Source organism: Motacilla alba, chromosome 26, assembly GCF_015832195.1.
Source record: "Motacilla alba alba isolate MOTALB_02 chromosome 26, Motacilla_alba_V1.0_pri, whole genome shotgun sequence".
Classification (NCBI taxonomy): Eukaryota; Metazoa; Chordata; class Aves; order Passeriformes; family Motacillidae; genus Motacilla; species Motacilla alba.
The window spans coordinates 421,442-491,563 of NC_052041.1; the positions used below are offsets into that span (position 1 = coordinate 421,442).

The window sequence follows — 70,122 nt, forward strand, 5'->3', positions numbered from 1 at the left end:
TTCCCTCACGATTTTTTTATTAGCGTTGCTTGCTGCCGTAGGTTTTATTTCTCATATCATATTTCACCTTCCCCTTCTCCATGTCCCACTGCAGCCACTGACCAGGACAGTCCCTGGCAAGGCTGGGCAGGGCAGGACAGGATAATGTTGCTGACAGAAGACTTCAAGAGGCAATTAACAGCTTCTCCAGCATGCAGGCCCTGAATGGATGGAAGTTATTCCCAACTTGTCAAAGAACCATCTCCTTGGAAGGGAAGACAAAGGAGGGCCCGGACACAGAACCTACTCTACATTTCTGCTGTGCTGGCTTTCTCTTTGGGCAGGATTATTTCAAGTGTTGGTTCCAAGTGGTCTTTTTTGTCAGGAATGACCTGTTAGGATGGGACACATCACCAGTGAGTGCTTCCACATCACTGATGCTGTGCTGGATGGTTCTGGCCCTGTGGAACAGATGGTCTCAGGAGCAGTAGGAGTGAACCAAAAGTCCCATTTCCTTCCACTGCTGTTCTGGGCTCAGTGACAGAGGGCTGTGTAATGCTGGGAGGGGGGTGTAATGCAGAGCAAGATTTAGCCCATGGCTGTAGGAGTGAAGAACATCTGTGGAGGGCTGTGCTTGCCCTTCCTGTGGAAACGTGGGGGACCTACAGTGCAGGGAATCACAAACCTCTTGAGAGCAGCCTTTGTGCTGGGAAAGGGGGTGGGAACTGCTGTGCCAGCGGGTATCTGGTGCTGCATTGGAAGATACTGGTGGGTTATGGGAAGGTGCTGGCAGGAGGTGGTCACATCCTGCTTCAGAATGCACTGGCAGGGATGGAAAGACTGACACCAATGTCAGCAAGCACTGCATTGTATGTTCTGAGTGTTATGGATAAGGGTCAAAATTCATATTTGATTTAGGTGAATAGCAAATGTAATATAGTATAAAACATATTAGAAGTAGTTATAGGGATTAAAGGAGTGGGTTTTATGTGGGGACCATGTCTGGACATGTTTCAGAGAAACCAGGGAAAACGGCCGGCAGGATTGAGAAACCGGCACACACACACACATACCTCACCAATAGGCTACATTTACATGTGAAGCACAGCAGTAACTCAGAGTTTCCAGGTTTTAGTTAAGCAAAGAATTACGCCATGGACAGCACACCTGACTACTCACGACCGGAGGGAAGGAGCACACACTATTCAGATTTGTAATCTGCTTCTGGGAAATCTCTTAGTTTGTCAAAGAGACTTCCAGTAAGGACTGAATATCGAGTATTCAGAATGTTAACAAGGATATCTCTCTCGGTATGGGACAGTGTGGATTGTCAGCATGATTGTTTGAGTCCTGTCTAGCACAAGACCAGAAGTCGATGAATTATTCCTGAAGACATCGAGGACTGGACCATCTTCCATCAGATAGCATTCTACTGGACTGGAGAAACCTTTGGGACTTGCTTGATTAAGAAAAGGACAATGGACTTCCTAGCCCACAGCAAGAAAAAGATTATAAAACCTAGGTCCGAGAATGCAGTGGTGTGCCGCTGCACTCTGGAGCTGCCAGGGCTCAGAGCTGCGTATCGTGTCACCCAGGGTCTAGTCCTGGGCTAGACTCTGTCCGATCCCTGGCTGACCGAAATTCTGTCATTTGAACGCAAAATAAATTTTGTACTTTATTATTCTATCATAATTCGACTATGGCAAATTATTTATAAAATTAGATTGGCAATTTCATTCATAACGCTGAGCATGTCCTGAGCCAGTCTGCTGCAGGGATGTGGATTCTCCACTGGAGCCTTGCTGTAGGTGTTGGAGCAGTGCAGAGGTGCTGTGAGAGCAGGGAAATGCTCAGAGCCAGCCTGCTCCAGAGGGAGCTCTGGATTGCTCAGTGATCCACCAAAGCTGCTCCAGCCTTGGGGGCCAGGCCTCTCCTGCCTGGTGCTGTGCTCTTTGCACCCTGAGCTCCCTCCAAGCGTGGCCTGGCCTTACAGGTATCTCGTGGGTGGCAGTGCACATCCCAGCTCCCCTCCCAGCTGGCCCTATTTGTGGAGTTCCAATGTTGGCAGGTAGGGAAGTGAGACATTTGAAGCATGAGGGCCTGTCCTGGTGAAGCAGGGAAATTTATTTGAGCTGATGAAACTTCTTGTCATTGCCCAAGGTTAGGAACTCTGCACATATGTTCTGAACCATCATTTCCAGGGCATGAGTGGGCTCAATATTCAGGACAAAGCAAACAAAACATTGTTAGAGTGGGAAGAGGGATTTCTACCCATATAAATCATGCCCTGTTATCACCCCATGGAGGGCAGTCACACATCAGAACATTTCTCCTGCGGGCTAAGATGACTTTACTCCCTTTTTATTTCAACAGTCTGATCTCCCAGGGCTGTGTAATTTGTCTTTTCCATGCAAGGGAAAGCTGGGGGGGAAGAAGCCACTCAGCCATAGGTCAGATGGGCAGAAATGTCTCCTGTGGAAAGACAGGAGACATTCAAGGACAGTGGAGAGAGTCTCTTTAACTGCCCTCATTCCTGCAGATAATAGGGGAAATTCTCCTGAAAATTGATCTTGCTGCGATAGGCAGATTTCACAGCTCCTTCCCAGGCTTTCCTTGTTGGGGAATGCTCATGATGGGTAATACAGGAATGACCAGATAGTCCCTAGGAGTGGTCCCAGCTCTGCAGGGTGTTCCAGGAGCAGGAATCACCACTGTGTGCACAATATCCAGCTCTTACTGGTGCAGAGAGCTGTGATCCTACAAACCACTGCTGTTTGTAATGTTCACTCCCACAAGAGCCAAAAATGCCTGAGCAGGCTGAGCTCTTGAAGAGTTTGGGCTTGGATTAGAGACTTCAAAAGTTCCTTCCCTTCTGTGTTTCTGTTTTGTGACACAGTCATGATTCAAGGCATTGCACAGGGATTAGTGACCAGCAGAACCCCCCTCTGTAGATGTCTGGGATTTATTTTAAACCCAGAAGGGATTTATTTCAAACCCAGAGCAGATAATACTAAAGTGTCTCTGCTGACTCACCTCCTGTTTGCCCCAAAGCAATCTCAGCCCATGCAGCCCTTGTCATACAGAGACAAGGGAAATGTGCATGCCTTGAGCACTCCTCACCCAGGTAACCCACAGCCCAAACAGTGCTGCCACCATCACCATCCATCACAGCTACTGAAAACACCTCAGATATTTCCACCTCAGATATTTCTGCTGGCTGACAGCTCTCTTGCTCCCTGAGACCCAGGAGGCCTCTGACACAGTTCAAAGAGCCAGGACTGGAGCACCAGAGCTTCTGGGAAGGAGAGGGACTTCATTTTGATTGCTTTTTCTTCTCCTTTCACAAATATTTTCTGTGCAGATGCTGAAAATCTTTCAATTCACTAAAATTCTGCCCATGTGTGCTATTTCTTCCAAAGTCAGTCCCTTTTCTGGGGGTCTCTCCACAGGGATGATGAGCCACATTCTCTGTGTGTCCAGTCCTGTTCTGGGGTAGAAGAATCAATGTAGTCACCCTTCTCAAAGGGCTGACAAAATCCCTTGGTGCTGGTCACTCCTGTGAGCGTGCCGAGGAGCTGGAAGGGCTGGCTGGCAGGACATTGATAGCAGCTTGTTTGTACTCTGAGCAGGCTGCCCTGGCCCTCAAGCTCTTCTTTTCTTTGGGCAAGTCCTGCAGGGCAGTAGTGCCCACCTACCCCCCATTAGTGTCAGCCCCTTGGAGATCCTGCTCAAGTTACCCAAACAGCCAAGCCACAGCTGTGAAGTCTATGGGCAGTGCCAATGAGCATTCCCCCAGGGAAGGTGTGTTTATGCTTCCACTGAGACTGAATCACAGAATCATTTAGGTTGAAAAAGACCTTTGAGATCATTGAGCCCAAGTTATGCCCAGCCCCACCCTGTCACCCAGCCCAGAGCACTGAGCGCCCCATCCAGTTGTTCCTAGGCTTGGGGACGTCAGAGCTCCCTCGGCAGCTCCTTGCAATGTTTAATAACCCCTTCTGTGAAGAAATTCCTCCTAATGTCCAACCTTCCCTGGCACACCTTGAGCCTTTTTCCTGAGCATGCTGCTGCTGCAGAGGGCTCTGAGCCCTGACTGGACGGGGGTGGCCTCAGCAGGACGTGTCCCCATCACAGCTGGTTGAGCCTGTGCGATCTGCCCGATGGAAGGGACAGTAGACACCCAGTGCTGTGTCCTGACTGCCTCTCTGGCAGGGCAATGTCTGACTAACCCAAGCAGCCCCTCTCTGTGTAGTCGTTCAGGCCCTGGCAGTAGAGGCAGGGCAGTGCTGCAGCCAGGCTCAGCTTTCCTGCTCCAAACCAGGGGCTGTGCCAGTGGTGATGGACAGACAGAGAAGGGACGTGAGGGAGCAGAGGGGAGGGTGTGTGTACCCCTTCCCCACAGCTTCTCCCACTCAAAAGGTGTTTATCCGAGTGACAAGTGCTATGGGCCTTTCATAACTGCTGCATTAGCAGAGGATCAAGTGGCACTTAATGGGAGCAGTCTGCCTCATAAAGTGTGATGGGAAAGGTCGCCAAGGTCGAAGGGGAAACATTTTCAGCAGGCTGACACAAGCCTTGGCTTCTGCATGACAACAGGTGCCAGTTTGCTGGGCTGCTCTCCCCTCCTGCGCTGCTGCTGCCCTGTCCCCTCCCGTGTGCTGGCTCCAGACTCTGCAGTGGCGCCAGGAGTGTCTGTGAGCCCTGTGTGTGGCACACAGGGAACAAACCTCCTGCAGAATGCAGGGAAAAGGGGATCTGAGGCCACCAGCTGGCTTCTGAACTAGAGAAAAAAGGGAGTCGAGGGTGTGATGCTTGTGAAGCTGCTCCAAACCAGGTGGATAGGCTGAGCACTTGACTTTGAAAGGAATGAGAGGGATTTGTCTTTATAAACAAACTGTGGGTAAAGCTAGATACTGAGAGATGAAATAAGCGATGGGAGGAACCATAAATCCCATAGGAAAAGAAAATGGGGGGGTGTACTTTAGAAGGGGGTCTGTATGAGGCGATTTGGGAAGTCTGTACCTCTCAAGTACCTCAGCCAATGGGGAAAGAGAGAGGGAAATGTGGCTGGGAAATTAGGAGGCTGTGTCCTCTAAAAACTTGAGAGACCCCAGGGGAAATGCACCATGGCCTCTCCCTTTATTCGAATAAGGTTACAGGACTCTTCTGTCTCCAGTTTGGACATAAACCTCTGGTGTTTGTGGATTAATTTTCCTGACAACTTCAATGCCGCAATAAAGAGCTCCAGTCCTTAAGGCCACTGGTTTTGCTGGGGTTTGTCTCTCCCTTGCTGGACTTCTGTTGAGTTTGCTGAAATGAGGTTGCTGGGTCTCAGCCAATCTACAGTTTGAACATCCCCAGTTTGCCCAGGCCAGATGAAATCTTACTGCTGCTCCTGGCAAGCCTGTCCCTGCAGTCAGACACGTATTGATGGCTTTGCAAGTCTTCTTGCCCCCCTCTCTTGCTGCTTTGGTGTCCCATCTGTCTTACACAGTTTCATTTGGGACAATGCAGGGTATTCAGTCCAGGCCAAGTTGCTGATGACAAGCTAATTAAAGATCAAGCAAGGGAGGAGCAGCCTAATGAGGGAGAAGTGGGAGGAAGGGCAGTTTGCCAGGACTGTGCTGGGAGACTCTGGCTCAGTGGAACTAACTGTGTGCTGTAATTGATGGTTCAGGGGAGGCCCTCCTCACACAGCCTGCAGGGCAGAGGAACAGAGACCTGCTACAATGGCCTGTTCTGGGAGACTGGGATGGGCTCCTTGGAACCTTCCCAGCTCCAGGGTTTCCTCTACAGGGTCAATCCTTTGCTTTAACATGGAGTTAACTGTCCTACACCATTGAAAATAGGAGACTTGGAGAGCACGGTATGGCCATGTCAGTGCAAACAAAAAGCCAGGAGCAGGAGTGGCATCTTCTCAGGACCAGCAGTACTCAGGCTGGGGGGAATCCTGTGATCATGAGCCACAGGATCACAGAATCATTTATGCCAAAAAGACCTCCAAGTTCATCCAGTGCAACCATTAACCCAGCTCTGCACAAGCCACCACTAACCCACATCCCTAAGCTCCACATCCACTTGTTCTCTGGATACTTCCAGGGATGGTGACTCCACCACTGTTTCAAGCAGCTGTGCCAGGGCTTGATCACCCTCTCAGTGAAGAAATTTTTCCCAATATTCAATTTAAGCAGGCCCTGGCCAGCTCCCTTCCTGCAGTCCTGTGAAGGGAATGGGGCATGAAAGGGAGGGGGATTCTGGCACTGGCGGGAATAGAGGCTCTGCTGGAAGATTTCATTTGGATTGGGCTTGCTGGGAAGTCAGGGGTTACCCCAAGTACTCACAGGAAGTCAGCACAAACAGCCAAGTGCTGCAGGTGGTGATGGGGCTGTGCCAGAGCTGCGTTAGCACAGTGCTGGTCTTAGCACCTCACCCTGAGTCCCCTTCACCTACTTCATCCAGAGTAATCGAAGCAAGGCAATTCCTCACCTCTGGGGAATGATGGAGTGTGAGAAAACATCATTTGTGAGTATGAAGAGACTTTTATTTGGCTTGTTTTCTGCTATTTCCATGCTGAATTTCTTTTCTGAATGGTGGCACTGAGACTTCTTTGATTCACAACCAAATTATTCAGTGCATCTCACCAAACATGGGAAAGGATTGAGAGCTTCTGTATGCCCTCTGTGGCTCCAGCAGGGACTGTGGACTGTAGAATGGTTGTGTCTTGTGTGTTTTGTTCTGAAATCTGAAGAAAGATTTTTCTAGCCTTTGCTTCAGGAATGCTCATTTCTCAAGTGAAACGATGCAAGAGCTCTGCATTTCCCACCTCCTCAGGAAAGCCTAGGGATTTTTGCTGCAGCGGACTGCTCCTAACCATAAGGCATGGCCCAAAGGCTGTTGTAGCAGCTGTGTTTGGCACAGGCTCTGCCAGGGATCTGTTTGCAGGGAGAGCTCTGTCCTTGAGGCCAAGTGCCCAGGGCAGTCAGTGGGTGCAGCCACCTGCACTGCCCTCCCTGCGCCTGCGACCTCTCCTCACAGCTTCTAAAATTCCTCTCGCCACGGGGGGGCATTTCCTTATTATCAACACCTGCTTGGACATGCAGAGGCACTGACCCCTTCCAGAGCCGCTGGGACCGAAAGCTTTGGGGCATAACTCTGTGGAGGTGTTAAAGCTGGCTGTGAGTAATTTATGGACACGGCCCCTGGGTGCAGGGTGCTGGGGCAGGAGCTCTGCTGTCAGCTGGGTGTACAGGGGGGAGGAGGGGACACTCCTTGGTCACAGCTTCACACACTCTCCATCACAAGTCAGCAGAGTCATGAACCCCAGGAAACTGTGGTGCCCCAGAGCCCCCAACAGGTTCCACGAAATGCTGCCAGAGGCACCCGCACACAAATGATGGAAGAGCCATCGCAGCAGAGAACAGACACACACAAAACATGTGTTTGGATGAAACACCCATCTGGGATTTCTGTCTAAAGGACATGGAGGTCTTACAGTGGGTAAGAATTGGGACCTCCTGTTCCAAGGGCTTCCCTGGCAGGGTGTTGGCAGCCTGTAAGCCTGCTGTGACACTGCCTTTTTCACCCAAATGAGTGCACTGGGGTACCCAGAGCTCTCCTCATGGCCCTGCTGCTGGGCTGGGACATGGGGGCCATCGTGCTGTGCCCACAGTTCACTGTAGGCTGGCAATTGAAAGAGAATGTCCAAGGGTCAGGACAACAAATTGTCAAAATAGCTGTATAGCAAGTCACCCCCAACTGGCATTTACTGCAGCCAAGAGTTTCTGAGCTCAGTGTCTCCTGGCCATTTGTCCTCCCAGATCTCCTGACCTTAGAAAAGGCCTCTGAATTTGAGTGGCAGAAAGCTGTGACACCAAGTTCCCATTATAAAATAAATCCATGGTAACTCTGTCAGATATTCCACCTTGTTATTCCAACCAGGAGGCTGGGCTAACCACATCTGGTATATTCCTCCTTATGGACAGTTATTTTCTTTGTCTTTCTCTTACCTTGTGTCCCCTTTTGTTATTTACCTTTATAAGACCTTTAATATTTTTTATCATCCTTCTCTCTTTTGTTGGGCTGAACAAAGTAACATTACTCACTCTATTTTAATACAACTTGCCCTCCACTACCAGAGCAGCCCGTGGTGCCACCGCCACACATCCTCCTGCTTGAGAAACTTGGTTTCCAACATGGACAAACAGCTGTGTTTCCTGGATTGATGGCACGTCTGGGGTCACCATTTGATGCCATGTCTGGGGTCACCATTTGATGCGGTGGTTTCCAGGGCAGTCAGGACTTGGTGAAGGGAAGGAGAGATCTTGACTCCATTTCAGAAGGCTGGTTTATTATATTATGATATATATTACATTAAAAAAGACCACACTATAACTATACTACAAAGAACAGAGAGAAAGATTCATCAGAAGGCCAGACAGGAATAGAAAGGAATGAATTATAAAGTTCTGTGACTCCCCGAGAGTCCGAGCTGCTGCTTTCTTGATTGGTCAGCAAGTAGAAACATCTCACTTCGACCAATCAAGAAAGCACCTGCTGCATTCCACAGCAGCAGATAACAAATTGTTTACAATTGAAGCTGAGGGCCTCTCAGCTTCTCAAGAGAAGAAAATCCTAGCAAAGGGATTTTCACAAAATATCATAACTACACTGGATTGTGGAGGAGGCCTCAGAAATTGGGATATTTCCCTAACAGCAGTACTTACCAGCTCGTGCTGGAATTGCAAATGGAGTTTTCCATCCACACTCTCATGGTGATTCCCATTCCTGTGTCCTCTGTTCTCCAGTCATCTTTGTCATCACCATTTTTGCCATCATTATGATTTAAAATGGAGGCTTCACATATTCTCACTCTCTCAGCGCTGCAGAGTCAACCCATTTCGTCTTCTTTTTTTTGGTCTAGATTTTTTCACTGCTTGTCTTAAGGAATTTGTACTGTCCTACCTAGGTTGATATTTGTCAATTCTTACTTAATCACTTAACCAGGCTTTGCAAACAGACCAGCTTGGAAAAGGCATAAAAACTGGCAAAATATCCCTTCTCAGGCTCAAACATGACAAAATCTGTAGGTGTGAGGAAGAAGTGAAGGGATTACCTTGGGGAATCAAGGTCATAGTAGAAATAAAAATCACCTATTATTTTTTCCATCTGTGTTTGTTGTGGAGGTCCCTATGCTTGGGTTTCTCATTTGTGAGCGTGTCTACTTAGGTCAGTCTCAGACTGAAGCCTCAGCAGGCTATGGAATGTAGAAATGAAGGAAACCAGCAGATTTCAACAAAGATATGAAAATGGACCAGAGAGATGAAGATCTGCCCCAGTGCAGGGATGAAACACCTGAACTGCAGTCTTATACTTAAAGTTGACTTTGTACTGTGACAAAAAACTTGAGGATCCGAGTCAGGCCCCTGACTGTAGCAATAAACTCAGTTCTCTGGCAGGAATGGCATTTTCAGAGCACCTGTACAAGGTCGAAGGAACCTGAGCACTCATGGTTTCCTCCCCACTGAATGCAGGTGAAACAACATGGATCTTCTCTGAGCACACCCCAATGTGTTCCTTTCACAAGCCAGGACTCCCCAGTTATTAATAATAGCTGATATCAGACTGCAGCATGACAGCAATTCCTCACAGGGCCTTAATGACAGACTTTCTGGTAAGCAAAATCATTAGAAGGGAAATGTTGCCAGGAATCCTAAATCCCTGACTCTGGCATGCTGAGGTTTAGAAGTGTCTATCTCCAAACTGCCTTATGGGATGTGATTTGTCAGGATGGTGTTCAACTCAGGAGTTTGCCTTTCTGCAGTGCTTGCCCTTCTTCATGTCATGCCTTTGCTGACAGGCACTGTCACTCCAACCTTCACCTTCAGCTCTCTTGTATTATTTTTTGTTGCCTCCTTTTAGCCCTCAATCCATTTCCACACATTTAACAAAACAAGTTTCTGCAGTTTTACCCTGGTACTTGTACACAGAAACTTCACTATCATCTCATGTTCACTGCTCAAAGTTAGCACAACCATTCCACCTGGACAGGAGATGTTCTTGGGTGGGTGCCAGCTTGAAGATGAACCAGTTCTCTGTGTCCATCATAAAGTTCTGCACCCTGGGCTAAATCCAGAGATGTGTGGCCAGCAGAGCAAGGGTGGTCACAGAGGGGACAGAGGGACAAACACTTCTTTGTGCTTCCTAATTGCAGCAGGCAATGGCCACAAGTTCCATCTCAGGAGGTTCAGGTTGGGCACTAGGAAAAGGCCTCTCCAGGAAGCTGCTGCAGACCTGGGACAGGTCACGAGAAAGGGAGAATCTCCATCCTTGTGAGAGTTTGGGGTGTTTGCTGAGACTCGGTGGAAAAGCCTTGGCTGCTCCAATCAGGTATTCCAGATAGTCCTGCCCTGAGTGGGAGGATGGACTGAGGACCTCCAGAGCCCCCGGTCACTGCCACCTCATGGTTCAGTGACTGTCAGTGACCCAGCTGCATCTCTCTGTCACCTGCCAGGCCAGGTGTCTTTCAGGTTCACCAGGCCTGACCAGGCAGTGGTGGGATCACCATCCCTGGAAGGGTCCAAAAAATGTGTGGGCACTTGGTGTCAGGGTCTAGTGGTGAACATGGCAGCGCTGGGGGAATGTTGGACTCAATGACCTTTGAGGTATTTTCAAACCTAAATGACTCCATGATTCTGTGACTGTGTGACTTTGCTTGACCCTGAGCCTTGTAGAAGTGCTCTGCCCTTGCATCTCTGGAAACAATGCTTAGGGCAATGGAAAGTGGCAAATAATAAACCCTTTTCAAGAATTACAGCAGATAAATAAATCCTACAGGCCTCAGGTGAGTCTCTCTCTGTGGAGACTCGGAGCTTTCCTGCCATTCTCTGACCAGCTCTGGGACCTGTGAATGGTTTGACTGATACACCAGAGAGCTGAGGGTTAAAGAACCTTTCCTAGATGAAATGTTTAAGGAGTTGCTAAAACCACTTGTTTGAAAGGGGCCCCAATTCCTTGAGACTTATAAAGTTAAACTGGGGCCCAGTTTAACTCCTTTCCCCCTCTGGCTGAGCTCAGCAATCAGCTGACATAGTTAAGCTGACAGTCATTAGATTTATATGTCCTTTGCTTCTGGCATTCTGTCCTGTCTGCTGGGGCAGTTTGGGGCTGGTGACCTTTGTGGCATGTGGCAAGGCCAGTGAGTCTTGGCTTCTACCGCAGACGGCTGTGGCTTGTTGTTTAAGGAAGTTTATTTCTCAAGGCTGTGGTCAGCAGTGAACGATGCACTTGTGCTATATTTGCAGGCATACCTAGAGAGTCAGGAAGGAGGCCAGAACCATTCCAGAGAAGACAAACTGCAGATCTCAATGTCCTTATCAATGAGGTGTATATTCATAAGCTGCAAAGGAGATACAAATTGTCCAACAGCATAAATAAAGAGGCAGAATGGGGACAAGAAAGGCACCTGGAGTATCAGATAGCCACTTAGAAGATGATGGATAAATGGGAAAATACTACACTAGAAGAGAAACCTGATTTTTAGTGTAGATGTACCGGACAGAGAGCAAAAATTGTGCTTTGAAAGACAAAAATGCACAAAGCCCAGAAATTCTGTCTTCATATACCAGCAGAAGGTGAGCAGCAGCAGTTAATGGTTTATTGGATTGCTCCCTGCTTTTTAGAGCTCCTTAGAGTTTTCCTCTGGGTTGCTGAGAATCTTGTCAGCTGGATTGACCTTCCTGCACCAGCAGCTCGCTCTCTGCTCTGCTGCCAGCTTGGGGTGGGATCCAAGTCCCTCAATATTGCCATGAAAGGGGTGGGAAGGATGGCCAGAAGAGTATCTCACCAGTGCATTCCTGCTTCCAGCAAGGATTGGGCAACTGTCAGTGTGACCCAGCTGGCCTGAGGAGCCAGGGGGAGTCCAGACTGGTAGTGGAACTGAGGAGTACAGGTCAGCTGGTGTGGGTGATAAACATGTGAGGCTTCTCTCCTTCTCCTCTCCTCTGAGGGCTGCCTGGGCAGCTCAGCCCCTCTGTGGTCACTGTGGGGAAAGAAACTTTGCTCTGGTTTGGCCTTCAAATTGGAACTCGTTGGGTGCAAAGAGAGGAGTGAGTGGTGAACATAAAATGAGAGATGTCTGGAAAATAAGCTGAATGAAGCTGAAGAGCTCATGAATGAGAGCATGACCCATTCACTGTCATGGTCACACACAGCCCTGAGCCACCTGGAACACTCAGTCTGTCAGTCCAAGAGATTGACAAGGACATACTGGATTTGGAAATGCTCAAACTATGAGCAATTTGCTTGCCCTTCAGTTTGCCGCAGAGCAGCAGCCCAGGTCTGTCTCAATGCAGGGTTAATCAGGGCCTTTGCGTGGGTCTGGTTTCCTCCTGCTCAGCTCCTGGCACTGGCATTGTCTGCCCCAGCCACCCTTCCCAGAACACAGATCTCCCTCATTCGTCACAGTTTTGACACAGGATCCCTCTCTGACACCCACCCCTCCTTTCCTCCCTTCTCCCAGTCTGACCAGGATGGATCAGCACCCCTGACATTATCCTGCTCCTTTCAATGATCCATCCCTCCGTCTATCCATTCCCCATCCATCCATCCCCTGAAAAATGACCTGCTCACTTGTCCCTCCCCAGCCTGTCTGTCTGTCTGGGAACAGCAGGACGTGCCTGGGGATGGAAAACACGGAGTGTGTGTGACTGTGGGTCACCAAAGCAATCCAGGAAAACCAACTCCTGGAAACTGCCAAAGACAGTTTGTAAACTGGGCTGCAGACACGAGATCATCAGCCTGTGCTTCTCAGAGGCTCTGCTTTTCCCAGGCAGTTGCAAACTCAGCTGTGTTGAAGGGAATAATGTTGCAACGAGGTGACAAAGGTCAGTGTGAGACATTAAAGTAGGGAAAGGTGATTTATTTTAACACAGAATGTTTTCATTTACTCAGGATCAAATATAGGTACTCCTTAGCACCAAGATGTGTGCCAGTGGTTTTCCCAGCATGTAGGCACCAAGAGGTGTACATCCAGTTGAACCCAGTGATGTTAGGGAAGACTCCAGGTACTTGATACCTCTTAGGTCTGGATGCCTCAAACTGAGGTGACTTAAAAAATGAAGTTTTGCATCTTCAGGAGCCTTGAAGTGGCTTCATTTTCTCCTGCTGCCTGGGCCAGGCCACATGGCCACCTGACCCTGATCTTCCTGGGCATCTCCAGTTCTGGGCTTGGCTTATCCCTGGGGCAGAGAAATAACTGGCAGGAGACTCCAGTGGTTGAGTTCACAGCTGGTTCAGCTTCATAGCACAGCCCTAGCAAGGAACTACTTTGGCAGAGACTTCTGAGATCTTCCTTGCTGCAACTTTGATCCTAAACAGAAGGATTGCTGCCTGTGACACTTTAGAAAGTCAGCATTAGTGTGAAAGCAGAGTAGAAGCTGCACCTGCTGGGATGAACCTGCATGAGGACTTTTGTGCTGGAGAGCATTGATCAATTCACTGCATATGCACAGGAATCAAATTAAATTCCTTGGGGAAAGTCTTGCAATGGTTTTGAAAGTCAAGACAGTGGGATCTCATGTATTCTTTCTAGAGACTGAGAGAGCACGGAAGGGAGTAACATCTCAGTTTGGATTTCTCAGAACACCAGAAACTCCCAACAAAAAAGAACTTTCCTCTTTAGTTCCAAACTAGAGAATGGCACATTCATGAAATGGTACAGTTTTTCCTGTCACATGCTGGGGAGTGAGAGAAGAGGGAGGTAAATCCCTGTTTGCTTGACTGTCTCTCCATTGCTGGGTGCCATCCCTGCCTGCTCCCTGCCTCTTCCCAGGACTCTGCTTCTGCCCTTCCCTGCAGCCATAGACAGGGAGGGCATATGGGTACACCAGTGTTCCTGAAGGCACAGACTGGCAGAGGGGATAGAGAGACCATCCAGGCTGGAAACCAGCAGGAGAGCAGAACCACCACAGGGGCAGGAGAGTTCATGGAGAGTGGGAGGGGAGGGAGCTGAGTTTGAAGTGTGATGCTGAGAGCCCCAGTTGTGCAAGACTTGGGTGAGCTGATGTGTCACAGAAATGTTCTCCTGGAATTCAGGGATAGGGCTATGAGGGCACTAATCAGGGCCTAATTGCCCTGAGCAACCCAGGGGCTCTGCTTAAACTCAGGCCTAAGCCTTCATCCCCTTCCTGTGCTTTGCTGCAGTTGCACCAGTTTTCAGGTTTTCCTGAATTGTTGTTTGGTCTTCCCAGGCTGACCTTGGACCTGACTTCGTCCCTGGCCTTTGATGATCACAGGACCGTTGATGGAGCCTGTCACCATTCCCTCTCTGCTCACCCACTTCAGATGCTGGGTTGAGTTTGCCTGGTCAGTGAGGTTCCTGTCCTGCCTCTGCTGGGGCTGCCCCTTCCACCAGAGAACAGCTCCCCAGCACCCAGCTCTTACAGTAACTTCTCTGCCTCACAGGCCTCCTAGCCCTTTGGTCCAAGGCTGTAGGACAGCTGGGAGGGGAGTTTGGCCTTCCTCCCTGGGAGAGGGTAATGGAGGGAATGGATCCCCTGCACTTTCCCTGGTAGAGTTTCTGTATTTCAGTATCTTTCACTTCGTGTTCAGGTGTGTGCTGAGCTCCTGGCTGTGGACACTCTCAGCTGCTGGGCTGGTTCTCCACTGCATCAGCCTCTCCACAGCCAAGACTTGCAGTGCTCCCTGCAGGAGTGTGGCCTCTAAAGGGACAGTGAATTGTACAAGCTAAGGGGTCTGAAGGGACTGTGGTGTGTCACGCTGGATGGCTGCCTGGGGGGTGGCAAATGTCAACAAAAATAGATCTTTGTCCCCTGAGAGAGGTGCTCTGCCACCAGCGGCATCCTGGGTTAGTGTGGAGCTTGTGCTTGGATCTCAAACAATGCTGTGGTGTCTGCATGGGACACTCCTGTCAACACAGTATGCTGGGGGTCAGAAGACTGTCTGGGATGTGATGATTGTGACAATGGGTACAACTGCCTCTGGTGTCCATGGCCACTTCTTTGGGACTCCACATTGAGCACAAAGCTTGAGAAGAGCACGGAGGGACTTTGTGTTTAGTCTGTCACAGCAAACACTCAGAGTTCTCAGTGTTCATGCACTTGTGGGTCATTTCTGTGTTTTGTCTTCATTCAATGGAGAAGTGAGGGGGTTTTGTGCCCTCAAAGACAATTTAATGGCTGCATTCAAACATAAAAGGGGAGAGGGCCAGGGCTGGCTGAGTCAACCGTGTTTGAGCATAATACCATATGGGAGAGTAACAGAATCTGTCTGTGTCATAAATAACACTGAATGGCTTATTTTGGCAAAGAATTTTCATTCCTAACAAATGCCATTTTGAGACAACCAATAACCACCTGCCAGTTTGGGATGAAACTAGAATTTGAATGCTCAGGTCAGCTCAGACGCAGTGTTGGTGGATTTCCAGTGGAGAGTCTCGCATGTCTGATAGGAAATAATCTTTATGAGGCTGTCAGAGTCAAGGGAATACTCAGGCTTACAAATCCTTGCACTGTTTTATTGGGAGTGCCCATGTCAGAGGATTGCTAAGTAAAGCACATTACATAAGGCTGCCCTTTGGGGTGCTAAGGTCTCGTAACTGGGACATATTTTCAAGTCTATCAGAATGATTTCACATCTCCTGAGCTGTCAATACTTCTCTGGTTTTTGAAGCAGATGTTTTTTCTCTTCTATTGCATTAAATGGGACCTTCTGTGTTTTGCCAACTGTAAAGGTGCATAAAGGTGTGTAAATGTGATCCTTTGGGATGTGTCACTTGCACTTTCTGGCTTAAATCTGTTCCAGTGCAAGTTCAGCAATTTGTGCCCCAGCTCTCTTCTCCACAGAAAAGATGTTTAGCTATGGAGGGGCGAGGTAGGAAACCCTGAGCAGATTTTACCTGGCTTCTGTGGTATCAAGGGACTGAGAATCTGAACTCAAAAATCTGGTTAATCTAAAGTAAAAATTAGGGAATTCTCTTCCCATTTGGAAAGTACATTAACGTACAGGAAACCTGCTGTCCTCCTGGTTCATCTTCCTGCCTTGGCTGCTCCTTTGTACAGTGAGTGCTTTTGAAGGCACCTGAGGTACAGTTACATCCAGGGCACAACAGGCCCATTGCCTGCTGTGGGGGCATTTCTTTCACTGGATAGAAGCAAAACCTTTGGAAATGATGTTTGCTTTAGGTTCTTGCCTCTCGTGTGGGCTAAGGCTGGTGTGGTTCCAGGCAGGTTTCATGGGACAGGGGCTTGCCCACCTTCCAGGCTGGAAGAGCTCCAGGTCCAGCTTCTCCCACAGGCACATTGGCTTCCTTGAAGAGGACAAAACAGAAAGCTGAACTTTATCCTAATCTGCTTTTTAGAAGCACTGATGCGCTCAATGTCTACCAGGAAGTATTGGCTTCTGAAATGTCTGTGACTGGCATTCCCCCCAGTTTGTGCCTGTCCCTGAGATAGGCAATGGGGGCAAGGAAACACCTGGAATATCTGCAACCTGCAGCCCTTTGGGTGACCCTTGGGTTCCCACTGCCCTCTGCAAGCTGAAGAAACTGTGCCTGTAAGCTCTTCATTCCCTGGCTGGGGTCTTTTACTTTGAGCCTCTGTCTTGTTTTTCTCAAGACTTATCTCCATCACTCCAGGTGACTCTGGATAAATTCTCACAGCAGAGGATTACTACTACAAGTTTGCGGAGGTGTCTGATCTCCATTTCCACCCTGACCTTTTTGTTCCTAATTCCCTGTTAAAACTGTTTTTATCCAAAGGTGTACAAAGGACTGTAGGTAACAGCAGCTGCTCTAGGCTGTGTAACAGGAGTGCAGACTCAGACTGCTCAGTGTACACTACAAATTCACATTAACACTGTGAGATAAATTCACATTAACACTGTGAACTGCTGCTCTGAAGGGGTCTGTCCATCCCTTATAAATCTGACTTTTCAAGGAGTTATTTTTTAAAAAAATAGTGTATGTGAAGAAGCCTCATCTTTAACCATGCTCGGCCACTCACTTTTATCTGAAATTTAATTTGGCTGTTCTTTTAGGGACCCTACTTATTCCTGGAATGGGATTCAAACCAGCTGAACTCCAGTTCCCTTTAAAACATCGAGAGCCCTTCAGTTGTGTCAAAGTTTGTAACAAGTTGCTGTGAGGAGGAAACACAATCCACAGACAAAGCACCGTCCCACTGACTTGTGAAATGCTGAAGAATTATGTTCATCTCAAATTTGCTCAGCACCATTACTGGAATGGACTGAAATAATAACAAATAGGAGGCAGGTGCCCGGGTGCCCATAAAAATCCCAATCCTCTGGATGTCTCGCAAGCTAACAGCCCTGTGACAGGCAGCCCCGCCCGCGGCGACACCGCGCCGGGACAGCAGCGGGAGGAGGCGGCACGGCCGGAGGGGCTGAGGAGGCTCCAGCCTGGCCCGGTCCGGAGCGAGCCGCACTGACCCCAGCCCGGCCCTGGCTGAGCTGCGGCTGCCACAGCACTCGGCTAGAGGGGACCGCACTCGGCTGGAGGGGACCGCACTCGGCAAGAGGGGACAGCACTCGGCAAGAGGGGACAGCACTCGGCAAGAGGGGACAGCACTCGGCAAGAGGGGACACCGGGCTGAGAGCCGCAGGTGAGTGCTGGGCACCTGCTGCGGACCCGGAGCCGTATCTGCTGCGAGCTCTGCTGCGTTTGAGCTCCGTGTGATCACCTTCACTGGGCGACGGAGGTGGGGGACACCCTGCACAGGGACAGACCCTGCGGGGGGACAGACGCTGCACAGGGACAGACCCTGCTCAGGGACAGACCCTGCTCAGGGACAGACCCTGCACAGGGACAGACCCCTCTCGGGGACAGACCCTGTACTGGGACAGACCCTGCGGGGGCACAGACCCCGTTCAGGAACAGACGCTGCGGAGGGACAGACCCTGTACTGGGACAGACCCCGCTCAGGGACAGACCCTGCACAGGGACAGACCCCACGGGGGCACAGACCCTGCGGAGGGACAGACCCTGCTCAGGGACAGACCCTGTACTGGGACAGACCCCGCTCAGGGACAGACCCTGCTCAGGGGCAGACCCCACGGGGGCACAGACCCCGCTCAGGGACAGACCCCGCGGGGGCACAGACCCTGCTCAGGGACAGACCCCGCTCAGGGACAGACCCTGCACAGGGACAGACCCTGTACTGGGACAGACCCTGCTCAGGGACAGACCCTGGGAGGTTCATTGCTGCAGAAAGGGCAGCTCAGTGACCCTTCTGCAAAACCACAGGATTCATGGAACAAGTGGGGATGAAAGAAGAGAGATGCCCTCTCTTTCTCTGTTTTTCTCTATTTCCATGTTTTTCTGTATTTCCAGGTTTCCCCCCCTATATTTCCATTTTCTGGAGGGGGTTCTAAGCAACCTGATGCTCTCCTCTTCGTGGGGAGTGGAACGAGCTGAGCTTTAAGGTCCCTTCCAACACAAACCATTCTATGATTTTATGATTCTGTGATTTTGATTATTTCTCCATTGGATGCTGGCATAATTTTCTGAGGACAGAAGACAAAGGACTTTGTACGATTCAATGGGAATTAAGTAAAAGTTGTTTATTGTGCTCTAAACATTGTTTATATTTACTTCTTATCTTGGTTCATACAGTCATGTATTGTTTAATTGGTAGTTCTGTTTTGTGTGTGCATCTTTTGATCAGTAGTTTTACTTTGCTTATGAGGTAAGCACGCATCTCTTTCTTAATCTAATTAGTAGATATGTTATTTTACTCGGGTTGATACCCTTATGTCTGTTAATATTTTTTTTATTTCTTCTTTCTTTTTGTTATATTAACTTTTTATCTATAAAGATGATTTCATTTTTTAGTTCTAGAAGGTTAGGCTGGTTCATTTAATACATGTCTATTTTCTTGTAAATATGATCTTAAAATTTTCTGGCTTAATTCTGATGTTTTAGTGCTGGATAAAGAGAGAGTGTGACAGTGAACAAACTTCAGAAGGAATGGGACAGCATTCCCAGAAATGTGAGTCCCCTGGCACCTCTGTATGTGCCAGACATTCACTGGTGCCAGCACAGGTCAGGCACGACCAGGACAGTGTTGAGATTAATTCTGGTGTCCCACATAGACAATGGGAAGGTGGCACATGCTGTAGCCTCTTGAGCTTCCAGGGAAAATTTCTTACCTTTTATTTCAGTGTGAAACTTCCCAGCACATCAGGGAGTAAAACATTAAAAGAGCTGGTCAGGCCAGGGTGGGGCTTGTTTCATCTGTTGCCACTTGCAGGCTGGGGCACAATAAATCATGTAACAACATAGAGAACTCAGAGCTGGAGGGTTTGCTGTGCCTCTGGTTTGAGGCAGAGAGGGGACAGAGATAAAGCCTTCAATCCCTCGTTGCATGTTATTGTTTAATATGCTGCATGCAGTGAGCTTTGTTAACCCTCTGACTGCCTGAGGGGTGGTGTCAGTGAGGTGCTCCCAACACAGAGAGTTAATTTTAGCTGGAGAGGGACATTTAGCAAAACCCGATGGCCGTGTAAGGTCAAATGGAAGTTGTGCAGGCACCCCTTGTTCTCTGCATTCATTAAAGCCCAGAGGGGCTTAAACCCTTGTTCTCTTCAGTGTCTCGAGCGGGGTGGAAAATCCTGGTGGAGGGAAATGTCTGGTAATCACATCTTTGGCGAGTCTTTATTAAATGTCTGTGGATGAAAATGGTAAGTGAATCCCAGCCCCGGGACTGGAACATGCAAGGAGGATAGTCATGGGAGCAGCTCTTACTGGGAAAAGTGGGAATGTTTGGTTTATAGGCAGCCAGGCTCCAACTAAATCCTAGACTGCTAGCAAACCACTTCAGTCAGTCATGGATGCAAACACTGAAGCAGTGAGAAGAGAACTGAGCAAGAGAACAGAAGGAATTCTCTGTAGTACGGGAACGAGGGAGCTGATCTGCACTGTGAAAGCAGGGCACTTGTGCCTCTTGCTCTCATTCCCTTGGTTCTGATCTCCTTGTGTTGTGTGAAGGTCCAGTGAACTGCAGTGGGTCTGACCCTGGCTCTGTGTGCACAGTGACAGCAGCCCTCAGCTTGCAGGTGACAGAGGGACATACTGGCACCTCAGGTGGGGAGGGAAAATCACCACATGTTCAAGCTTGAAACAAGTCTCTTCAATTTCTCCTGGACTCTACAACGTGGATGAACTGGTGTTGAGCGACTGGAATGGGAATGGGCAACTCCCACTGAAAGGAGCACAAGTACTCAATAACTGGAACATCACATTTACTTAAATTCAAATGTTGTGGCTGTGGAAGACTCACTGGGGCACTCACGTGCATGGTGTGACTGTTCCTCATCCTGGTGCAGGACATTCTCCTAGGAAAACCAAAATGCTCTTCTGTCACCCAGCTGGCCCCTGGCCTGATCTGAACACACAATGTCCCTGTACTCACTCATGACCAGCATCACCAGCACTGCCACACTCACCTGATTTGGTGTGGTGTGTTGGGTGGTTGGAGGGCTGCAGGTACCTGTAATCTTCATTGAATTTGGGCCTTAATTCTATATTCTGTGCCCATTTCCTTGTATAGTTTTTATGGGATTCTCATTGCTGTTATGTCAAGATGGACTTGGAACACGACCACTGAGCTTTGCAGATCTTCACCCATTTCACATGTGAGTATTTCTGCCCCAAAGAAGCCTCCCTGACACCAATTCCACCCTTGGAGCAGTCAGGACTGTCCACCAGGCTGCAGGGAAGTTGGGTGTCTTGGCCTGGTTTTTGATCTTGGTCATTTCTTTATGGATTGAAAATCCAGACAGGGTTTTGGACCTACCAGGTCTTGGTTTCTTGAGTTCTTGCCCTTTCAGAGCCATGTGGGTGCCAAAGTCTGTAGGAAGAGCTGTGCCAGTTGTCACTGGTCATAGCAGGAAGACTTGACACCAATATTCCAAGAAGGGAATTACAGGGAAAACAGAATGTTGGAAGAGTCTTGTTTCCAGTTAAATCAGAGTTTTAAATTCAATCTGAAATAACTGTTCTTCAGCTGTTGCCTCTGGACATTTCTTCACTGACCTTCCTTAGGTGAATGGCCTCACTTTCAGGGAAAAGCGTGTTCCCTCTCAGGGAAAGCAGTGCCACTGGGCGTCCCGGCCTCACCGTGACATTCTGCAGGCTCCCCTGAGCTCCTTCGTGGCTCAGCCCTGGCACGCAGGGGTTAACAGGGCCTAGGGTGGGCGGGTGGAAAGCAAGCTGTGAAATGGAAGAAGGTCAGACTCTTGGAGGAGGTTGCTCTGTTGCAGATGGTTTTAAATTATCAGTCCCCCTGGAGGAGAGGCCCCACAAAAACTGTAAAACCGGGGCTGGAAATGAGGCAAAGCACGATCAGGTTTGTGGGATCAGTGGAACAGGAGCAGTTGTGGATCTCCTGGGACTTGTTAGACCCATTAGACCCCACTGTCTGTCTAATTAGGAATTCCTCAGTTGAGACCCAAAAGCTAAATGTGATGGGAGACTCAGTACCATTGGCACGTTCTGTGGGGAGCAAATGCCTGGAAAGGGAGAACACATGGGAAGAGGAACAGCAGAAATCCCTGTGGTCCTGGGTAGCTCAGGCCTCTGGGATAACTCTGCTTCTGCTGCAGCTGAGGAGAGCTGAATTCAGGTTTCAGTGGAGGCAGATAAATGCTTCCTGTGGGAGCATTCCTAGGCCTTACCCAAAGTGTTGCTCTCTCTGGGACTTGTCTGGCAATGGGGTTTATTAAAGGTGCAACATCCAGTCAGCAAAGCCACAAACTGCGGTCCTGGACCAGCAGGGCTGATGTCTGAGGGAGCATCTTTGGGATGATCATTGTCCAAAGCAGGTGAAAATGCTGTGGGAGTCCCACATTGCTAGAAAACAGTGGCTGCTACTGAGAGGATTTTCCAGCAGCAATCCAGTTTTCCCTGATCCTCGTTGTCTTATTTCTTGGCTTATCAGCTTTCAAATGGTTTATATTTCACTTTGTAATTGCTTCTACTTTCTACTTTTATATCACTGCAAAGGTAACAGGAAGGATCTTAGCCCAGGCATCAGTTTGAGCAATTCCATTTTCCTCTGTTGACATGCTTTTCCCATGAACTGGGAAGCTTTAAACACTGTCACCAGCAACAATGGTTGAAAAGAAAGAAGGAGTAAAGAAAATTACTCCAGAATTTAATGTTCACATTTACATTTTAAATTGTTGGTTGAAATGGTGATTCCCAGCCCTGCAAGGGAGAAATTTTTGATACCTGGATGAGAATCTTCTTTCTCAGGCTAGTGAAAATGGTGCTCTTTGTGGCTCTTCTGTCTTGATGCAATCTAACAGGAGTCTGAGCTGTGGCACCAAGGGTTTTCTGTGTGTTCTCTTCCCATTAGCCTCAGATTTTAAAATTATCATCTTCTCATAGGAAAGACTTCTTCTGGTTCTGCCAGCACAGACAGCCTATGAGCCATGGCCATCACAGTAAAAAAACTTCTCTTGCCTCCTTCTGGAGCCAGCCATTCCTCTCCAGTTGAACATGAGATTTAGTATTAGTTTATTTACCCAATGCAAAGGAAAGCAATGGCTGTGGGCTCTCAGGCTGTGAGTGAAAGCAGCCTTCAGGCCAGTCAGGTTTTGTTGCCTGCAGGTCGAGCTTCTGGGAGAAGGGAGCTTGCAGTCCCAGACTGGCCATCTCTGTGAACATCAGGGACTAAGCAAAGGCCCCTCTGCTTTAGGGGAGCTTCCTGAGCAGAGGAAGGAAGGTTTACAAGGTCTTCAAGGGCAGACCAGAAGCAAAAGATTTAAGGTCACAATGCACTGAACTTGTACATCTGGGTACCTGTCCATGAAAATCAGAGGTCCCAGAGTGCTTTGTGTTGGAAAAGAACTTTAAAACCATCTAATTCCAACTCCCTGCCACGGGCAGGGAACCTTCCACTGATGGAATAAGTGGCCTTGTTTGCTGCTCATGGGAAAGGGTGTCTGTGTCTGTGTTGGAAGGAAAGGAGCAAACTGAGGTGTGTCTTTTGGCTGTAGCAGTGGAACTATTCTAGAGCAACTGGATTTCTTTCAGGCCTCTTGGAATAGCACAGACTGAGGGACTCTTCTGCTGAGGGCCAAGCCCAGGCATGGTTGACCCACACACAGATGCAATAATTCACTGGTTTTACTTCTCTGCTAAGGAATTGTGGTATCTCCTAAGGACTCAAGGCTTCTGAGTAGGACACACCTATCTGCTGGTGTGTCCTACACAACCTGGTGTACAGCCTGTTCTTTCCTTGGATCTGTACAAGTGTTTGTCCTTCTTTGAGGCCCAAGGTCTTGCACTGGAGATGCAGCGTGGCCTTGACTGATGGTCGCATCTGGCCAGGCTGGCCCCGGCCATGGCTGGCCTTGCCAAGGGCTCCAGGGCACCTCCCCTGGGCTGGGGGAGTGTGGGGCTATAATGAGCCCCCAGGGCTGCTCCAGCTCAGTGTGGAGACACCCAACAGCTCCTGGGCACAGCCTCACCTTCTGTGAGACTGGAGAGGTGTGAGGGAGATGACAGTTTGCTGTTTCTTTGCCATTTAGTGCCATTTACACCTGACGGATAAGGGGTTTATCTTCCTTCCCACAGGTCACTGATACCTGGGACCGGGAGACCCACTGGACAGCTATGAAGAGCTCTGTGCTCTGAGTGAACAGAGGCACTGTGGGTCTGGAGACACAGAAGTGACTTCCAGAGGATCCTCTCAGAAGCTCAGCCTGTAGAGTGGTGAGTTTGGCCATGTCACCACTGATTTGTGTGGGGGTGATGCAGAGCTGGGACTGGGAAGTGACACCTTTGTTGTCACACTGAATGTGAGTTTGTGTTGCAGTAGGTCTGGAAATGGTTGTAAACGTTCTGGGAGTAGTGGGCTCCTGTAGTGTTTGGCTCCTGTAGGATACACTGATTTCCCTGGATTTCGCTGGGAAGATGCCAGGCTGTTGAAGATGTGCTGTCATTGTACCTTGGAGCTGGCAGGGGACTTGTGGCACAGGTACACTGGGGTTCCTATGGGTTTTCATCCTGGACAGTGAGTACGGTTATGTTACCTTTCCTTCCTGGCAGTGAGACACTGTTGTGTTTGCTCTGTGATACTTGCTGTAACTCTATTGCCTGTATCAAAGTCTGTTTCTGTTATGAAAAATCTGTGGGAGTGTTGTGGCCATGGAAAGGCACAGACTGACCGGTTCTCTTGCTGCCATCCCATTCTTGCTGCTCCGAAGGGACATGGATTCACTCTCCTGCTCACTGGTGGGGCTTAATGGCTTTTGCTCCCTTAGAAAATAGGGATGGTGTGTGTCTCCTCTTGGCCTTTGATATCAGTGCCCCTTTCATACATAAATGGGTGCAGGGTATCTAGTTTGTGTTTCTGTGGATCCTGAGCAAGCACTTAGGTCATGTTCATAATCCCTGCGGCAGAGGAGAAGATCAGGTCAGGTATAGATTTACCAAAGGGATAAGTCACACAAAATCTGATCCTTGGGCATTCCTCCCCACTCTGCACAAGACCTCCATTCATCACTGGAGAGCTTGTGACATTCCTGCTCTGTGACCTGCTCAGAAGTTTTCATGAAGTTTCCCTTCTGCAGTTTGTTGGCTTTCAGTTCTGTGGTTCTAACCAAAGCATTTGAAATTTTCCTTGAAAATTCATCTGAAATGGGAAGACTCAAGCTCAAAAGATTAGTTCAAGTTAACAAAAAACCACAGAAAGCCAACCCAAAGCTAAGAGAGAACTTTTAGATGAAATATACTCACTGAGTATCTGGATCTCTGGGGTAAATCACAGCCAGAGTTTGACTGAGCTCACAACAATTTGCTATTTTGTTTAGAACCTTTTCCGTGTCAGGACTGCCCTGATTTTCATGATTTACAAAGAGAAATTCAAAGAGAATTACAAAGAGAAAAACTTTCTCAGGGCAGTGTTAGGCTGGAGCTCAGGGAAAGGTTCTTCCCCAGAGGGTGCTGGCACTGCCCAGGCTCCCCAGGGAATGGGCACGGCCCCGAGGCTGCCAGAGCTCCAGGGGTGTTTGGACAGTGCTGCCAGGGATGCCCAGGGTGGGATTGTTGGGGTGTCTGTGCAGGGTTGGATGGTCCCTGTGGGTCCCTTCCAGCTCAGCAGATTGGATGATGCATGCTCCTATGAAAGAGATGCTGCCTCTGTTGCAGATTACTTTACTATCACTGGTTGAAGTGTGTGCTAATGGCTTTGTCCCCGCTGTGTCTGTGCTTGTGCAATGCCCGTGGCACATCCCGAGCCTCTGCACCCATCCCCTCCCATGAACCACTCCCTGCGTGTCACTTCCCTACAGGTTTGGCTAATTTTGCTCACCAGTCTGCCAGCAATTATGTCACATCTTGTCTGTGTATTGCACTGTCTGAAGCCCGTAAATAACTCCCTGTGACGCCCCCAATACCTACAAATCCTCTGACTCTCAAATGTTTTGCTTATTCACTCAGCTGATTTATGGCCCCAGCACTGGTGTCCAGTCAGGCTCACAGGGAAAGGTCTCTTGCTCTGTCTCATCCAGACAGATTGATGAACACACAGGATGGAGGGCACTCTCCCACCCTGCCAGGCTTCTTGCTTTATTTTGGGACATTAAAAATGCTGTCAGTAGCCAAAGGCTTCCTCCAGCTCTGTGCTCAAAGCCGTGGAAGCTTTCCCTCTGTCTCCAGTGGGGACGTCCCTGCAGCTGCAAAGCAGGCAGACTTTTGCCTGGAATGAGGAATGGCCAACTGGATACCTGAACGAGGCTAATGCATGACAGGGATGTGTTTTACAGAGGACTGAGAATGTTGAGCTGCTTCCAGAGTCACTCTGTTGTGCTGGGGGTGTTAGCAGTATTCACCTGGTGAGGGGTGACTCCCTCTTGGAACCATTTATTCCATTGAATAAATGGACACCAATGTTTCCAGCACCTGTGAGTGAAGATATGAAGTACACTGTGACAATTTTTGGAAGGTTTTTGTTTCTCATTTTAAAAATTCTGTGATTTCTTTTTCTAGATTGAGCTGCAGTCAGAACAAAGCCATGATCATTCATGGAACAAGGGAGTAAAAATTTTAAAAGTAAGCAGGTTTAGGTTTTGGTGACTCTATGCCAACCAGGGTGTTATTTTCTGGTCCTTATTTAATACACAAGACACTGGAAAATGCAACGTGGTTGGATTCATTACACTGAAGGAATGTTCCCTTCATATCCAGCACTGTTATTTTAACCCTGCAATCAATGTGTGGCATTAACATGCTTCCTTCTCATCCTCCAGAAGACAGGAATTCACAGGAGTTTAAGGACTCACAGGAGCTTAATTTTAATCCAAGTGAATTTCTGAAATCTTTAAGACTCTGTAAACTCAGCAGTTTATACAGTGCACATAGTGCATGTTGTCTGCTGAGAGATGGGGCCTGTTACTGCCTGTGCAAATATTGCCAGTATTTGGGGGTTTTACCAAACTAGATTTGAATTTAGCCCTCCCTCAGCAGTTTCTGTTATGGTAACACATGTCCACTGTCACACCAGGCTGAGAATGAAACATTCTGACATGAAACATCTGGAGATGTCAGGAAAGGCTTTGGAGCTGAGTTTGTATCACGTTGCTGTTTCAGAGTAGCTGCTCCTCTCCGCTGCCCAGCCTGAAGGAAAGGAGTCAGGAGTAGCAAAGAATAAATGCAAGTGTAACATAAACAGAGCTTAGGGGAAAGCTGCTGCAAGCTGGTGTCAGGTCATCGTGTTTGGTGAGTGCTGTAAGCATCAGGCATTCCAGCTCCAGGAGTGGTGACATGTTTAGGAAGATACAAGAGGCAATAGGGGATTATGTTTGTTGTTAATGCGGTTCAGTGCTGTGGAGGACAAATTAAATCCATAAGAGGGTGATCAAGAGCCTCGAAAAATCTCAGCCATTCACTGTGCAGTGCCCTGCCCAGAGCACCACAGGGTGCCCTGGAATCAGCTTCTTTTCAGTTCAGTTTTGTGTCTTTTCCTTTCCACAAACTCCTCATTCCCTTCATTCCTGGGTTTTAAGACATCTCCCAAGGGTTTACAGAAGTAACTGTGTGAGGTACTAGACTAGCAGCACACAGATGAAATGCAAACCTCTCGTGGTGGGAGCAGCAGAGGACATCCAGATCAGGCCAGGAGGGGACAGGAGAGAGGGCTTGGCTGGTGTTCACACAGCCCTCTCCCATTTCCCAGTGCTGTTGTCTCAGTGCATTTCCACTGAGGCCAGGGAGGCTCACAGAGGTGCCAATTATTGCTGAGATTTGTAGTGTGTGCAGTGCCCCAAAACAAGATTTGTGGTAAGGACAAAGTAGAGCCAGTGACTTTTTGTAGGGAGGTGTCTGTGGCTCTTTGCAGCTGCTGAGCAATGGCAAAACACATTTTGGTTCAGAACCTGACCCAGAGGTACTGTGAGAGACATTGTCTTTGGCCTGGGTATGGTTTATCCAGCAAAAATTATTTTTGCTCACTAGGTTGTCTCTTACCTTTAGCTGAAACCAATTCTCACCCAGACAATGCAGCTTGGAGCTGAATGTGTGACAGGGAGATGTCACCTGGATGTTTTCATCAGGTGCCAGGTGACAGCTCAGCTGGATGAATGCCTGGTGTAGGTGTGCTCCCAAAGTCCCTGTGCCTTTCAAAACTGATGGAAGTTGCATGTTCCTGTGTCCCTCTGTTGACTGAAGGAGAGCAGAGGGTAAGCAGAGATGCAGCACTAATGCCACAGGCAATCCAATCTAATTGCTCTTTCAGAGCTGCAGTAACTCTATAGTTCCTGAGCATCTCTCACATGACAGAAAATCTGCTTTCCCAGCTTGCTGCAAGGCAGGGATGTGTTACATTACACATTGTCCAATTTAAAATACAGGGAAAGAGACTCCTTTGGCAGGAGGTCCCCTGAATGATCCATAACAATAACTCCTTAATGCCAAGCTCACACTTCACCATTCCCTTCTAAAGGCTTCTTGTCTGCTCTCAGGTCTGTTGCTAATTTAACCAAGCTAAATGAGATCAGGATGTACCTCTGCTCCATGCCCCAGTTTAGGCATCCATCTCTGTGGTTTTCTTCTCAGCAACTGCTCTTGCCATCCATCAGAACCCACCACGTGAGTGCCATGTGGTGAATGTTTGCCTGAAACACGAGAGGAGGTCTTCAGAGGAAAGCCAGGTGACACAGAGGGATGCCACTGGATGTGTACATTTTCCATTCAGCCCTGCTAATCATCCTCACACCCAGGTTGTGTTGGGCATGACAGGCTGGTTGGCAGGTCTGCCTCTACTTGGCTGCAAGGATGTGGCAAGTGAGGAAGGACAAACTGTGTCACTAAAGGGAGCAGTGTTAAGGTCTGCCCTTTCCCTTGCAAACTGTAAATAATGAAAGTATTTGTCTTTTTCAAAGGAGAACTTGTAATCTCTTTGTGCTGACCCCGGAAAGCTGAGCAAGGCATCATGAGCAGCCACCAGACAGGTGAGAGAACAGACAAGGTTCTGGGGAATATTCCCCTGGGAACAACCCCAGCTTGCTTCTCTAGTTTGGAGATGGCAGAGACTGACCCACCAGGCTCTGACTTGGCAGTGGGGCTTTTCTCATGCCAGATTTTGTATTTAAACAAGAACTGATGCAAAGGTCTCCCTGTCCAAACTGTTGCTGGAGCTGTGAGCTGAGGTGGTCCTGGATTAGGACTTTGATTGCAGAATTTCCTACTTGGACACAACTTTGCCAAAGCCACCATGACCAGAAGGTGGCTTTACCAAAACCACACAGACCTTAATCCCCAAGCCTTGGGACACGTTTACAGCCTGTGGCACTGGAATGGGTGGGACCTTTGTGGGCCAAAAGGAGCTGAGCAGGAACAGTTTTTGCTCTGCAGGAGGCAATGCAGACTGAGAGATTCTTTCTGAAGGACAGATATGTAAATTGAATGTATTTTTTCTTGATTTTCTAGTAAAAATCTTCAAGAAATCTTCTATCCCAGGAGTTGTTGTCACTCAGTTTGTGAATGATGTTCCACAAGGATGCAGTACACCTGATTTTGAGAAGAAACCACTCACTCTGACACTGCAGGAAGGTGAGACTTGATAAACAGGCAAAGCCACAGATCTGGGGGTTTGACTCCATGTCCCACCTACATGAAAAATTATCATGATTAAATCAAGTGAGTTTCTAAAGTGATTTGACATGACCACAAAAAAAAAGTGTTGTGTGGCCAAAGTTTTTGTTACACTGATGACAATTCCATCAGTACTCACAAAGGTCTCCTGAGTTGTTACTATGTGTATTCAAGACCAACATCTGACTCTTATGTGTACAGCAAATCCAGTGAATTCTGCGGGAAGCTCTCACAGTAAGGATTTTGCAGCAAAAGATTAAGACATTGAAAAAGCTGTTGGGTTTTTTTTTTTGTTTGTTTTCCTGTTGAAAGAACTTATGCTCAGCACTAAAATCAGCTGCTTTTTAAAGCAGGCTATGCTGACTGGAGGTGCTGTTTAGGCTATAGCAGCCTTCCAGTTCCTAAAAGGACTCCAGGAGAGATGGACAAGGGTCTGGAGGGACAGGACAAGGGAGAATGGCTTCCCACTGCCAGAGGGCAGGGTTATGTGGGACATTGGGAAGGAATTCTTGGCTGTGAGGGTGGAGAGGCCCTGGCACAGGGTGCCCAGAGAAGCTGTGGCTCCCCCTGGATCCCTGGAAGTGTCCAAGGCCAGGCTGGACAGGGCTTGGAGCAGCCTGGGACAGTGGAAGGTGTCCCTGCCCATGGCAGGGGTGGAATGAGATGGGCTTTGAGGTTCCTCCTACCCAGGCCATTCCATGGTTGTGTGATGATTCTGTGAGGAACAACATAAGGATCTTGCACAGAGCAAGGCAGCTGATGAGCAGGCAGCTGATGAGCAGGCAGCTGATGAGCAGGCAGCTGATGAGCCAAGAACTGGAATCAGTGAAAACCCTTCCAGAGGTCTCTCTGCACCCGCAGAGACTCCTTTTGTTTTTTTTTTGTTTTTTGTTGGCGTGGAGCAGCCTGAGAACATCATGTAGCTCCTCTTCCCTGCTAGGACTGAACCAGCTTGGATTTAGGTGTTCCACACTTCCCTGGGGATTTCCAGGAGCCACTGAGGTTTTATAAAGGAGAACAGTGGCCTCTAGTGGAACCTGTCCCTCTTCCTCCTCCTCCACCTGCACGTTTCAGGCACTACCCAAGGCTCCTGGCTAAGTTTTCACCTGTCCATATTTTCACCTGTGTAAATTTTCCAAGTTACTTCATTTTCAGCAGCTTCTTTGTGCATTCAGGTTGGTCACTGTAATTCTGTGTCTGTGTAGAGGCACCACGAGGGCCTTTAATTCTGTCATCATCACCCCACTGTGTTCAGTGCCTGACTGAGCTGATTCCTCTGGCTGGGTGCTCTGTGACAGATGGCAAGCCTGGGAAAGTGCAGCCAGAGTGGCTAAAATGTAATACAGGGATAACAAACTGCAATCAGACTTCAATAAGAGATAGTACTGCAATCTTAAAGGCTGGAAAAGGTCATTTGATAAGAATCTGTTGGCAGGAATGTGTTCCATCAAATAAGTTTGGTGGTGGTGACTGCAGAAAGGTGTGAGAAATATTGCCAGACTTTCCAGGGAGAATCTTTAACAGTGTTGGTCACCTGAAGACCAAGAGTATTAAAAAATAAGAGAGAGTGATCATTTCCACCCTGAGGTGTTTCCATGGATAATTCACCTCCACTTCTATTCCCACTCACCCACGCAAGTCACTTCTCTGACTTCTTTCCCAGTGTTCCCTGTGGTTTTGGAGCCTCTTGGGGAAGAGGTTGGTTCTGGGCAGTGGGAAAGCTGTTGGAGGTGTCAGTGGTGGGCTGCTGGGTACTCAGGCTCCTGGGGAGCAGGGATGAAGGAGAGGAACCCCCTTCTCTTCTCCCTGCCTTGTCTCTTCAAACAGCAGTGCCTGGTGGGCTTGGAGTGCAAGGTGGTGCCAGTTAAAGACTGGAGAAACAGTGGGATTTGATAGAGAATATGTGTGATGAGAAGGGATTGGGACATTTCATGGGTAAAAAGCAAGTCTGGGTTGAACTTGCTGTCAGGCTTCTGATTTCAGTGATGGTCAGAGATGTCAGCAGCCACGTCTGGCAGGGTAATGCCACATTTTAAAGGCCCTTTATGATTGACACACAAAACCTGAATTATTGATGTGCAAAAGAAGATGTTATTGTTATTTTTGAAGAATGTTTCTGCATAAAGTAACAGAAATTACTTGCTCTGGGGATCACTCTTGATAAAATAAAGGGGCAGAGAGTCCTCATGTTCAAGCCCATCTTAAATAATGAAATTCTTGTCTCTTTTCAAAGGTAAAAATGCCATTTTCAGAGCCGTGGTCAAAGGTGTCCCAGCTCCTGAGGTGAAATGGTCACGTACACAGAAAGGAATGGATGATCCTGCCAAATATGAAACATCCTTCAATAGTGCTACAAATGAATTCATTCTGCAGGTAAAGATCAAATATTTCAGAAAAGACTTGTGGAATGATAGAAATGGACAAGAAAAACCTGCAGTGGGATGAGGGGAAGCAGAGGGGCAGCTCCAATCTCTGCTCCCTGTGAGCAGGGACAGGACCCCAGGGAAGGGCTGGAGCTGTCCCAGGGCAGGCTCAGGCTGGAGAGCAGGGAAAGGTTCTTCCCCAGAGGGTGCTGGCACTGCCCAGGCTCCCCAGGGAACAGGCACGGCCCTGAGGCTGCCAGAGCTCCAGGAGCATAGGTACAATGCTCTCAGGGATGCCCAGGGTGGGACTGTTGTGAGTGTCCTATCCGGGAGCTGGACTGGATGATCCTGTGGGTCCCTTCAAACTCAGGGTATTCCGTGATTCTACACACCCCCAGTCTGAGATAACACAAAGATAAGCAAACAAAGCTTTGTAGAGCCCTTCTGGGAACAGAAGAAGCCTGTGAGGTGCCATTGAGTAGCTGCTTTATGAGAAGCTGGAGGTGAACTGAACCCCAGCCCTTTCTGTGAGCAGTTTCTGTGCTCTCCCTTTAAGATCAAGAGCCTGGTTCTGGATGACAGTGATTTGTATCGCTGCTGTGCTGTGAATGCCTACGGAGAGGCCTCATGCTCTGCTGGCCTCAGGATCATCCAAGGTAGGACTGGCAGCTCTGGGCTCCACAGGCCCCCGTAGTCCCAGGCAGTGGCTATGCTGTCCCCTGGGCTGGGTGTCCAGGACTCTGTCTGGGTATTCTTGGTGTGAAGGTTTGCCATTCCCCTCATTGAAGACTGGAGATCTTTTGGTGGCTCCCTAACATTGTGAGCTTTAAGGCAAGGGGGAAGAAAGTGGAATTGTGCTCACTGCACTGGTCCATAACCAGGCACCCTGGATTTCGTGCTGAACTGCCCCAATCCTTTCTTTATGTGTTGAACAAATCAGCCCTTTGGGAGGGATCCATCCCTCTGTGGCTGTCTCTGCACCTCGTTCCTGTTTCTGTCATAGTCAGTGCAGAGAAACGGGCGCTTGGTGGGTCAGACATAACTGATCTTCTTGGAATCCACTTGAGCAGAAGATTATATCTGAAGTGTCCATGTCACTTCTGTGCCTTTCAAGTAAGTTTAGAAGGCACCTATCTACAGTTGCCATTTCCACCTTGGCTTTCCATCTCTAAAACAAGATGTTGATATTTCTTCCCATTGCTTAAAAACCATAAAATTGGTAGGGCAAAAATGCTCTCCTCCTTTGTGTGGAGTCTCCAGCAACCACAGAGTCAATGGCAATAGAAAAATCACCTTTAGAAATATCACCTTTATAGATGGAGTTTACAGGGAGCAAATGTCAGATTGGCAAGGAAATCCAAACTGAGATTCCCTCTTGCACTGGTAACAGATACAGTGGTTTCATGGCTCATTGGTTCACTGCTGCTAGTCTAATCTTGTTCATCCTATGGCTTGTTTTCCTTCTGTTTTCTCTTATAAATGAACAGTTGGCTTTAAGAGGAAGGCAAAATATGTTCCTGTTCATGCTGCTGATGGTAAGTTAAAGATCTATATGTGTATTATATTATTGGGGAGGGCAGAGAGAAAAATACTCTCTCTGCCACACTATTACTACCCCAAACTTGTAAAGACTGGAGGAAGAAAAGGATTAATGAGCCTCTAATGTTCTGTCATCTATGTCTGCTTGCTCTTTACCTTTTGCTAAAGTGATGATTTTAGACACAGTTTTGGGCTGTTCTAATTAGTGATTCATTAGGAAAGGAAAAAGGGATTTGGGGATGTTAAACACATCTGGATCAAACTTGTTAGCATGGCTGAAAATAGTGGGTCTCTAGAGGGAAGCCCTTTAGGGAGAGATGAACTTCCCTGGCACTCTAAGGATGAGTATGGAAGTGAGAACTGTCTAAGTTTTGTGACAATTTTTGGGCAAAATATGAAAAAAAACACCAGAGGAAGAGACCTCAGCAGAATGACCTATTGTCAGTGGCTATTCTGCATTATCTTCTTTGGGGAGATGTATTTCACAGTGCTGGGTATGTGACTGTTAGTTACTTCCCCCACTCTTGTAACAGAGCTCAAGAAGACACTCCTGGACTCCAGGAAGATGCTGAGGAAGAGGTAAGGCTCTGGAGTGAGGGCCATGCTCCCACTGCTGGATGTTTCGATGTTTCTCAGTGCTAGGGGACAGCTCCAGAGCCCTTCAGGGCAACACTTCTTGTGTCCAAAGTTGTGGTGAGACTCTCTGTGGAGAGACAGGCCAGAACAGCTTGGCACTGCCAGCTGGACTGCGAGAAACACAAGATTCCAGCCTCATTTTGAGGGGTATTTCCTCTGCACCACGAGGTTCTGAAGGGGAGGCTGTGTTTCTCTGCTTCCCTGTGTTTAGCTCACGAGTGACTTCCTGTCCAAAGGACAACTCTTCATGCCCTGATGGCTCTGGCTGCCCAGGGGCTGAGCTCTGGCTCCCAGCCCAGCTGCACTGCCAGGTGCACAGGGCAGAAGCCTTCCCTTCCCAGGTGGGAAGCTCTAAGGATTGCCTGCTGATAATGATCTCTCTGCAGAATCCTGAGCTGTGCTAGGCAAGTTACCTGGCCTGGGCCAAACTGTGCCAGACTCTCTGGTGATAATTCAGCAGGGTGGAAGCTGTTCCCTGGCACCATTTAATTTGTAGTGCAGATGCAGAAAACCTGCTCTGGAAGAGTCCCAGTCTTTCCTGCCTGCACCTATTGGGCCAAGTGAACTACAGGAATGATGAAGAGAGATGAAAGAGATTAGGGATAGAAGAGCAGGACATCTTGTTGTCCGTGAAAATGTCTGAATGGTTTCCCCCCTGGTTCTCAGGGCTGCTGCACCAAAACCGAAGCCCCTGGACAAAGAAGCTGTGTGGCAGCTGCTGCTGCATGCAGATAGGAGAGATTATGAGAAAATCTGTATGAAATATGGAATTGTTGACTTCCGTGGGATGCTGAGGAAGCTGCAGGAGATGAGGAAAGAAACAGAGAGTGAACAAGACAAGGTAAATAAACTGAAACCACTCATTTTTAACAAATTGCAGCTTCTGAAAACAGGCTATATCTTCCTAAATTGCTTTGGAGATGAAAATTTTGTTGTATGACAGTGATTTATGACAATATTTTAAAGAAGTTCCAGTTCTTTACTCATGCAGGCAAAAATGCTAATGAATTTTTTGAAGCTCAGTTCACAGATTTTAGGAGATACTGACCACAGAGGTATTCAGTCATCTCTGATAAGAATTTGGACCCCAAATTAAAAATTATATGTCCAAGAGTAAAAATTGGCCTTCACATACAGGGGCATGTGGAGATCTGGATGGGCAGTGTGGGAGTGACGGGGAGGCAACACATAAAAATAATTTATACACAGGAGGAAACTGTGGCAGCTTACAGACACTGCAACCAACTGTACCAGAATTGTGACTTACAGATACTTCTTCTACATAATGTTAGAGGTAGCTCTTTAAAGTAGATTTCACATTAATTCAACAGCTTAAGAAGTTTTGTCATGGAAGCTTTATTATTTACTAGGTTCTTCAATATTTCTTTGCAGTTAATTCACAGTCTCAAAAACTTTGAACACATCAAAGTCAACAAGGAGGGAAATGCTACGTTCAGCCTGGAGATGGAGCTGAAAAACAGCAAGAGCAACGTTTACCTGCTCAAGGTGAGGGGGATGAGTTGGGCAGCAGCAGCTCAGAGCAGACCCTCAAGCGTTCAACAGAAAAGGCTTCATCTGCTAGGCAGTGGCTGAGGGCAAATAAATGCCTTAAGGTTGTCTGTCTTTTGCAGATCCCTGCTTGGTTAGGGAGCAGTGTGGGTGTGGGGTGACCTTTGGTGGTGGATATCCCTGTGGATTTATAGATCCAAGTACAGAGCATGCAGTCAGTTACTGATATCCTTATGTCTTCAGGAAATTCAGAGAACAGTTGAGTTGGAAGGGAACTTTTAAAGGTCAAGGGACCTTAATACATTCCACCCTCTGCCATGGGCAGGGTCACCTTCCACTATCCCAGGTTGCTCCAGGCCCTGTCCAACCTGGCCTTGGACACGTCAGGGATCCAGGGGCAGCCTGGACAACCTGTGCCAGGGCCTCCCCACCCTCATGGGAAAAGCTACTTTCTTATATCTAACCTGACCCTCCTTCAGTTTAAGACCATCACCCCAACAGTGTCTTTCAGGCCGTAGAAATTCTGCAGTTTCTTCTAAATTTAATTCACTTTCTCAAGTGTGTTATTGCACTATAACTCCCTCTGTGAAAGAAGATCTCAGAGATGTACAACATTCCCTCTAGATCCATGGTCCCACAGATGGAATCTGCAGGTGCTCAGTGCTGGGTGTTTTTTTCTGAAAGATACTTTTTAGTCAAATTGTGGTTCCAGGCTTTAATCCAGGGGAAATCAGAATGCCTGAAGGGGAAGACAGACTAACTATGAATCTTCTGAATCAAATATATGACATGAAGTTGATGAGCCACAATTTGGACAATGTAACCCAAGTGTGCTACAGAAAGTGGTGAACTCTTCTGCTCATCCAGCTATGAGGATGCTGAAATCTAGAAAAGAAAGTGCTTTGTCTGTGTAGTTGCAAGAAGCTTCAGACCCTTATATGAGTAGCCAAGAGCTGCTGTTTTGCTGAGTTTCAGAGCTTGGTGCCCTGCTCTGTGCAGGATTCACTGCCCAGACAGTGCCTGTGTACTGCAAAGAGCCCTGGGCACCGCGAGGTTACGCATTTATATCAACAAGGGGATTATAGCACAACCTGTCCTGATGTGTTTGAAATGCCTGGCACTGGTTGAGCCTTTGTGAGGACACTCCTGCCCTGCCCTCCCCTGCCAGGACGGCGAGCGGCTCCGGTACGGGACAGGGGACGAGTACAGGAAGCACTGCCTGCGGAGAGTCGGGAGGAGGTACTACTTCACTGTCAACGATGTGCAGCCAGAGGACGCAGGGGTGTACCAGGTCAGGGTGGAGGACGTCCCTGTCTTCTCAACCGAACTGGATGCTCAAGGTAAGGAATTCAGTTTGATGGATGTGGTGTGTAACTGTGACAAAAGTTTATTTTTTTGCTGGAAAATTGTGTCTAGGAGCAAGTGCAAATCTCAGTAACTCCTGGCTACCACAGAGGATTGGTTTTGTGCTGCCCAGTAAGGGCTCCTTGTCTGGCACAGGTGAAAAGGAGCAGAAGGGCGATTAAGTGCTTTGGGTGCTGCATTTGCAGTCCAGGGGAGCAGGCCTAACCTCGAGTACCAGTCTGGCTGTGGGTGACAGTAAGCACACTCCTTAACCTACCCCATATTACAGTTTGGCTCTGTGAGCTCAGAATTATAACAACTCAATCCAAGTACAGTACTGCAGGAACACATCAACGACTGCAGACTGGCAACACATCAGTGCTGTGAGGTGCAAATGTCTCAGAAGATGATAAGTACAAAAATCTACTTTTCTGCTTTTCTGCAGTATTGGGCACAGAAGCACATCTGAGTTTTTCCTTTTTCTCAGTAACCCGGTGCTCAGAGGCACCGCAGCTTCCTGTTTTTTCCTCCTTCAGCTGTAACAATTTTCCTTGGAGCACAGAAGCAGCTGTTTCCTTCCCATAGCTCTCGGTTTCCCCTGCAGCCATCCCGGCGCGGTTCCGGCAGCCGCTCTCCGACGTGCGCTGTGCCGAGGCTGGGGACGCCGAGTTCCAGTGTGTGCTGTGCACGCCCTGCCACCAGCCCCTGTGGCTGCACAAGAGCCACCCCCTCCAGGCCAGTGACAAGCACCAGATCTCTGTGACACCCGATGGCCTGACCCACAAGCTGATTGTCAGGAACGTGGGGCCCTCGGACAGCGGCCTGTACACGCTCGACGCGGGACAGGGCTCCTCCAGTGCCTGGCTCCTCGTGGAATGTGAGTGGTTGGCAGCGGGTTGTTCCCATGGTGTGTTGGCACAAAACATTCTTCTCACTGCCTGATGGCTCAGAGAGATGTTGCTCTGCTGGGAAATGAATTGCTGAGCCTCTAATTCTGAAATTGTGGCTGAGAAAACTGGGAGTGCTCAGTGTGGAGAAGACGAGAGTCCAAGGAGACCTTGGAGCACTTTCCAGGGCCTAAAGGGAATCCAGGAGAACTGCAGAGGGACTTTGGAAAATGGATGAAGGGACAGGACAAGGGGGAATGGCTTCCCACTGCCACAGGGCAGGGTTGGATGGGATATTTAGAAGGAATTCTTGGCTGTGAGGGTGGGCAGGCCCTGGCACAGAGCCCAGAGAGGTTGTGGCTGCTCCATCCCTGGAAGTGTCCAGGGCCAGGTTGGACAGGGCTTGGAGCAGCCTGGGAGAGTGGAAGGTGTTCCTGCCCATGGCAGGGGTAGAATGAGATGAGTCTTAAGGTCCCTTCCCATCCAAACCATTTTGTGATTTTAAATCCTGTTTGGAAAAATGAACATCTGGTTAGACCCTCTTTCCTCTTCATATGAGACCAACTTTTCCCCTTTTAATTAGTCCTGACAAATCCTATTGGCTTGTTTGCTGTATAGTTATGATGAAGTAGCACATTCTCCATCAGTTATTGGAAAAATGCTCCCTTATCTCTCCACATGTTTTTGAGGAAGCTGTCCCAGTGATCACAGTGCAGCAGGCAGGGGCTCAGGGAGCTTCTGATACTCTCAGTTCTACACTATCAATGCCATTCTCCTTGCTAGATAATATTTTTCATTCCCAATTAAAGTTAAACATGCTGGAAGGAGCTCAGAGGAAGCTGGGAAGGTGGGAACACAGTATAGGCACATTGACAGTCACCTGGCTTGTATTTGTTTGCTTATGAAAGGTGGTTCCTTTGGTTCCCTTTGACTCTGGTTTCCTTTGGGATCCTCCTGCAGCAGCAGGAGGGGTCTCTCTCACAAAGGCCTCTCCAAAGCAATGTAGGCTTCTGAAACAAAGAAACTTCCAGTGAATTTCAGTGAGCTGTGAGCTCTGATAAATTATATTTGACCTGGAAACCAAAGCAGTGAGTGACCTGCTCTCAGAACAGTCTGAATTTCAGATTAATCCAAAGCTATTCACAGATCTGAAAGCTTTAGTGCTCCGGTTGGGCATCCCTAAACCAGCCATTATCCAGATGTGCAAGCTGCCTCAATAGCAGTGAATCCCAGTTCCATGGTGGGAACTGATGGCTCCTCTGTGCATGGAATATTCTGTAACTCCTCCATAGCTGGAGGGTGAAGGCAGATGGAATTAATGAATCCCACATACAATCTCAGCCCCTCTAAATCAGACCTGCCATGCTGGAAGTTTCTTTTTCTGTTATTTTTGGTTGGTTGGTTGGTTTGTTTGTTATGAGCATGTTTCCATTAAAAACCAATGCATTTTAACTAAAAGTAATTGTCTTTAACTAACATTTCATTGTCTGAATGTGGCATTGAAAAATTCAAGATTTGAAATTATTTTAAATTTATTTAAATGTGTTGTGTGTGAGTGTCCTAAAATGAAATTCAAAAAGTGGTAGCACATTTTCTTTGGTTGTTGATGCAGTGCATGTCCTATTGATTTTCTGTTATTTTGTTCCCCTCTTTTTCTTTAAATTGTAAACCTGCTGACATGAAACAATGCAACTTCAGATGCCAAAGGAAAGAGGAGACAGGATGAAGAAGAAAAGATTGTAAGGGAGACATCTGAGTGGGTGAAAGAAGCCATGGCAGACAACGAAAGGGCAAGGAAGCTTCGCCGCCAAGAACAAGCTGCTGCTGAAGATCGTCCTTCCTTTTCCACATCCTCTGGTGTGGAGAAAAGTGGCTGGTACAGAACAGGTCAAGGCAGCAGTCAAGGCAGGGGCCAAGGACACTCTGTTGATTCTGATGATGGAAGCCAAAGATTTTTGGGAAAAGAAGGGCTACGCAAAACCCACACGAATGGAGAGATGGGGTCTGGGCAGTTTTCTGGAGCAGGTCTAGATGGAGACTCAGCAGCCAATGACGGCAGCATCTTTGGACTAAAAGGCTTAGGAGGCAGAAGTGGATTAAGGGCTGTCCATGGCATGGACTCTGTGTCAGGCAGAGCAGGTCCTGGTGGTGCAGGAGAAGGAGCAAGTGAATGGAATTCTGTGGATGGCAGAGGTGAAGGTTTGCTGGGTGCTGTTAACATTGACATGGATGATGGAGAAGGTTTAGGCTCTCAGCATGACAAGGATGGGAATTTAGGTGATGCCAGTTACAGAGCTGGTTTTGGGGGTGCTGGCAGGTTGGGTGGTGGAAGTTCTGTGCCAGATGGGCTTGATCCTGATTCAACTGGATTGGGAGCCAGTGTGGGTGATCTGTTCAGCAGGACTGGTCCAAGAACTGGAGCTATGGGGAATGCTGCAGGTGCTGGAATGGCAGGAGGAATGAGGTCCCACCATGGCAAGGATGGGCATGCTACTGTGGGTGATATGAAGGGAGCAGGTATAAACAGAGAGGGACAAACAGGGACTCCGTATGGCAAGGATGGCCTGACATCTCATGCCAGTGGTCAGTTAGGGCAGACAGGAAGAACTGGCTCATTGTATGGGCCAGGAGGCCTTCCAGGTGGAGATGGGGCTATACCTGCTACTGGTGGCAATTCCACACAAGAAATGGAGGCTTTGTATGGATCAGATGGTCAAGCATTGGGAGCAGGTGCTGGTGGAGCTGGTGCAGGGGGATTTGGGTCTCCCTATGGAAAGGATGTTCTCCCAGCTGGGGCTGGTTTTGGTGGTGTTGGTGCAGGGGGACTTGGAGCTCCCTATGGGAAAGATGGTCTTCCAATTGGAGCAGGTGCTGGTGGGGCTGGTGGTGCAGGGGGACTTGGATCTCTCTATGGAAAGGATGGTCTCCCAGCTGGGGCTGGTGGTGCTGGTGCAGGAGGATTTGGAGAGGCTTTGTATGGTCCAGATGGTCGGCCACTTGGAGCAGGTGTTGGTGCTGGTGTTGGTGCAGGGGGATTAGGAGTTTCTTATGGAAAGGATGGTCTCCCAGCAGGAGCAGGTGTTGGTGGGGTTGGTGTAGCTGGTGTAGGGGGATTTGGAGCTCCCTATGGGAAGGATGGTCTCCCAGCTGGAGCAGGTGCTGGTGGTGCAGGAGGATTTGGAGAAGCTTTGTATGATGGTCGGCCACTTGGAGCAGGTGTTGGTGCTGGTGCTGGTGCTGGTGCAGGGGGATTTGGATCTCCCTATGGGAAGGATGGTCTCCCAGCTGGACCTGGTGGAGCTGGTGTAGGAGGACTTGGAGACGCTTTGTACGGTCCAGATGGTCGGCCATGTGGAGCAGGTGTTGGTGGTGGTGCTGGTGCAGGGGGAGTTGGGGGTCCCTATGGAAAGGATGGTCTCCCAGTTGGAGCTGGTGTTGGTGGGTCTGGTGGTACAGGGGGACTTGGATCTCTCTATGGAAAGGATGGTCTCCCACCTGGAGCTGGTTTTAGTGATGTTGGTGCAGGGGGATTTGGAGCTCCCTACGGGAAGGATGGTCTCCCAGCGGGACCTGGTGGAGCTGGTGCAGGAGAGGCTTTGTATGGTCCAGATGGTCGGCCACTTGGACTAGGTGTTGGTGCTGCTGGTTCTGCGAGTGCCAGGGGAATTGGAGCTCCTTATGGGAAGGATGGTCTCCCAGCTGGAGCAGGAGCTGGTGCAGGAGAGGCTTTGTATGGTCCAGATGGTCAGCCACTTGGACTAGGTGTTGGTGGGGCTGGTTCTGCAAGTGCCAAGGGAATTGGAGCTCCCTATGGAAAGGATGGTCTCCCAGCTGGAGCAGGTGCTGGTGGGGCTGGTGGTGCAGGGGGAGTTGGGTCTCCCTATGGAAAGGATGGTCTCCCAGTTGGAGCAGGTATTGGTGGCGAAGGGGGAGTTGGGGGTCCCTATGGAAAGGATGGTCTCCCAGCTGGAGCAGGTGTTGGTGGGGCTGGCGAAGGGGGATTTGGGTCTCCCTATGGAAAGGATGGTCTCCTAGCTGCAGCTGGTGGAGTTGGTGCAGGAAGACCTGGAGAAGCTTTGTATGGTCCAGATGGTCAGCCACTTGGAAGAGGTGTTGGTGGTGCTGGTTCTCCAAGTGCTGGGGAAATTGGATCTCCCTATGGAAAGGATGGTCTCCCAGTGGGAGGAGGTGCTGGTGTTACTGGTGGTGCAGGGGGTGTTGGGGGTCCCTATGGAAAGGATGGTCTTCCACCTGGAGCTGGTGGAGCTGGTGCAGGAGAGGCTTTGTATGGTCCAGATGGTCGGCCACTTGGACCAGGTGTTGGTGGGGCTGGTTCTGCAAGTGCCAAGGGAATCGGAGCTCCCTATGGAAAGGATGGTCTCCCAGCTGGAGCAGGTGCTGGTGGGGCTGGTGGTGCAGGGGGTGTTGGGGGTCCCTATGGAAAGGATGGTCTTCCACCTGGACCTGGTGGAGCTGGTGCAGGAGAGGCTTTGTATGGTCCAGATGGTCGGCCACTTGGACCAGGTGTTGGTGGGGCTGGTTCTGCAAGTGCCAAGGGAATTGGAGCTCCCTACGGGAAGGATGGTCTCCCAGCTGGAGCAGGTGCTGGTGTTAGTGGTGCAGGGGGTGTTGGGGGTCCCTACGGGAAGGATGGTCTCCCAGCTGGAGCAGGAGCTGGTGCAGGAGAGGCTTTGTATGGTCCAGATGGTCGGCCACTTGGACCAGGTGTTGGTGGGGCTGGTTCTGCAAGTGCCAAGGGAATCGGAGCTCCCTACGGGAAGGATGGTCTCCCAGCTGGAGCAGGTGTTAGTGGTGCAGGGGGTCTTGGGGGTCCCTATGGGAAGGATGGTCTCTTAGATGGGGCTGTGGCAGGAGCTGCTCATTTTCCTCTTGGAGGTGAGGAAGCGATGGGATCTGGCCGTGGCACAGATGCCACACTGAGCAGAGCTCCAGGATATGCAGGTGGAGCAGGAGGAGAGGGCTTTTCCAGGGAAGGCTCTGCACTGTGGGGTGCAGGGTCTCCCCATGGCGAGGACAGAGGGTCAGCTGTAGCCACAGCTGGTGCAGGTGGATTTGGGAGGCTGAGAGGGGATGAATGGGATTCAGTACATGGTAAAGGAGGTGTGGGAGCTGCTGGTGGACCAGGTGGTGATTATGGGCTGGATGCACATCTTGGCAGATCTTCGAGAGGTGAAACTGGAAAGGGCACTGCCAGTGATGTCAGAGGGCCAGGGAACAAGGGTTCAGCTAGTGACAGAGGGTCCCTGTCTGGTCCAGGAGGAGCCAGGGGAGAAGGCAGAGATTTCAGACAGTTGGGCTCCCTTTATGACACAAATTCTGCCTTTGAAGAGGCAGGGAGTAAATCCCATGACAGATCTATTGATGGGAGTAGTTCAGGTGGGTTTGGTCAAGGTCCACTGAGTTATGGCCAGATGCCAGGTCCTTTTGGTGGACCTCCTTCAGCAAACCAGAGAAAGCAGGAACCTGACCTGGATCTTAAAGCAAATGATTCCCTGAACAATGCGGAAAGCACAACACAAAAGAGACGGAGTGTCCTGGATGATCTCAAAGGTAGGTGGTTAACTGGTGACTCCTGGTCTTTGCATTTTGATACTTACATTCCTAATCCTGCAAAGAAATTGGATGTTATGGTTTAGATAAACACAACTCTGTAGAAATTTGGTTGTCCCATGATCTGTTCCTAATTCTCCCACTGATTGGATAAGTTTGATCTTACACAGTGTGCTCTGATCAAACTGCCTTAAAGGTCTGCATTTCTTTTTCTTTTTTTTTTTTTTTTTTTTTGTCTAAATGATCTAAACTAGGTCTCATCTCTTCATTTGTGTTTCACATATCATGGAACAGACCAGTTCACAAACATACCAGTTCCCATTAAGTTTCAAGGAATATCATCATGTTTCTTTGATACTGGTCCAATTCAAAAGTGAAGCTTTCACTTTATTTTTCAAACACCTACTGTAAAGAACTGTATTTTCCAAGTTCTGGGAACAATTCTGTGCCTGCTTATATGGGATTATTTAATGTAAAGAGTTCTTTTCTCTCGTAACATCAGGAGTAATAAGGTGTTGCATAGAGCAAGAGGGGAGTAATTTGTTTGCAGCCATTTGAGTAAGACCTGTGGCTCCACCAACAAGATGATGATGTGAAAATTGCAGGAATGAGAAATTTCAGGTGTATAATCAGAGGGGAATATTGACGTAATGGGATGGTTCATAAGTTAGGAATTATCATTGCTGAACCATAAATATAAACAAGGAAGTAAAACCATCATAATTGGGGTTCAGGGGGAAGGAGCGGGGTATATATTAGAGAGGAGATTATGATGATAATGGAGAAGAACTTGGGAAGAGAAAGAGAAACACAAGGGTGGAGAACAGTGTGCCTGGAGCTGTTTAGGGGGATGTGTTGGGCAGCCCCATGTGTAGTCAGTGCAGAGGAAGAGGAGGATGAAGCAGTATATCCACACCCTGGAGCAAGCTGTTTTTTCCACTGGCTGTAGAGGGAGCCAAGATGATTAGCATAGACATAAACTAGCAAATCCACAGCTGGATAATGTGATTTGTGGTGAATCAATTGCCCATGAGGTGGATATTGGGATATAGTTGGTGTTGGGATGGCCCTCAAGGCTCTGAGTGTACCCAGCTGACCCACAGCGAGCTGGCACAAAAGCTTCTCCTGACCAGAGGATGTTTTTTTTAAAAGCTCTTTACACATCACATGCACATGCATTTTCAGCTCTAGGTGTCTCTCTGTAGCACAGACTTAGCTTCTTTCCCCTCCTTTGTGCCTGTTCAGTCCCGCGCTGTTACCTCAACAAGCAGCTGGCGACCGTGCGAGTGCTGAAGGGGGAGCCAGCTGAGCTGTCCTGCACTGTCAGCAAGGACAACGTGACAGGAACCTGGTTTAAGGATGGCCTAAAGGTGGGTTCCTTGAGCTTGCTGTTGTCTTTGGGTAGCAATGCTCTGCTCTCTGGCTCTACTTCCTAAGGGTGGTGTCAAGGTGTCCTTCCCCTTGACAGTCACCTGCAGTCTCAGTGGGGCCCTGGAAGGGTTCCCAGAATCCCAGAGTGGTTTGGGTTGGTAGGGACTTTAGGGATCATCCAGTCCCACCCCTGCCCTGGGCAGAGGTACCTTCTACTAGACACAAGCCTCGTCCAACCTGGCCTTGGACACTCCCAGGGATGGGGCAGCCACAGCTTCTGTGGGCAACAGAATACCAGAATATTGTCATTAAATATGCATGACACTTGTAAGTCTTTTCAACTGCATTTCAAATTGTAGTCTGTCCAGTTTTAGTTTGGATTGCATTTTTTCCTTTTTTTAAAAAAGGCTAGGTCTCTGTCCTTTACTTTGTAGTTAACAAGCATGGATGGAGTCGTCTTTGAAAAGAAAGGTCTTGTCCACAAACTGATCATCAACAAGGCTGAAGATATTCATGCTGGGAAATACAGATTTGAAGGTGGAGATGTAAAAACTGAAGCTTCAATTTTTGTTGAAGGTGAGTCTAGTCAAACCACCAAGGCAGCATGAGATAGGCTTTGAATGTAATATAGTTACTCAGAGACATGTTATTGGTTATTGAGATAAATTTGTTATAAAGAATTACAAGATAAATGGGAAATGTTTTTTTACAGGTTGGTTCATTTTCCATTTGCAAATTTAACTAGGGACTTTTCTGCCAGCAAATCAAATATTTTTGGGGTGCACAAACCACTTAATCAAGGTCAGACTCTTCATTCTTGCGTTTAGTATGTTGCCAAGGAGAAATTTTCTCTACTGAAAGGACAGTTTGATACCACAAAATTTTGTGATAATTATCCTGTAGCAAAGTACAACTAAAGGTCCAGATCCAAGTGTTGTGAGATTCTAAGCATTGCTGGCAGCACCATGAGGGGGTCCCTTCCCTCCAAGGTGAGCCTTATCCTCCTTGAATTGTGGTTTTTAATGACCTTGTATCACCTGCTTAGATCCTCCCCAAGTGGACAAAGTTCTCCTCAAGAACTTGACCAGTGTCCCCACAGTGGCCAAGGCCGGGGAGGGGGTGAAGCTGCGGATCCCATTCGAGGGTCGGGGGCCCATCAGGGCAGCGTGGCTGAAGGACAGGATGGAGCTGGGGGACGACACCAGGATCCGTGTGGACAAGACAGACACCTGCACCACACTGTCCATCTCCAGCTGCGACAGGAGGGACTGTGGGGATTACAAAGTCAGGCTCAAGAATGACAGTGGTGTCCTAGAGATCAACCTACAGCTCGTGGTGATAGGTAAGATCCTGTAACATTCACTGTGGCTTTCACTGTAAAGCTCAGGCAGGGAATCCATGAACACTGGTGACAACTTCATTTGGAGTGACTGGGTATTTCAAGAGGAACAAGACTCTGTATATTGCCCCAAAATCAGGGCACAAGGAAAGATTGCTGAACATGCTTCATGCCCTTTAGTACAAAGGAAAACAAACTTAGTTTGGTTTTTCATGGCCTAAGCAGCTGAGTTTTGAATGTTCAGACACTGTGGGAGATGTGACTGTACACAACAGGCAAATCTGAAATAGGACATCAAGGTCCAACTCAGCCCTCCCATAAATGTCTGGGCTCCTTTGGGAGACCAGAAAGGATGTTTTGCCTGTATTAGCAAGCTGAACTGGTGCAATGCTTATGAGAATTATTGACCCAAGGAGAGCAAGGGCCTGGCTTTCCATCTTCTCCATCAAAAGTTAGAAGAGGTCAAGTTTGGAAGAGGCAATTCACATGCCCAGCCCTCATCCAACAACTGTGCCTGCATTTCATCAGAACAGTCTCCCAGCTGGTGAGCAAGGGATAGTGTCTGCTCCAAACCCAGGAGCAGGTCTGGGTCTGGAGCTGGCTGTGTCTCTGTTCGTCTTTCCAGACAAGCCACAGCCTCCAGCCGGACCCATCAAAATTGTAGAAAGCTCTGCCAACAACATCACGATCCAGTGGAAGCCCCCCAAGGACGATGGGGGCAAACCAGTGCAAAGGTACCTCGTGGAGAGGCAGCAGGTGGGCAGGAACGACTGGGAGACTTTGGGAGAAGCCCCCAGGAGCTGCACCAGCTTCACCACGAGCAAAGTGGAGGAAGAGATGAGCTACTACTTCAGGGTGAGGGCCATGAATGCCGAGGGAGTGAGCGATGCGCTGGAGTCAGGGGAAGTGAAGGCTGCTGGTAAAGGTGAGGAGAACTTCTCATAATTCATAATTCAAATTGGGACATTCATTATCAAAGCTGACATCAGAGGAAACTCACTGCATTGTGGATGTTGCTACAGATCTCAACTTCAGTCTTTACACAAAGCTGTGGAGGTTGCCCAGCAAGAGCAGCAGTTCGTTGTAGGTTCTGGTGATGCTGAGTGAGATGTAATTATTCCTTGGTGATGCTCCATTTTGGATTGGAAAGGAAGTTTCATGGGGGAAATGCATCAAGATCAAAGGAAGTTTTTCTCAGTGTGGCTGCAAAGGGAACCTGTGAGGCCTTTTCCTAACTCCACAGGCAAAAGAACTTGTATGTGCAGCCCTTCTCAGCATGACCACTCCATTCCCCCAATCTCCAAACAACTGAATATTGGTTTTGTCCTTCAAGGAGTTTAAATACTAGAACAGGTTTGCCATGAGCACAAATGCAGTACTAGAGAGAGCAATGTTCTGTTCTAACTATCTTCTTTCTCCATTCTCATTCCCATGATTCTGTATCTTGAACACTTTAGCAGAGGGCAAAGAAAATCCATTTTGTTACCAGTTCCTGTTGTTGAAAGCAAGAACGATGCTGATTGTTCATATGTAGGAAAGACACACCCCACTGGCAGAGGAATTGTCAGTCTTGATGACAGCAGATCTTTTGTGAAATCCAGACTCAGGAACAGAGTCCATGCTGGATCCAGTTTGAGTGGGGAACAGGATCCACAGCTTCAGGTCTCAGCCAGATTTCAAAGCACAGCCATAGGAATACCTGGGGGAATCTGGAAGGAGAAATTACACACTGCACCATTTTATCTTGCCATAAAAACACACCTGCTAATAATGAAGCCCTCATCTCTTTGTAGGTACCCCTGGTGCCCCAGATCCCCCTGAGATCATCAGTGCCAGCAGGGACACCATCACCATATCCTGGAAAACTCCTTGTAAAACCGGCACTTCCCAAATTATGGGATACATTGTTCAGAAACGCAAGAAGGGCACTGTGACCTGGCTGCCAGTCACCAATGGGCCTGTCAAAGGTGGGTATTCTGACTCCTGGGACACCCTGGTGGATTTGAAAAGGCAAAAATGTCAGATGGGTTTAGGAGCTGCTTAGGATCTTACACCTTTCACATCAAGGTGGTGGTGGATGATGTTGGAGGTCTTTACCAATGAAATGATTCTGGGATTCTGTGATTCAAGGGCTGTTTGATTTTGAAAGGAATACAATGAACACATCCCAGAAGATCACATGCACTTGGCTAGGGAATGGCAGGGGAATCAGTGACAGCTTTTATGGCTCCTGAGAGTTTTTCAGTCCATAATTCTGCCTGAAGTAAGGCACAGCTTTGTTGTGTCACGTTTCCTGATGTTCCCTGAGGCAACACCTCTCTCCTCTCCTCTCCTCTCCTCTCCTCTCCTCTCCTCTCCTCTCCTCTCCTCTCCTCTCCTCTCCTCTCCTCTCCTCTCCTCTCCTCTCCTCTCCTCTCCTCTCCTCTCCTCTCCTCTCCTCTCCTCTCCTCTCCTCTCCTCTCCTCTCCTCTCTCCTCTCCCCTCTCCACAGACAAGAAACTGAAGGTGACCAGCCTCAAGAAGGGTGTGCAGTATGAGTTCCGCGTGGCAGCTGTCAATGCTGCTGGCACAGGACAGCCCAGTGACCCCTCAGAGCCTGCCTTTGCCCGGGACCCCACCAGTAAGTGCCCTGCCCTGCCCTCCCTGCTTTTGGGGTATTCGTGGAGAGATGTTCTTAAATCTTCTGTAAATGTGTGTGGAGACAAGGATCAGTAATTGGGGAATGTTTCATGGCTGAGAATCAGCTGGAGGAAGGAATGGAAGGATTTCCTGTAGGATGTCCAAGTCAAGATTTGGCAGATCCCAGTGTGGGGTAATGTGCAGTGTGGAGGAACACTCAGGAGGGGCTATGGAGTGTTTTGGAATGTTGTGGATTTACTGCAGGGCTGGTAGGAGCGAAGACCCCGATCCAGCTCTGAAGAACTGGGACAAGGTAGGGCAAGACAGCACAGTGGAAATCCAGTGCGCTGCAAGAATGTTGGGGAATCTCAGGCAGTGGCTGAAGAGGGAAGAGAAATCCTAGAAAAATAGTTTAAATAAAATTTCTCCATCCAGAATCTCCAGGCCAAGTGCAGGACCTTAAAGTGAGCAGCAGTGACAGCACCAGTGTCACCTTGACATGGAACAAACCTGAAGATGGGAACGATGTGAAAGGCTACGAGGTGGAGATGAGGCCCTGTAACAGCCTCAGCTGGACCAAGTGCTTCACCCTCCCTGCCGAGAGCACCTCGTGCAGGGTGCAGGGCCTGCCGGCCAGGGAGAAGCTGTTCCTGCGTGTCAGGGCTCTCGGCGACGGCGGCCCCGGGGAGGCCTCGGAGCTCGAGGCGTGTGCTGGAGCTGCTGCTGCCGTGGGTGAGTCAGGGGCTCTGTCCCGGGAACGGGGCACTCTGCCTGTGTCTGTCCCCGGGAACGGGGCACTCTGCCTGTGTCCGTGTCCCGGGAACGGGGCACTCTCCCTGTGTCTGTGTCCGGGAATGGGGCACTCTCCCTGTGTCCGTGTCCCGGGAACGGGGCACTCTCCCTGTGTCCGTGTCCCGGGAACGGGGCACTCTGCCTGTGTCCGTGTCCCGGGAACGGGGCACTCTCCCTGTGTCCGTGTCCCGGGAACGGGGCACTCTCCCTGTGTCCGTGTCCCGGGAACGGGGCACTCTCCCTGTGTCCGTGTCCCGGGAACGGGGCACTCTCCCTGTGTCTGTCCCCGGGAACGGGGCACTCTCCCTGTGTCTGTGTCCCCGGGAACGGGGCACTCTCCCTGTGTCCGTGTCCCGGGAACGGGGCACTCTCCCTGTGTCCGTGTCCCGGGAACGGGGCACTCTCCCTGTGTCTGTGTCCGGGAACGGGGCACTCTCCCTGTGTCTGTCCCCGGGAACGGGGCACTCTCCCTGTGTCTGTCCCCGGGAACGGGGCACTCTGCCTGTGTCTGTGTCCCGGGAACGGGGCACTCTCCCTGTGTCCGTGTCCCGGGAACGGGGCACTCTCCCTGTGTCCGTGTCCCGGGAACGGGGCACTCTCCCTGTGTCTGTGTCCGGGAACGGGGCACTCTCCCTGTGTCTGTCCCCGGGAACGGGGCACTCTCCCTGTGTCTGTGTCCGGGAACGGGGCACTCTCCCTGTGTCTGTCCCCGGGAACGGGGCACTCTCCCTGTGTCTGTCCCCGGGAACGGGGCACTCTGCCTGTGTCTGTGTCCCGGGAACGGGGCACTCTCCCTGTGTCCGTGTCCCGGGAACGGGGCACTCTCCCTGTGTCCGTGTCCCGGGAACGGGGCACTCTCCCTGTGTCCGTGTCCCGGGAACGGGGCACTCTCCCTGTGTCCGTGTCCCGGGAACGGGGCACTCTCCCTGTGTCCGTGTCCCGGGAACGGGGCACTCTCCCTGTGTCCGTGTCCCAGGAACGGGGCACTCTCCCTGTGTCCGTGTCCCGGGAACGGGGCACTCTCCCTGTGTCTGTGTCCGGGAACGGGGCACTCTCCCTGTGTCTGTCCCCGGGAACGGGGCACTCTCCCTGTGTCCGTGTCCCGGGAACGGGGCACTCTCCGGGAGCAGGAGCGGCCGAGCTGTGGCACCCCGGGAGCTGCTGCCCCCGGCCCAGCCCAGCGCAGGGCAGCGCTGCTCCTGCTCACCTCGGGGTTATCTGCTCACCTCAGCAGGGCAGTCTCAATATGAACTGATATCAGACGTGCAGTGCACGGTGCTCAGCTCATTTAGAGACTCCTTTGGATAAAACAACTTTCAGAATTCCATTTTCTCCTTGGATTTACATTCTGCCCCCTGTGCAGGGCCACTCCACAGTCACCAGACAGAACCTGTACGTGCCTTACCCCTGCTTGCACTCTTCCAAAGGAAAAATAGATTTTCCACTCAGTTTTTAGATAATCTTCTGAAGTGAAGCATTTTATTTCGTTCTATTAAATCACATTTTAATGCTGTTTTTGGTTACTTTATTTTACTTTTTAATTACTTAGTTTGAAAGTTCTCACCATTTTCACTTTCCCATCTTTATTTACAATCTGCAGCTCTGTTTTTTCCCTGCTCTTTGGGAACATTGCAGAATTACAGATGTAAGAGATAATTTTCTGAAGGGTTCATCTTCCTTAACTTGGATCCTAAGTGAAAATGTCTATTTTGGCATATGCCTAGAGACCCCATTTATTAATAAAAAACCTAAAATAAATAAAATCAAAGAAATCCATCTAAAGCAGGTGGTCAGTTCTATACTGAAAACACTAAATACAATTTAGCATTACTGTATTTGGTATTCTTAGATAAATAGTAACTGCTGTAGTATATTGATGAAAAGAGAAAATAATATATTTTAAATGCTAAAGAATTTAGATAAACTCTGGTAGCTTTCCTGTGGATGTTCTGTGCTCTGTACTGCATATATATTTTGTAAGTGTCCTTTGGAATTTCCTTTTTCCAGACACCATTTAAACACAAACTATGATCCCTGTGATGGATAAAGTGTGGAAAAGAGCCAATTTCTCTCTGACTGAAACATCACATGAATACAGAGATTGTTATGAATGTATTTTTACATAATTTTCCCTTGTTTAGTCATGGTGATAAATAAATAGTAATGAAATTTGAGACGTGTACAGTCTGGGACTAAGCCAGGGAGATTTTTCCCACTGTGAGTCCCTCACCAGCCTCATTCAGCTGGGAGAGGCACCAGGGGGTGGAACACTGTAATTGTCACCAATGACTGCACCAACATCCACTTTTTGGGAGTAATCTTTGTTTCTTCCAGTCTCTCCTAGGTTCCTGATAGATGACACAGTGAAAAGCTTCCTGGTTATAAAAGCAGGGGATCCCATCCGGGTGAAGATTCCCTTTGAGGTGGGTATTCAGGGCTTTGGAGGAATTCCCTGCCTGGTTTTATAGCAGACAGGAAAACTGAGCCACTGCTTTTATGTAATGGAATTTTGTTTACGAGTCACTGGGCAAATTATTTGGCCTGTCTGTGCTGTGTAGACTTTCAGAGTGAGGAAAACACAAGCCAGAATTGAGCTGTCAGGCTTGGCATTGGTGTTTTATGACATTGTGGTCATTCCTTAATCTCTGCAGACAAGGCTCAGTGCTGTCCACCTAGCCTTATCAATGTTAGCATCACCTGGTACTGCTCTGTCAGACTTCCCAAATCAGTGATATTTCCCTGTGACTCCCTCAGAAGGCCTTGGGGCACCATTTCCAGCAACACCTTCACTGGGCTTGTCTCACCAAGCAGCAGCACTTGAGCCCTGTGACTTGAGAATTTGGCAGGCACTGACAGAAATCTCAGTGCTTTGGAGCAAGCTTGGAACAACACAGGCTTTTCCTCATGGGAAGCGTGGTCAGGCTTTGGAAGGGGCTGCCAAGGGAGGTTTGGAGTCCCCATCCTTGGAGGTGTCCAAGGAACACCTTTTGTGTAAAAAGTGTAAAAGTGCTTTTAAGGTGGGGATGGGGCATGGGTTGGACTCGATGCTCTTGGAGGTCTTTTCCAGACATAAATGATTCCATGATCCTGTGAAGTCTAGGATACCAGAGGAGGGTGATGAAGTGTGTGTATTTGCAGGCCTTTCTCCTAATCTCTGGGAGACCAAAGATTGCACTAATTAATGGAAATAAAGACTTAGAGCATGTTTTTTCTTTCCAAAACCAACAGATCTTTTTTTAAAAGCAGAAAATACTGTCTCCTGAAGTTATCTGTCCTTGGTCTGGCATAGCTTGTTTGACACAGTTCAAAAGAACACTTTACTGCAATTACATCCTCAAAGGACAAAAAGGAAAAACAATTTGTAAAGAAACTGTAGAACAGATCAGGGCTCTCAGATCCATCGCGGATCTGTATTTCTAAACATTACTATGTTGTGGAGGTGCATATTTGGGGTAAGATAATGAAACTAAAGATGTAAGACACTGTCTGGAGGTGAAACAAGTGGCTGTGAGTCCTTGTTGTTTCCAGGGATCTCCCGAGCCGGTGGTGACCTGGTTGAAGGATGGGCTCCCCCTTCCCGGCCGGGCTGCCGTGAGCACCGAGGAGGGAAGCAGCCAGCTGCTGCTCAGGGCAGCCGAGCTCAGTGACAGCGGCACCTACACTGTGGAGCTTGGGGATGGGCTGGGCAAAAGGGAAACCTTCAGCTTCCAGGTTCAAATTACAGGTAACTCGCTGCCATCCATACAAATCTACCAGCGACTCCCAGCCAATCCAGGCTGGGGAGTAAGGGACTGAGAGCAGCCCTGGGAGAAGGACTTGGGGGTGCTGGTGGGTGAGAGCTGGGCATGCCCTGGGCTGATCCCCAGCATGGGCAGCAGGGAAGGGGAAGATTCTGCTTCTCTGCCCCCTCAGGTGGCACCTCACCTGCAGAGCTGCCTCCAGCCCTGGGGGTCCCCAGCAACAGAAAGATATTGAGCTGCTGGAGCAATTCCAGGGAAGGCCATGGAGATGCTCAGAGGGCTGGAGCCCATTTGCTCTGGAGCCAGGCTGGGAGAGCTGGGAGTGTTCACCCAGAGAAGAGAAGGCTCTGGGGAGATCTCAGAGCCCCTTCCAGTGCCTAAATGGGCTCCAAGGGAGCTGGAGAGAGACTAGGGACAAGAGCCTGGAGGGACAGGACAAGGGGGAATGGCTTTTCACTGCCAGAGGGCAAGGTTAGATGGGATATTGGGAAGGAGCTCCTCCCTGTGAGGGTGGGGAGGCCCTTGCCCAGGTTGCCCAGAGAAGTTGTGGCTGCCCCTGGATCCCTGGAAGTGTTCAAGGCCATGTAGGACAGGGCTTGGAGCATCTTGGGATAGTGGAAGGTGTCCCTGCCAATGGCAGGAGGTGGGACTGGATGGGCTTTTAGGTCCCTTCCCACCCAAACCAGTCTGGGATTCCATGATTTACTGTGAGTAGGCAGAAGGCCACAAACTGAGTTTGGCAGGGTGTGCTCTACTACAGTTTGTCTGTGCAGGCATAGGGAGAACCAGGGTACAGTTTTCTATGAGATTGTCCAGGCACTTATGATCTTACTTGTCTGCAGGACAGTACAGGCTGTAGGATACTGAGCACAGCTCTTCCTGTGACCCCAGGAGAAGCAGCTCAGCTGTACCACCCTCCTCTCACTGCTTAGCCAGAGCAGATGTTCTGCAGCAGCAGCTCAGTTCATAGCAAATGCATCTGTGTTCCTGGAGAAGGAATGGCATTTTGTCCCTTCCAGTGACCAGGATGGTCACTGAGCCCCAGACATGCAACAGGATTTTAGGGTTCTGTGCCACTGTCCCTACAGCTGTGACATTGTGTGCCCTCCCCTGGCAGATATCCCTCGGCCCCCTGGAGCCATCCGGCTAGAAGAGAATGTGCCCAACACAGTGACAGTGACCTGGGAGCCCTCAGCCTCTGAGCAGTGGGAGAGGAACCTGTATTACACTGTCCTGAAACGGGAATCCCAGAAGGGCCTGTGGCATGTGCTGGGGGACCTGATCTACAACAACAAGTTCACCTTCACCAGGGTGGTCCCAGGCAGGGATTATTACTTCAGGGTTGTGGCAAAAAATGACCTGGGAGCCAGTGATCCATCAGAGACTGTGCAGCCCTGGAGGATCTGGAAAAAAAAGGGTAACACATTTTCAAGTATTTCTCTGTGTTGTGTTTTGTTTCTTTCATTGCTTCTAACACCCCACCCTCAAATGGATCTCTCCTCCTGGGAATATTCAATGGCCCAAAACAGGAATGCAGAGATGCCCTGAGGAATTCCAGCTGGGCAGGGAAGGTTTGTCCTTTCTGCAGGACATTGTGCAGACAGACCTTCATTCCCAGCCATTATGACAAGCAATTTTCCCCAAAATGAATTCCCAGCAAAATCTAAGGCTTTACTATTGTAGAAACCAAAGTTTCTGACTTTGAAGGTAAATGTTTGGTAATTCTGAGGAGCAGCAGAGGTTACAATCCATAGGTGCATGGGATCTCTGGAAATTTGCAGAATTCCAGACACTGCACAAACAAACCCCTGCAAACCCTGCAGTGCTGGGAGCAGTATCTGAGTGTGTGTTTGGTGCTTTATTTTTCACAGCTGAATTTCGAGTGAAAGCACAGAAATACAGGGGAGTTAACCAGAAGCAGCCCCCGAGATTCCTGGTGCCGCTGAAGTCCCACATAGTGGTGACGGGCAGCGAGTGTCACATGAGCTGTGCTGTTGGAGGCCACCCCCCACCAAAAATCACATGGTACAAGGACAGCAGAGACCTCTCCAGAGATCCCAACTACTTCTGCACCAACGACTTCGGCGTGTGCTCCCTGGTAGTGCTGGGGGTGACCAAGCAGGATGAGGGGGAGTACATGGTGGAAGCCAGCAATGAAGTGGGCCGTGCCTTCAGCAAAGCCTTCCTCGCCATCCGAGGTAACTCTGCAGTGCTGCTTCCCTGGCAGATCCAGGGGTGTCACTGCTGCCCAGGGCCTCATAAATGGTCCCCAGCCAGCTCCACCTGCTGACAAAGCAATGGTACATTTGGGCTGTTTAACTGAATTCCTAATCATGGTACTCGTGATCAAGTACCAAACAGAAGCAGAAATAAAAAGGCAGATGGGAAAGACCACTTGATTTCTACATGACCCAGAGGTTTTGGCGGAGCTTGAGCAAATTTTTTAGAAGGAGCAATCCCATCTTTGTTAGGTAGGATAATATCAAGGTTAGATTTTTCTTGAGTGCAGAAGCTGTAGAATAAAGACCCTGGCAAATGTGCCAGGTGAGGGGAGCATTGAGAGAGAGCTGATGTTTGGCCAAAGCCAACACTAAGGGAGAAAAGAGGGATGTGGTCAGAGGCATTGGGATCCTCATGTGGATGGAAGGGCAGTGGGATTGGCTGGGGATGGACTCTTGGATATACTCAGGGATAAATATTGTCGGTGACTGTACCCAGTGAAATATCCTTTACTTGGAGTCAAATATTTTTCTTTAAATGCAAAATACCTTGCTAGGATTACAGGAGTGGCAAAATGTGTCAGTTAAACTCCTACCACCCTCTTGCAAACTTTTAGGTCCTGCAATATTTCAGCTCCCCCTCCCAGGGAGCTTTTCAGACTATTTCTGATCTCCCTCACTACAACCCTGAGCTGTTTCTCTCTTACTCACACTTTCAGACTCCTCCCTGTAGCGTGGCCCTGCTGAGAACATCCCTGCATGGCTCCGAGGATGAGAAGGTTTTGGTGAGGACTCATCCATATGAAAGCGGTGCATTTATTGTCAGATGTTCTTCACAGTCTTAGGGTGTTATTTTTCAGATCCAGTAATTGTATGTTGAACATGATGCTGCAGTGCCATCAATACTGGGGGAGAAAAGGTTTAAGAGCACTGTATTTTATTTATTTATTTTTTTAATAATCAGGCTTTCTATGAGACCTTTAAAACACAGCTTAGAAACTTCAGGAACACAGAAGATGAGAGGAAAAATAATTGGCCAAAATGAAACTTTCTGTGGAGAACACAACTGGGTGGGAGAGACCATCCTGCCACATCACTCACCCACAACAAGGACCTTTCTGGACATTGGGGATCTCTGGTCCTTTCACATATGCTTTTTCAAGCCAAAACAGTCACTTTGGATTCCATGTGATTCTCTGCAGGTTTCCCAAATCTGGCAAAAGCAGCTCTGCATATGTTCTTCTACCAGTAGCCTCTAAGTAGATTATCTTCCCTAACCCCTAAGTTTAAAAGATCATTTGCCTGCTCATTTTGTCTGGGCAGGAGATGAAATCTCAGAGCAGCCTGGCATGGGGTAGGTGAAGCTCCCAGTGCAAATGCGCTGGTGGGAAGGACTAGCAGTCTACAACCAGGGTGTGAGCAGAGCAACTCCCAAAATCCTCAGCATGTGTTGTACAAAGGCTGTGCCAGTCCTGAATCACCCCCAGAATCACCTGTGCATCCCAACTGCCCCTGGTCATGGCACTGCTGGGAGCCTTTGCCTTGAGCAAAAGAGGTGAAAAATCCTTCCTGTCTGACCAGAAATGCGAGAGACTCCCAGAGACCTCCTGCCATGGCCAGGGGTTCCCATCACTGGGCCTGGACAGCAAAAAGTTCTGGTGGCTGTGGGAGGGTGTCACAGCCAGAGCACCAAGGGTACTTCGGACAGGAGAGAGCAGAGCCAAGCAGCTGTGGGGCTGGAATGTTCTTGGGATTACATTTTGTACAATGTTGTACAGCTGTAGCAGCAGTAGATAATGAAATTAAACCACAATTCGGTGAAATCTACCCGAGTCCGTGTTTATTCTGCAGAAGGAATCCCAGTCAGTTCCCGGGTCCCCGTCTGCTGCAGTTTCACATCTCACCGCTCACAAGGTCATCCCTCATGGAGCTGCTCCCGCAGCTCCTCCTCCTGCGGGGCTGGAGGCAGGGGGATATCCCGTGCAGGGCATGTTCGCTCCCTGACTGATGAACACAAGAGCCAAGGTCGATGGAAACCGGAATTGCAGCTGAGGGACCTCGGGAAGCCCCGGCACAGCAGGAGCAGGAGATTCCTGCAAGTGCTGCTGCGATGTCTGCACCAACTCCAGCAAATCCTCCTTTGCCGCTTTACCCCGTGAGCCCCGATCCCAGCCGCAGGCGGATCCCTGCCGGGAGTCGCCTCCAGGGAGGAAGGGCCGGAGGTCACGATCTCCTTAGCCGGGTGGGTGGGGCTGGGAGCATCCTGCAGTACGGACAGTGTCCCGCCCAGGGCAGGGTGCACCGGGCCGCGACTCTGGGCATTGCCCCCGGGCCGGGACTCTGGGCATTGCCCCCCGGGCCGGGACTCTGGGCATTGCCTTCGGGCCGGGACTGTGGGCATTGCCCCCGGGCCGGGACTCTGGGCATTGCCCCCGGGCCGGGACTGTGGGCATTGCCCCCGGGCCGGGACTCTGGGCATTGCCTTCGGGCCGGGACTCTGGGCATTGCCCCCGGGCCGGGACTCTGGGCATTGCCCCTCGGGCCGGGACTCTGGGCATTGCCCCCGGGCCGGGACTGTGGGCATTGCCCCCGGGCCGGGACTGTGGGCATTGCCCCCGGGCCGGGACTGTGGGGTTTGCCCCCCGGGCCGGGACTCTGGGCATTGCCCCTCGGGCCGGGACTGTGGGCATTGCCTTCGGGCCGGGACTCTGGGCATTGCCCCCCGGGCCGGGACTGTGGGCATTGCCCCCGGGCCGGGACTGTGGGGTTTGCCCCCCGGGCCGGGACTGTGGGCATTGCCCCCGGGCCGGGACTGTGGGGTTTGCCCCCCGGGCCGGGACTGTGGGCATTGCCCCCGGGCCGGAGCCCCCGCGCGCAGCGCAATGGTCTCTCCCGGGCCCGGAGTGGGGTTCCCCCCAGCGCCCCCGGCACCGCCCGTAGATGGTCTCTCCCGCCCCGCTAGCAGGTTCCGCCTCCCCGTGTCCATCACACCAACGCGGCCGGTGATTGGTCGATCCTCGGGGCCCTCCCTGTCTCGAGCCAAGATGGCGGCGCCCAGGGAGGCCGAGTGGTCTGCTCGGCTCCTCGGTCTCTCACGGAGCCGGGGAGCGGTGGGCCCCGAGCGCTGAGTCTGTGCCTCCGGAGCGTCCCTTGGCTCCGGGTCTGTGCCTCCGGAGCGTCCCGCGGCTCTGCCCGAGGCTGCTCGGACGGCGAGCGCTGCTCTGGCCTCGGGAAAGGCGCGGGCACCGAGTGGTCTGTGAGGGAGCGGCGGCAGCCCTGGGCGAGACTGGCCCGGGAGAGCCGGGCACCGCCGGGGAGGGGTGAGAGGGCGGGAAAATAACAGTGAAGAGAAGGAGAAACAGACAGAGGTGGCGGTTCGGGCGTGGAGCGGCAGCGAGAGGAGCTCCGTGACGGCGGGGAGAGAGGGCGCGGGGTCACCGGGTATGGGAGCGTCCCGGGCCGGGAATGCCCAGCACGGCCGGGAATGCCCAGCACGTCTGGGGTCGGGCACGGGGCACTGAGGATATCCTGGGCGGGGGTACCGCCCTCGCTGTTCCCCCACCGGCCCGACGGCCCGCGGGGCTGGTGCCGCTCCTCGGGGCGTTCTCATGGGGCTGCTCGGCCTCTCCCAGCTCCGCGAGCGGTCCGAGCTCCCCCAGAGCTCCGCGCTGCTGTTGGAGCGGCCGGAGCACCCTCGGGATCGCCTGGAATTCATCGTGGAGCGGGGATTCATTCCAGGGAGAACAGCGAGGGCTGTTCCTCGGGCACTACACTGAGACAGGGCGGGCGGTAGCACCCCCCGGGCCCGGGTACCGGCGCAGCTCCTTGGCTTCGGTTCCAGCACAATTGTCCAGGACCTGCTGCACACCCGGTTTGTGGATAAATCTTGAGGATGCTCCCGGTCCTGGGCACTGGGTCCAGTCTGAGGGGCAGTGGAGATTCCCCCTTTGCTGGGGAAAAAGGATGAAGTTTTGGCCATGCTCAGGGGAGCAGAGGTAGGATTTTCCACACCCGTGTGTGGGTTCATTCCTTACCCAGAGAGGTCCAGCCTTTCCCAAGGTCCTGCTGTCCTCCTCCAACACTGGCAGCTTCGTTTTCCAGCCTGGAGTTTGTAAATCATTCAGGTGTGGGGAGAAGGCAGGGGAGTCATGGCAGGGCAGCTCCCACATCCCAGGGTGATAGGGTGAGGGCCTGAGAGCATCCACGTGGATCCCACAGGGACAGGGTTGTGTGTCCCACCAGAGAGGATCTGCTTCCAGTGCTGCCTCAGGCAGGCAGGGACAGTCTGCGTGTCCTCTGCACACAGTGGGGAGCCCCTCTGAGCAGGACTTGGACATGGCTGGGATCAGCTGCTCTTCAGCAGCACATCCTGGGCAGTGGTGCACAGCCTCATGGCAGGGGTGGGTTCATGGGTTTGAGGTGGGCACAGGAACATCCTGCCCTGGCAGCTGCTGAGGGGCTTCATCTGCCACACTTGGCTGCAGAAGGTGGCACTGTCCTGCCTTCCTGCTCTCCCAGAGAAGGGATTGGGAGCTGTGGGCACAGCTCAGAGCACACCCAGCATGGCCTGGGTACTGCAATGGTGGGGTAGAGTGGAAAGGACCTTTTTCCCCCTGGCTGCCAGGTTCTGCTGTCTCTCCCTGGGTGCCAGCATCTCCTTAGCTGCTCTTTGTCCACCTGTTTTATTAGTTGTCAAAACAACTGGAAAACCTTCCCAGTGTGTTGGGAATCCAGCACCTCCAGCTCTTAGTTCAGTTTAGCAGTTATTAATAATAACACAAATAAAAAATTTTTTTTGTAACTTGAATGTTTCTTTCCTCCTTTTCCACCTGGTCTAATGGAAGGTATTTCTTCGTGGCAGGGGAGTAGAACTGGTTGGTCTTTAAGATCATTTCCAATCCAAATACTTTTAAGATTCTGTTACTCTTAGGGGCTGTCCCTCCTACGAGGAACTATTTGTAATGGCCTGTAGTATTGTGCATTTATATTTTGTAATACTTTGTAATCGCATGATTTTATATTCCCTTGTTGTTCCCAAACGGTTTACCCCAGAGTGTCGCCTTCCCTTTTGCCTGTCTAGGCATTTCCTTTTGCTGAGATCATCCCCAAACCCCCCTCCCTGGTTTCCTTGTCAATCACTCGGTACCCCGTCCCCTGTATCCAGAACTTTCGGACAAAGTCATCGGGTGATTAGTCAGAGGCCAGGGGTCAGCCCCCCAGCTGCTGTCCTATGCGTTACCTCAAATGTCCATTCCCCGTGGCCTCATGCCTGGGGGATCTTTATTGGTCAAGCAATGTATATACCTTCCGTTCCCTCCCGTCCTTAAAACTGGCCTCCACATTCCTCTGGGGGCTCTGAGCTGGAGGCCCTCCCCTGAGGTAAGGGTCCCCCTGGGGGCTCTGAATAAACCTTGGTTTGGCCTCCAGTTGAGAGTCGGCCTTTGCTTCTACCTCTGTCTCCAGAGGTCTCTCTGCTGCGAAGGCAAACAGCTTCACCCAGCAGCACCCCCGGGCACGAGAGAGTGTCCCCCCGCTGTCGGTCCACTTTGGGGGTTGTCCCCCGCCGTGTGCCGGCCGGGGCCAGCCGGGGTTTGCTGGGAAGGCTCCCAGATAGAGACGGAGACAATGGCCAAAGGATGTCACAGAGGGACCCTGTGGCTCCTTGTCACCAGGGTCCCAGTGGTGTTGCTGGGGAGGTGGCACTGCTGCAGCCTCTGCTGGCACTCGGGAGTCCTTGGGAGCCACTCCCCAAAATTCCCATGCCATGAGAGAGCAGCAGTGCCTCATTAGTGGAGTTTGTGAGCACCGAGGAGAAATGCTCCCGAGCTGGGAGGGAGGGATGAGCTGAGCTTGGGGCTACCACCCTATGCAGGACAGGCAGTGCTCTGATGGGCTCAGCTGTCCCTCTGCCAGCGCTGGGATTTCCCCTGTGTTCCTGGGCTGGCTTTGGTGTCCCTGCTGAGGTCAGTGGCTGTGCCAGCCTGGTGTAGACAAGCTGGGGAACAGGTTCTAGCAGTGTTACAGCAAAATCCCCTCGCAGCCCCTGAGTAGGGAGGGTGGATCCTGCTGGGGCAGGGAGTAGCTCCTCACACAGAAGCCTCCTGGGCAGGAGGTTGCTTGGGGTATTTGGCTGATTTGCACCAATCCTCCTCCACCACCCTCTCCCCCTGCCCCCACGCCCCCGAATTCTTTTGTTTGGACTCCATCTCATCTTTGGTGACTTGGAGAGCAAGACCAAGTCTGCCCATGAATCAGCAGGCTTTTCCAGGCTGTTTTCTGAATGCTGAAATCTCACTCAGAAATGCACTAGACCTTCTTTCCTTGTCAATTTTCCCTTCATAGGCCCTGTTTAGGAAAGGCTTTTCTCCATCCAGCACAGTGACCAAAGCTGTGCCCCCTCACGCTTTGCAGGTTCCTGGTCTCCGTGTGCTGGGAATGTCCATGTCCCTTTGTTTGCCCTGTTCAGGTGTGTCCCAGTCCCTTCCCTCCAGGGCAGAGCTGCTCAGGGCTGTGGGACTCAGCTCTTGCTGAAGCCCCTCAGGAAGGACCTGCTGCTGCCTCCAGGAGGAGTTTGGATGCTGGTCTGGCTCTGCTGGGAGCAGGAGTGGGGTTGGGAGTTGTGCTCGTGTCTTCGGGAAGCCTTTTTGTCCCAGAGAGCTCCGGTGCATCCTGCAGTGTGGAGTCCTCCCCTGCCAGGACCTGGCTATGTTGGAGTCAGTCCCCAAGCAGCCCCTGAGGGTGAATTTGGGTCCTTTTCCCTTTGGGAAGGGTAACTCCTCTGTGGCTCCACGGCCCAAGCTCCTGGCAGAGCGAGGTGGGTCTGGATTGACACTGGGCAGCGTTCGGAGCAAAGGCAGCCGAGTTTTGCACCCATCTCCTGGATGCAGGTGCTGCAGGAGGGGATCCGGGGGCCTCTGGGTCTCGCAGGGCGCAGCAGGGAGCGGAGCCTTTGGAGCGGCTCCTCCCTGGCTGCACAGCCCGTCCCATCCCTCTCTCTCCAGGGAGTGGTGCTGGAGGACTGCGGAGCTCCCTGCATCTTCCTGAGAGGGTTTTTCAGTGCGGGAGGCTCTGCAATTCAGCTCCTTCAGAGCCTGGAGCCACTTGAGGCCCCGTGAGCCTCGCTAAGAGCGGCCATTGGCATCACTCGCCTGGAGCTCTTCTTTCCTGGCTGAGGAGATTCGGGCAGGAAAAGCTGTAAACTTGAGGGTGCCCTGGCAGCTGCAAACCTGCTGAGGGATCCCTTCCTGTGGCATTGGTGAAGACATTAAATACCACTGGTCCCAGCAGGGCCCCTGAACAGTCCTGGGGCAGCTGCTTAGGCCACATGAGAGGGACGAATTTGGCACTGACTCTACAGCACTGTCTATTCCTTAGGGGGTGATCCCAGCCCCGCTGTCCTGTAACACCCACACTGGAAATGCCTAGCCAGGGAGGGATGCTTTGTGCTGGAGGAGGCCAGTTTGGGATGTGGCCATCCTGGGGAGGAAGAATGGGAGCCCAGTGGGGTCTTGGGTTGCTTCATGGCTTGTTGGGGGCAGGGTTTGGAACACCACCTCTGCAGGGTCAGGCCTGCTCAGTTTGTTCATGGGAAGTGACAGGAAATGGGTCTCCTTCTCCAGTACAACCGGACAGGATGGGCAGGGGACAAGATGGGGACACGATGGAGCCTCTTTCTGACCCTTGGCCCTGGATCAGCACTGGCTGCCCATCCCTCACTGGAGTCCTCCATGTGCCGGGATGAAGCTCCCAAGGGGGAAAGCTCTACTGTTAGCAGCTTCCAAGTCCTTGTTCTCTGTTCCTGTGGGTTTGGATGCCATGGGGGTGTGGGAGCCTTCCCTGTGCCCCCCTGGCTGGGGGTCCTGGTGTGAACCCTCAGAGCTGGGCTCTCTTTCCTGCACAGGAAAGGGGTTCTGTGGAGGCTGGAGGGGGACACTGACAGCTCACATTACCTGGCTGAGTCATCCCAAAGGCTCCAGCTGGGAGTGCTGCCATTGACACTGCAGGCAACAAGACCTGGACAAGTGCGGGGTGTTCCCAAACCCTCTGCAGTGGCTCAGCAGTGGCTCAGCTGTAGTGGTGAAGCTCCACCAGGCACAGCAGGGCCCAGCTCAGCTGAACCTCTCAAGATTTGGGCAGTGGGTGCAGAGCTGCATGGAGGTGTCCACCACACCATGATTTCCTGCCTAATCTTAATTCTGGGGCTGATGACATGGAAGGGAAACCAATGCCATGCAGTAGGATGGTGTCTGCCCTGCTCTGCCCTGCCCTGCTGAGGCCATGTCTGGGGAATGCAGTGGGGGCTGGATCCCCCATGTGGGGATCCTCACAGAACACAGCCTGAGGGCCACAGTGTGGGATTAAACTGAACCCTGCTGTGCCTGGTGGAGCTCCTGGTATCCAAGGATGCAGCAGGGCAGCACCAGTTCAGTGAAAGGTGATGCTGTGTGTGCTGCTCTGACAGCAGCCTTGGGAGGCACCTTGATCCATGGAGAAGACCCTGTTACACCACAAGGAGCTGTTTGATGAGGAAACCATCTCCACATCTGGGAGACTCAGCTGCTGGTTTTGCTGTATAAAGAGACTTTTGAGGCTTCTTGGTCTGTGCCCAACCCTGGCACTGACAGAGGACTGGGGGTCTGCCCAGGGGCCAGAGGTATCTGAAAACTCAGAGAGAAAAGAACATGCTGAAATTGGAGCTATCCAGCCTGGAGAAATGAAGGCTTTGGGGAGAACCTTAGAGCCTCTTGGAAAGAAAGGAAACCACCAAAGGGGCTCCAGGAGAGCTGGAGAGGGACTTGGGACAGGGGTCTGGAGGGACAGGACAAGGGACAATGGCTTCCCACTGCCAGAGGGCAGGGTTAGATGGGATATTGGGAAAGAATTTTTGGCCGTGAGGGTGGGGAGGGCCTGGCACAGGTTGCCCAGAGCAGCTGTGGCTGCCCCTGGATCCCTGGAGATGTCCAAGGCCAGGTTGGACAGGGCTTGGAGCAGCCTGGGACAGTGGAAGGTGTCCCTGCTCATGGCAGAGGGTGGAATGGGATGAGCTTTAAGGTCCCTTCCAACCCAAACCATTCTGGGAGTCTATGAAATGAAACGTGCACAAAACCCCTGTGAGCAGCAACTGCCATTGCCTGCAGTGGCTCACACTAGTTTCCCTCATCCTTCCAGTGGCTCAGGCTCCTCCTTGCTCTGGGCAGGCTCAGCCTCTGCAGCAGATACAGATTTGCATGACAGACCCAGAGGCTCTGACCTGGTAAATTCTGTTACCCTGCACATGACATTTTCTCTCATTTCCTCGCTCCTTTGCAGGGAAGCCTCGCTCTGACCTGGCCCAAAGCTCCAGTCTTGGCAATTCCATTCCCTCCAGGATGGCCTTGGAGTAGTTGGAAGTTCCAGACATGATGGCTTTTGCAGCATCATTTTCCTGTGCCCACAGCTCTGCCTTTCTTCCCTCTTTGTCTGTGTGCAGCCACCTGCCCTCTGTGTGGTCCTTTTGATGGGATCGTGCTGCCTCAGGAGATTCCAACAGAATCTCCTGAGTTGGAACTGATCCAAGGGATCATCCAGTCCAACCCCTGCCCTGCACAGACACCCCAACAATCCCACCCTGGGCATCCCTGGCAGTGCTGTCCAAACACTCCTGGAGCTCTGGCAGCCTCGGGGCCGTGCCCATTCCCTGGGGAGCCTGGGCAGTGCCAGCACCCTCTGGGGGAAGAACCTTGGCCTGAGCTCCAGCCTGACCTGCCCTGGCCCAGCTCCAGCCATTCCTTTGGGTCCTGTCCCAGCTCACAGAGAGCAGAGATCAGAGCTGCAGTCCCTGCTGACATTTGACCTCAGCTCTTTTTCTCCAGCTGAACAAACCAAGTGCCCTCAGTCACTTCTCACATGATTTTTCCTCCAGACCCTTCCCTATCTTCTCCTCCCTCTTTGCCTGGTGCTGGTGCTGCTCCTGCTGCTGTCACTGCTCAGGGAACCCCAGGTTTCTCTGCTGCTGCTGTCCCCCAGAGCTCAGCTCCTTCACTTGGCTGCAGCAGCCACTTCCCCCCATCTGCTGCAGGGCTGGCAGGGGCTGAGGGGTTCTGCTCCCCAGCCTGGTCCTGCCTCTCCCCTGCCCACGCCCTGCTTCTCTGCCCTGGCATGGCCTCTGCCCCCGCCCGCTGCTTGGGGAGCAGATGAAAGCAGAGCGTGGTGCTAATTTATAACCAGCTTGGAGCTCAGCTTTGGCAGGGCAGAGCACGCCAGCAAGATGTGGCAATGCCCAGGGAGCTGTGCTCACACTGCTTATCAAAGGATGCTTGAAAGGCTCAGCAATGCAAGGGGAGGGTTGAGTTGCTTCATTCCAGCAGAGGATAAACTCCTCTATTAGAGGGACACGTGTTTGGGAGAAGAAGCTGAGAGCTGGATTTTAGAACTCGTCCAGCCAGGAACTCACAGCTCCTGAGCCTTGTCCAAATGGAGCCAGGCTGAGGAGAGGGCACCTGGCTCAGCAGGGCTGCACCACCTCTCTGTGCCACCTTCTGGAAAAGTGCCCAGAGAACAGCTCATTGCCTTTAGCACAATCCCAAACGTGAGCCAGTCCCACGGGTCCTGGGACCCGTGGGCAGCAGGAATTGTGGCCAGCACTGACCTGCTGCTGCCAGGGCAGCCTGGCAACCCCACCATTCCTCACTGCCCTGAGAGCTGAGCGCTGGGCACATGTGAGGAGCCAGCAGGGACCACAGGCATGGCTGGTCACATCCAGACTGGTCACAGGGCAGTGTCCTGAGCTTCCCTGGCACCCCTGTCTCTGCTGTGAGGCACTGCTGTCCTGGCTGCCAGAGGGAATCTCATGGTGCTTGAGGAAGGGCAGAATTTGAATGGTCCAGGGTGGGAGGGAAGCACAAAAAGTCTCTGGGTCCTTTCCCTGCTCCAGTGCAGGATACTGTGACCCCCCCTGAAAGGCTCCAGAGCAGCAGCTCCATGGGGTAAAAGGCACTTACCTCAAATCATCAACAGCTCCTTTTTTCCCCCTCAGACCCCACTTTTCAGGGATAGGAAGAGTCCAGGAACTGTTCTCCCCATGAAGCCTCTCCAGCATCCAGGACAGGGAGAGCTCAGGTGCAGCCTCCTGCCCACAGGACAACAGTGGCTGTGAAACTCTGCGAGCACACGGAGCCTTTGGGACACTCCTGTTCCCTGTGGGAATAGCCAGGCACTCAGGGAAGATGCAGTGGTGCTGCCCAGGCTGTTTCAGCAGCTCTCTTGGGCTTTTGGATTTCTGTGGGCCTTGGAGAAAACTGTCCCCCACTGGATCCTCTGTGGGTGCCTCGACTGTGTGACACCCCTGTTCTGGTGTCCCTGTGCTGCAGGGAGGGTTCAGGGAGCAGCTCCAGCCCAGCCCAGGCTCCTCCACCACCAGTTCCCTCTCCAGCTTTTTCTGAGTTGTTCCACCCAGCTCTCTCCAGGACAAAGTCTGGGCTTGTGCTATAAAAAACCCACCCCACCTTCCCTCCAGCTATTTCTGGCACAGGAAAACCCCTCTGAGAGCAGGGCCTGTGGACAGAACCTGCTCTGAGGAGGGATGTCCCAAAGCAAGGTAGCTGGGAGCCCATCCATGGATGGATGATGGATGACCCAAGGACCCCAGATCAGCCTCTGTGCCTCTTGTTGTGATGACTTTTCCAATGTTGCTGAGCAGGGCAGAAGCTCAGGACACCCATGTGTGTGTGGGGTCCCCTTGGCCAGTGTTTCTTTGTCCCAGCCACTGGGACAGGAATTCTCATCCTGAGATGTTGAACAAGTTGCACATTTGTCCTCTTTGCTTTCCCACAGCCAGGGCAAATGCTTTGGATGCCGTGTGCTGTGCCAAGAACAAGAAGTTTCTCTTCCCAAGGAGGTTCCCTCCTCCCAGAGCTGCTGCTGGGCTGCAGCAAGGGGCTCTTTCCTCTCTTGTTCAGGTCCCCACAAGAGCAGGAAATTCCCAGTACATGAGGCCTCAAGTGGAATATGGAGTAGAAGTGTCTGGAAAACTTATGTTAAACCCCATTTCTGCCCAGAAGGCTCTAAATTTATTGTCTTTTGTCAAATCAAGTTAAATTGGAGATTAAAACCCATTCAGGACAGCTGCTACTCAATCACTCCTGACACCACCTCCCTGGCTCTCCAAAGCCGTCATTGGACAAATGTCAGCCTGGTGTGATTACAGGAGGAGAACGAGGCACTTTGATCTACAGAAGCAATGTAAGATTTCGTTTTCAGCCACCTCTAAGCAGCAACCTGTGCCAGGGCCTCCCCACCCTCACAGGGAAAAATTCTTTCCCAGTATTCCCTCTAACCCTGTCCTCTGGCAGTGAGAAGCACTTCACCTTGGAAATGGTCCTGTTCCTCCAGGCCCCTGTCCCACATCCCTCTCCAGCTCTCTTGGAGACCCTTTACGCAGTGGGGAAGGAGCTCTAAGGTGGAGCCTTCTCTTCTCCAGGTCCACATCCCCATCTCTCCCAGCCTGGCTCCAGAGCAGACGGGCTCCAGCCCTTGGGGTTTCTGCATGGCCTCTCCATGGCCTCTCTGTCAACTCCCGTTAATTGGCTGCAGAGAGCTGAAAGATCTCTCCAAATTTTCCCTTTTCCAATCTGAGCAAACCCAGCTCTCCCAGCCTTTCCTTTGTCTCCTATTCTCCAGTCCTGACCACCCTGGGCCTGAAGGGCAGGCCAAGCCCTTGTCCTTGTCAGCTGGACCTCCATGGGCTCAAGTCCTGGCTCCCTGCCTTCGCTGCCCCTGTTGGTGGCAAATGGCACATGGAGGGGACAGGGGGACAACAGGCAGGACAGGGTGGCTCTGGGTTGGAGAGCACCCTTAGAGTTCAGTGCAGGGGCCTGACAGCAGCTCCAGACTCAGCTCCATCATGGCTGAGGACACAGATTGTCCCTTCTGGACATCCTCGGACATCCTTGGACATCCTCTGACAAAGAGGTCCCACCTCTGATGAGCAACAGCAGCACAACTCTGAACTGCTCAAATCTCTGCAGGCCTGACAGCCGGAAAAGGGACTTGGTCAGCAGGGAAAAAGGGACTTGGTCAGCAGGGAAAAAGGGATGTAATCAGCAGGGAAAAGGGACATGGTCAGCAGGAAAAAGGGACATGGTCAGCAGGTCACTCTGGAAACAGGCACCAGGACTGGTTGTGCAGCTGCCAGGGAAGGGCAGGCCCCAGGGAGGTGCCTGGGAGGGGAGGATGGCGATGGAGCAGGAAGGATCTCTGCCTCCCCTCAAGGACAAGGCCAACACACCCAGTTTTCATCTCCTTGTGTCTCCATCTCACTTGAGAAGCCTCTACAGAACAGGCCAAGGAGATGGGAGATGTCTCCCATCTCCTTGGGAAGAGATGGGAGCTGCTGCTGTCTCCCATCTCTTCCCAGTCCTCTCTGCCCGGGCTGTGCCCTGGTCAGGGGGAGCTGCCTTTGCTCTGTCTCCTGTCCCAGTTCTGGGGGGAGATGTTCACACCCAGACTCGTAGGAATGTGCCCCCTGTTGATGGAGTGACCAAATTATCCTTTGTCTCCTCAAAAAGGAAAAAAGCCCAGAAGTTTCTCTTCTCAATTTGGTAAAAAGACACCTCATAGGACCTTGGGGACTTCACCTCAAAATTAAGGATACCCAATTGCACACGAGCCAAAAAGTCCCGCCTAAGCAATTCACTAGAAAAAGAAGAGAACAAAGGAACTAATTGCCTTTGTGGGGTGTTTTACCAGGAGCAAGAGCCTCTTGCTCCTGGCACGGGTTTTCTCTGTAAAGAGCTTTGTTACTTTGCCTTTTTATTAAAACTTTTCTGTTTCCAACACTGCCACAGAAGCCATCCTGCTGATTTTATGCCATCTGAGGTAGCTGAGCTATCTCGGGTGTGATATATTTTTTCAAGAGCTCATAAGACCTGGCTCGAGGACAGACTCACCTGGGGACACTGCTGGCAAAGCCCCTCCTTGCTACAGACCCAGCCCAGCAGCCAAGGGCAAAGCCTGAGGTGGAGTTTGAGTCTGGGAGCAAACACCCAGATTGAGCCCCAGGACACTGCAGAGAGAGCCCAGCTCAGGATCCCTGGAGCTGGCCCTGTCCCAGGGACTTCCTTGGTGCTGGTGACACCTCCGTGGCAGGGTGTGACATCCTCAGAGAGGACATGTGGGAGGACATGGTGCAAGGAATAACTCCTCGTGCTCATGGCACCGTCAGGGGGTGCAGCCTGTTCTTGGCGCCTGATTACCCAGGGTGGCTGCAAGAGCCTTCCCTTGAATGTGGGCCCTGCTGGGAGGTCAGTGTAGGAGGCTGCTCTGAGTGTCTGGGTCAGACACGTGCCCTGTGCTGGTCCCCCCTCAGGCCTGGGGTCTTGTGGGGATGTGCCAGCCCCTCAGCAGGGCTGTGTCCCCATGACAGGCTGCCAAGTGGCACTGCCTTGTTTGTCCTGTCACAGGGAGGAGCAGGGCATTGGGATCACAGCTTTGCAGTGATGCCATCTCCAGGCCTGGCCTCCTGCCCTCCTGAATTCCAGGAAGATTTTTCTCCCACTGCCAGCACAGATGAAGACCTTGAGCTGACCCCATGCCCGTGGTGCCCTGGCCCCAGCACTGCCTGGCACTGCTGCCCACCAGGACGTGCCATGGCAGACGAGTATCACTGAGTCCATGATCATGATCATCCCCTCCTCTGGAAAAGCAGCTGCTCCAGGACTCTGCACCCACCTTGCTGTCTGCACTGGCAAGGCTCTGATTCCTGCGCAGCACCTGATTCCTCCCTGGGGTGGGATGCAGCAGGGGATGGGGACCATCCTCCCCCTACGTGCATTCTGTGGCATCCCACTGCAATCCCTGAGGAGCCTCTGCTGCTATGAGGAGCCCTGGGAAAACGAGAAGAGATGGTTGAGAAGAGAGCACAGACATTCCCAAGTCACTTCTAGGACCAACTGAGCAGCACCAGATTTCCACCAAGGAAGGCTCTGGATGCCAAGGGCTGTGGCAGCACCACTCTGGAGTCATTCACAAGGTGGGACACACAGAGCAGGGCTGACTCATGGCTCTCATCCTCCATCCCACCCCACTCCAGAGGCCCAGGGGTCCTG

At 50.8% G+C, this 70,122-nt stretch overlaps 1 protein-coding gene across 6 annotated transcripts; it reads left to right on the forward strand.

Moving 5' to 3' along the window:
* The first annotated feature begins 17,548 nt into the window (after positions 1-17,548).
* Positions 17,549-56,864, forward strand: IGFN1 (immunoglobulin like and fibronectin type III domain containing 1). Of its 6 annotated transcripts, none has more exons than XM_038162523.1 (26): positions 17,549-17,615; positions 23,594-23,731; positions 28,399-28,467; positions 28,946-29,068; positions 31,344-31,483; positions 32,030-32,129; positions 32,961-33,008; positions 33,546-33,591; positions 34,315-34,489; positions 35,041-35,154; positions 36,326-36,497; positions 37,106-37,378; positions 39,087-41,819; positions 42,219-42,959; positions 44,205-44,329; positions 44,765-44,906; positions 45,376-45,672; positions 46,295-46,594; positions 47,463-47,636; positions 48,161-48,289; positions 48,724-49,020; positions 51,415-51,503; positions 52,609-52,804; positions 53,938-54,237; positions 54,692-55,018; positions 55,759-56,864. In XM_038162523.1, exons 3-26 carry the CDS (start codon positions 28,449-28,451, stop codon positions 55,770-55,772), a joined length of 7,074 nt encoding a protein of 2,357 aa, XP_038018451.1. In that variant the 5' UTR covers positions 17,549-17,615; positions 23,594-23,731; positions 28,399-28,448; the 3' UTR covers positions 55,773-56,864. The 6 variants fall into 6 exon arrangements, with proteins under 6 accessions (XP_038018451.1, XP_038018450.1, XP_038018446.1 ...); XM_038162522.1 differs by having other exon boundaries at positions 39,087-41,612; positions 41,748-42,959; XM_038162518.1 differs by having other exon boundaries at positions 39,087-42,959.
* Positions 56,865-70,122: the final 13,258 nt, after the last annotated feature.

Coding starts and splice junctions, on each gene's coding strand:
- IGFN1 (XM_038162518.1), top strand. Junction 42,960..44,204: donor TGTCCTGGATGATCTCAAAG/GTAGGTGGTTAA, acceptor GTGCCTGTTCAG/TCCCGCGCTGTTACCTCAAC. Junction 54,238..54,691: donor GAGGATCTGGAAAAAAAAGG/GTAACACATTTT, acceptor TATTTTTCACAG/CTGAATTTCGAGTGAAAGCA.